Source organism: Manihot esculenta, chromosome 4, assembly GCF_001659605.2.
Source record: "Manihot esculenta cultivar AM560-2 chromosome 4, M.esculenta_v8, whole genome shotgun sequence".
Classification (NCBI taxonomy): Eukaryota; Viridiplantae; Streptophyta; class Magnoliopsida; order Malpighiales; family Euphorbiaceae; genus Manihot; species Manihot esculenta.
The window spans coordinates 6,994,237-7,066,325 of NC_035164.2; the positions used below are offsets into that span (position 1 = coordinate 6,994,237).

General features: G+C 33.0%; 3 protein-coding genes across 8 annotated transcripts; 2 read left to right on the plus strand and 1 right to left on the minus strand.

Annotated features, from left to right (window-relative positions):
• The first annotated feature begins 6,787 nt into the window (after nt 1-6,787).
• Nucleotides 6,788-16,093, plus strand: LOC110608268 (transposon Tf2-1 polyprotein). Of its 6 annotated transcripts, none has more exons than XR_002486848.2 (3): nt 6,788-7,366; nt 8,223-8,503; nt 8,709-10,710. XR_002486848.2 is itself a non-coding variant. In XM_043956257.1 (3 exons), the coding sequence occupies exon 3, from the start codon at nt 14,565-14,567 to the stop codon at nt 15,888-15,890; it is 1,326 nt and encodes a 441-aa protein (XP_043812192.1). In that variant the 5' UTR covers nt 8,299-8,503; nt 8,709-8,767; nt 14,558-14,564; the 3' UTR covers nt 15,891-16,093. The 6 variants fall into 5 exon arrangements, 5 of the variants coding, with proteins under 5 accessions (XP_021603174.1, XP_043812192.1, XP_043812191.1 ...); XM_043956257.1 differs by lacking the exon at nt 6,788-7,366 and adding an exon at nt 14,558-16,093 and having other exon boundaries at nt 8,299-8,503; nt 8,709-8,767; XM_043956256.1 differs by lacking the exon at nt 6,788-7,366 and having other exon boundaries at nt 8,299-8,503; nt 8,709-8,767; nt 9,147-14,495.
• Nucleotides 16,094-30,016: 13,923 nt separating this feature from the next.
• Nucleotides 30,017-53,247, plus strand: LOC110613136 (isoleucine--tRNA ligase, cytoplasmic). The gene is made up of 27 exons (XM_021754100.2): nt 30,017-30,642; nt 30,970-31,035; nt 31,140-31,283; nt 31,980-32,191; nt 32,772-32,937; nt 36,889-37,002; nt 38,385-38,482; nt 39,805-39,883; nt 41,088-41,246; nt 41,429-41,518; nt 42,104-42,237; nt 42,654-42,813; nt 42,993-43,076; nt 43,205-43,417; nt 43,580-43,705; nt 45,314-45,451; nt 45,847-45,950; nt 46,074-46,137; nt 48,016-48,104; nt 48,196-48,337; nt 50,566-50,629; nt 50,713-50,780; nt 51,098-51,220; nt 51,724-51,789; nt 52,302-52,413; nt 52,569-52,660; nt 52,755-53,247. Exons 1-27 carry the CDS (start codon nt 30,109-30,111, stop codon nt 52,857-52,859), a joined length of 3,546 nt encoding a protein of 1,181 aa, XP_021609792.1. The 5' UTR covers nt 30,017-30,108; the 3' UTR covers nt 52,860-53,247.
• An 878-nt stretch (nt 53,248-54,125) lies between these two features.
• LOC110614054 (biotin synthase, mitochondrial) lies at nt 54,126-57,787 on the minus strand. The gene is made up of 6 exons (XM_021755503.2): nt 57,413-57,787; nt 57,098-57,277; nt 56,326-56,432; nt 55,274-55,479; nt 54,779-54,918; nt 54,126-54,616 (listed from the first exon to the last, which is right to left on the minus strand). The coding sequence occupies exons 1-6, from the start codon at nt 57,620-57,622 to the stop codon at nt 54,308-54,310; spliced, it is 1,152 nt and encodes a 383-aa protein (XP_021611195.1). The 5' UTR covers nt 57,623-57,787; the 3' UTR covers nt 54,126-54,307.
• Between the last annotated feature and the right edge of the window lie 14,302 nt (nt 57,788-72,089).

Genomic DNA, 72,089 nt, shown 5'->3' on the forward strand with positions numbered 1-72,089 from the left:
TTTTTTTTAAAATAAATTAAAATTTAATGACTATAATAAATTATTGACTAATATTCAGTGACCATAAAAAGAATAAGTCATCTCAGCAACGACATATGTAATACCCGGCTAGACTCCGGTATCGGAATTCCTACCGTCCGGTGGAATCTCGGATGTCGGAGACCTCTAGAAGGGGTAAAATCATGTTTTTATGAAATGTTTTAATGTTTTTTATGATTTTAAGTAAAAAGAAAATGAGTTTTTGAATAAAAACAACCTTGGAGGAAAGCTCAGGTTCGGCCGTCGAACCTCAAGTTCGGCCGCCGAACATGCATGCGTTGCGGGTGTGCTTTAGGCCCCCGAAAGCATAAGTGAGGGAAGTCCAGGTTCGGCCGCCGAACCTCAAGTTCGGCCGCCGAACATGACATGCATGCGGAGGCACATTCGGCCCCCGAACGTGGCCTGGCCAGCCACTATAAAAGGGTCCCTTAGCCTAAAACGGGCGAGTTTTTCCCCATTTTCGGCCAAGGTGAGCTCTCCGCCGCCCCTCACCGATCTTTGATACTTTTCCTCTAGATCCTTCAAGTTTTTCACTTGTTTTAACTTTGTTTTGAAGATTTGAGCTTTTGAGCAAAGTTTTGGAGCTTTGAGGTTCAAGAACTCAAATCTCTCCCAACCCCAAGTTTGGTCGCCTCTACTCTCGATCTTCAAGAGGTAAGAGTCGATCTCTAGCTTATAGTATGTTTTAAGCAAGTTTTATGAAGTTCATGGGGGTAGAATGCATGTTTAGGTTTTAGTTATGTTTATGGGTATAAATGTATGTTCATGAACAATGTGGCTTGCAAATGCTTGTGTATGTGTGTTGTAGTTGGGGTTTAAGTTAGTTTGAGACCCCTAGGAGCTTGTATGCATGTTTTGGTTGAGCTAAATGCATGATGGTTTGAGTTTGGGGGCATTTGTGCATGTTTGAACCAAGTTTCTGCCCTTTGGCAGAAACCAGGTTCGGCAGCCGAAGGAAACTTTCGGCCGCCGAACATGGCTGGGAAGGCAGGCCTTTCGGCTGCCGAAGTTGCCCCCGAAAAGAGACTTTCGTCTCTGTCTGGCACTTTCGGCCGCCGAAGGTGTCGCCGAACATGCATGAGTTTCGTCTCTGTCTGGGAGTTTCGGCCGCCGAAGGTGCCGCCGAACCTGCCTGACTTTCGGCTCTGGAGGGACTTTCGGCCGCCGAACCTGCCGCCGAAAGTGCCCTGTCCAGCCTTTTCTTACATGTTTTGCATGGATGTTTTGAGATGTTTCAGGGGGTTTTTGGGGGATATTTTTTTAGAGTTATGTTCTAGTTGTTTGGTCCCTCATTTGAGTCCACCTGTGTAGGTTCGGACCTGAGGAACCGATGACCCCAGCAGTGAGTCAGCTGCTTCAGTCAGTGTCAGAGCTAGCCAGAGGTGAGTGGAATAACTTTTATGCTTTTAAATAAATAAACCCGTTTGAGCATGATTCATGCATCATGAATGCCATGAGATATAATAGGGTGTTTGCATTAGAACTCACGAATATGTTGCATTGCATAATATGTTGATGATGTGGATGAATGTTGAATGATCCTTTAGTCCTCGTATGTTATGATATGATGATGATACGGTACGGAAGCCCAGTGAGGCCCATTCTACGCCCCTGGCACTATGTAAGAGAAAGACCAGTGAGGCCCATTCTACGCCCCTGGCACAGTTGGACCATGTAGAGGACTATTGGTGATAAATTCATCCTTGATGTGATTTGCTGTGATGTGATGCATTTCATGTTATCATATGTTTTAAATGCTTTACTATTCTGCTCACTAGGCTCTAGTAGCTCACCCCTCTCCCTTAACCCCCAGGTTTGCAGGTACAGGGTAGACCAGGAGGTCAGCGAGAGTCTTGAAGTCTTATGTATGTAATAGTTAGAAAGTGGACATGACATATTGTGTAATGATGTAAAGTTAAGTAATTATGTTATGTATAATGATATTGAGGATTAGAAGTTGTGCTTGACCCTATGAATGTTGTAATCCCTTTTTATTACATGATTCTAGAGGTTTATTGATGACTATGTTTAGCCAACTCAACACATGTTATGCCACCCATTGGGGGCATTGATGAGATCCCACAGAGGGATCAAAATATGATTATGTATATGTTCAGTGCATGCACAGGTTGAGTTTGGCGTATGATAGAAGGTATGAAAGAAAAGTTTTATTATTTTTATATATGTTGTTGATCATGTATGGGATTAAGCAGGTTCACAGGATGTATGTTAAGCTTGCTACGGGTCCCGGCGGCCTTAAGTCGACCCGGATCCTAGCGCCGGTAGTGGTCCGATTTTCGGGTCGTTACAACATACTTCTCAAAATAGAATTTCAAATTAAGATAAAATATTTCAAAAGTTTCAATTTTAACTTAATGTTTTAAAATTAAAACGTTAAGATTAAATTATAAAAATATGTAAACATTGAGTTTTTTAAGATTAATTAACCTTTAAAAATTAATATTAATTGCCTAAATTACTTTAACCTTATTTGAAATATTAATTAATTAATTATTTTTTTAACGTTATTAATGTTAAGAGAAATAGATTTTTCAATTAGGTGAATTATATTCGATATTTCAAGTGACTAGCTTTAAACTCATAAGAGAATAAATTTAATAATCATCAAATTAAATATTTGCGATTAGATTTGTGCATTTATTATATATTTGAGTGTGTTTAATATAAATTTAATTTTATATGAAAACGAGTGTAATTGCACATTCGATCGGTTTAGTTTAAAATCGAATCGAACTGACTAAATCAAAAATTAAAATTTTAATATTTATAAAAATTGAATCAAATTGATTTTAATTAAAAATTAAATTGAATTGAATCAGTCTGATTCGATTTGAATTTTTAATATTTTTTTTTTACATTTTATTTTTAATATTATAAAATTTAATTGAAATATTTTAATATTGATATAATCTAATTGAAAATAATATACTATTATCATTAATTAGTTCGATTTAATTTTTTAAATTAAAATCAAATCGAAATAATTAAATTTTTTTAATTTAAAAATCGAACAGAATCGAAATGAATAAAAAATCAAACTAAATTTTTAAATTAATTCGATTCGGTCAATTTTTTTAATTTAAATCAAATACTGCTCACTCGTATTAATCAATATAAAAAAATCAGGGATGAAAACAAAATTTTAATTTATTAAGAGTATAATTATTCTAAGTAATTGTTTATTGATTTAATAAGTTAATTATAATTTCACAATAATTGATGGATAAATTGTATTATAAAATAAACTATTTAATAAATATAATGATAGAAGTTAAAACTAAATACCCATTTAAAAAAAAATTAAAACTAAATACTTTATTTTTTAAAAATAAAATTGGCTTGCTAATGAAATTATTGAAAATTCAAAAATAATAGTAAATGTTTAGCTACTATAATTTATTCAACTAAAAATATATTGGTAGCATAAAATTAAAATTTTTTTTCCAATTTATCTCATGTATATTCTTTCAAACAATCATGAAAATAAATTTAATTAAAATTATAGATCAAATGAAACGAATTAATGACAAGATTCTAACATCTGAAATCATGAATTGAAAATAAATATATATTTTTCACATATTTCTTATAAAAAATATTTTTTAAATATAAATTATTTTTTCAAGCACATAAATATTTTTAAAAAATACTATATTTCCTTTTATATTTTTTTAATTGTTTAAACCGTTCTAATATTATTAATTTAATAATATTTCATTAAAATATATTAATAATTTCATATTATATTTCTATTTAGCAGTTTCTAATATGAAAATAATAATATAGTTCACAAATATTTTATTTTAAATTTTTTCTTTATACAAAAACAATCACGTCTTTGGAGTTGAGTAGAAAGTGAAGGAAAATTACCTTACATGACTAATACAATAACGGTAACTCGCTATATTTCTCTTAATATAGATTAAAATGTCGATTTTTTTAAATTATAGAAATTAAATAATTAAAAATAAGAGATTAAATAACCGTTGAACAGCTGTACGTTACTTTGAGCAGAGTAGTTGTATGATTGGTTGGAACAGATTCAACAGAACGAGAAGTCCAGATGCCATCATATTCCGGTGCTTCTCACGCACATTAAATATATACTACTTCCACCCAGAAGAGCTGATCTTAGCCACTTATCTTGTTCATCAGCTCAACTGCCAATTAGATGATACGCAGATTAGGTAACAGAGAGGCATCAAGCGGATGGGAAACTAGCAGAAGCTGTGGAAGTAGTGAAGTGTGGGACCCAATCAGGGAAATAAATGTTGTTCACCAGAATATCTGACTCATGTTTCCCGCGTAATTATTAACCGATTAACGCAATCCACGTGGGTTGCTCGTCTGTAATTGTCCCATATTGTAAACCACCCAATCTTCGGCAAAAAAAAAAAAAACAGTACCCAATCCAATTGCCCCAAGTGGCTCATCTTTATTCGCTGCCTTCATGCGCTCTTTCTCAACATGCATGTCCATGCCATTTTCATACATGCATGCATGCATGCATGTCGTAGGCTATGCTGGACCCTACAGGCTGCAATTATTTCGTTTTAATCATAAATGATTGTGATTTTCCAATTTTATTGAAAAAGAAAATTAAATATATTTTTTTAATATCCATTTTATAGGTTACGTTTAAAATTTATTTTACCCAAGATTATAAATATTTTTAAAAAATATTAACTCTTTTCTCTACTAAATAAAATATAATTATCTTTATAATTTCGTAATATCCACCTTATATCTTTTTTAATTATTTCATTTTTTATATTATATATATATAAATACCAATATAAAATTATTAATATTAAAATAATTAGATAATATAAATAAATATGCATGAAAATAATCTTTGTTGAACACGTAAAGTAACTGGATCACAATTGAACTTGTACAACTTACTTAGCAAGCAACCTTGCTTAATGGTGATGATTTAATTAATTATTAATTATTAATTTAATAATTTCTTAGAAACCATATGTATCGTTGATAATTACAACAGCATCATACCTTTTATTTATTTTTTATTTTTTTAATAAGTATGATGTGAAAGGTGGGTGCTGCAGTTGCTTAGTTGACCTGCTAATTAAATAAATAATTCTACACTTGCATCATTATTGGTCCGCAGTATATATATATATATAAAATAAATTTTTGGTATAAAAATTTTTAAAATTTTTTTATTTAAATTGATTATCTAAAAAATTTAGATTATATTCATAAAAGAAGGAAAAATTTATAAATATATAGATGTCTTTTTTTATATAAGGAAGATATATACATGGACGAATTCCTTGTAAAATAATTAGAAAAAGAAAGCGTCACCTTGGAGTGATAAAAAATTATAAAAATAAAAGGAATATCCCATCCATGATAAGCAAAAACCCAAAAAACAAATGTAAGATATAAGTGTCCTGATTTGGAAACGGATTTTGTGCATGTGGTTCAGCTTCGGATCGGATCTCTTTGCGTGTGAAATTGGGTATTTTTTCCTTCAAATTTCAAAAATAATTATTAAAAAATATTTTTATTTACTATTTATATTTATCTAGTTATATAATTCAAATACAGTCAAATCTTAGGTTGCGTCTCATGTATTTTTTCAATTATTTTATAAAAAAAACGTATTTCATTAATTAAAGGGTGATTTACAAAAATACCCTTATATATTGCTAATATTAATAAATTTAATCTTATATTTTAAAAAATTTTATGAAAATATATTTAATTTTTAATTCACACTCATAGATTTAACTTAATAAATACATTTAAATAAATATGAAAAATCTCATATTTTATTATTTTAAATATTAATTTTCATTTCAAAAAAAGCTTAATTTTTAATTTATTAAATAAATAAATTATTTTATTCATTTTTCAAATATATTTTAGGATTATTAATACTAAAATCTTAATTTTTAAGATAAATTAATTTTAATTTTTAAATATTTACTCCAATTATTTATCAATTAAAATTTTCATTTTTAAGTATTTCAGGATGGATATACTAATAGAAAATATTTTTTTTAATAACAACTTTTCACAATACTATTAAATTAAAATTAATTTTAAATTTTAATCGATTCTAATTTCAACTTTGCCCTAGATCATTTCAAGCTAAATTACAATGGTGGATAAAGTAGGATTAAAGGGAAGAACATAATTATTTTTATATAAATTAATATTTAAATACAAAAGAAATTTCAAACCTTGCTTTACTGGATATAGCACGGTTTGACCGTTTCGAATGAAAGCAATCTTTGGTTTCCTTTCCATGTTATAGAAAGGAACAAGAGTAAATCTCCTCTTTATGAACACAGAGATGAGAAGAAACGGATTAAGGACGGAAGGAAAAGGCACATCCATTCTCCCATTATGTCCAAACAGTTCTTTTTCTTTCCTTGCCCTTTTTTTTTCCTTCTCTCTCGTTCACATTTAACGCACAAACAAACAAGACCTGCAACAGCATGACTCAAAAGCACGTGGTGGGCCCCACTTCCATTTGTTATTTCTATTCACTTTTTGTTCGCATCCCCACCACGTGTCCACTTCCTTCTCCAGTCATCATCAACCACAGCTGTCTTCGCCACGTCATCTCCATCATCCCATGTATACTCATGCATCTCGTATGGTATCCATACATACATCCATAAAAATTAAAATATTTATTTTTAATTAAAAAATGGTTGGTTCTTAGTTGGCTGCAGCTTTATAAGCACCAGTCTTCGTATATCTCAAGCGCCATTGAGAGAGAGAGCTCTGAAGAGAAGCTATTTAGAGAAAGCAAACATGGTGGGCATTTCTTGTGAACAAGAAACTTGGGTTTCTTCCACAAACCTAAACCAACAACATGATGAGTCAGAAACCCCACATGGAGATGAGATTTTCTATCAAGAAACTGATGAAATATGGAAGAAAATGAATCAAAGCACCACCAACAATTACCAAAACAGCCATAGCAGCACCTTCAGCTCCAGAAGTAGGAGCAACAGCAAGAAAAAGAAGAATCAAGTGCTGCTAGAAGGGTATGTTGATGTAGCTAATACTAATGAAGATGATTTGAAGAGGACCAAGAGCTTGACAGATGATGATCTTGATGAGCTTAAAGGGTGTTTGGATCTTGGGTTTGGTTTTAGCTATGATGAGATCCCTGAGCTCTGCAATACCTTGCCAGCTCTTGAGCTTTGTTACTCTATGAGTCAGAAGTTTCTTGATGAACACCATAAGTCTCCTGAGAGAAGCTGTCCTGCTCCTGCTGAGACTGCATCTAGTCCTATTGCTAACTGGAAGATCTCTACTCCTGGTGAGTTCAACCTTTTTTTTTTTAGTTTCCTATATTTTGAATTTCTCATTTTAGTTGATCCTTGTGGTTTTGATAAGTATTTGATCTGGTTTCTATTTTGTTAAGTTGAATTTGTGATGGGTTTTTGAAATTTCTTGATATTTGTGTTTGGATTCGCAATCTCGAAATAGCATTAGTCATATTATTTGAAATTTTGATCAAACCTAACATTTTTTTTAGATATTCACCTTTATGAATGCAAATTTTAAAATTTGAATCTAACATTTGAAATTCAAATTTAACTTCAAATTCATTAATCTAAACAGAACCTAGGTGGTGAACTTGGTAATAAAATGTAAATGCAGATTAATGCTTTGATATTTGATGTTGCCTGGGATATATGATTTAATTTTGGAGGTGATTATTGCTTGGGATCTTTAATTTGGATCAAATACTAGATTTGGAATTGAGATCTGTAGTTCTTGGGGCCGATCTCTGTTTTAGCGAATTGTTCCTTTTATAATTTCTTTTATGAATTGATTGTGAATTGTAGGGGCTCAGTTTGGAAATTCAAATGAATACTTTGAAAATCATGAATGGTTTTAATTTCTTTTAAAAATGTTTTTTTTTTCAAATTAAAAAGAATAGAATTTCCACCTTTGAATTGATAGAAAATAAATTAGTTGAATTAATTTTTTGCAAAATTCTTAATTCTAAAAAGGGTTTCCATATTTGGTGATGATATGACAAGAACATAGAATAAATGTCATGTTGGTTTCATCATAATTGAAAATTTCTTTTAACAGATAATTCTTCTGTAGATTGAATACGAAAGGGTATCAATCATTTAAGTTATTTATTTTTTCAACTGATCCAGGTGATCATCCGGAAGACGTTAAAGCAAGGCTCAAATTTTGGGCACAGGCTGTTGCATGTACTGTTAGATTGTGCAGCTGAAAGGCATTTAAGAATTGAATGATGATTCATTTGACATGAGAAAAGAGATGCACACTTTCTCAGCAATGGAAAATCAAAAGCCTGTGCTTCACTATCCATTCCAGTGCAGCCACTTGCTGGAATCAATGTTCCTGCAATTTCTTTAGCTGGCACTGGATCTGCATTCGGCATTATAGTAGGAGAGGAAGAGGCATGCTTCAGGTTCGAGATTTAACCGAGTACTCTGATGACTTTGACATAATACAGCAGACACAAAGACTATGATTATTGTATTCAGTGCATTAAAAATAAGCAATTTTGAGAATAAAATTATTTTTTTCGTCATTTAATTTACATTATTCCTAGTTTGTGCTTGATATGGTTATGAATGTATGTATCCCAACTTAAGCTGTTGGTTTTTATGCAGTGGTGATAATCTCCAATATAGCCTTCACCCACTACCTGCTGACCTCTGCATTTGCTGAGGTAACTAATCTAACTACGTTAAATATTTTCTTTTCTAATATATTTAACTTCTTTTCATGAAAATATTTTAAATATGTGAAGAAAGGTATAGTTGTCTCTACTTGTTCACAAAATGCAAAAAATTGTTTTTTAATTAGACTTTGTTCTTTTCTGGAATATGTGTGCAAAAATATATCTCTATTCCCCCGGTTTTGTTCTGACATGTAGTCAGCTTGAATTTGGTCTTTATCAAGATTAAAAGACTGGGTTAAGGTATTAATAGAATAATCACTATCTTCATATGGTTGACTAAATTGACCTTGTCTAAAAACACCTTCTTGTATTTTGATACCTTTAGTAGGTTGTGGGGTGGTTTGTTGATTAAATGTTTCTTCAATAGGTTTAGTTCCTGAGGTTTCTCCTACAAATGGTCCTTGGTATACAGGAATAGTGGATTCTTCAGAAATACTTGTTTCTGTATGGATTTCAATATTGGGTCTTCTGTGGGAAGATCCTATTGAATGTCTGGAAGGTTGATAAATGGTTGGACTAGTTTGTCTAAAAGAGTTTGATCTTTTATATTTTAATTCTACTGCTCCATCTTCCGTTTGTATAATATAGTCTACTTCTTTATTTTCTTTTGGAGGTAAACTTGGTATGGTTCTGACAGGGTATTTCCAGCTTTCTGGTAGATTCACATCTGTCCATTTTATTGTTTTTGGTATAGTAATATTTGCTTTAGTTTGGTCAATTTCCCAAAAAATTGTCTCACCTGTTAATCTATTATGATTAATAGCATTTGGACATAGTCCTGTATTCATTATTTTATAATTTAATCGATAAAATACTTCATAAATATGAGATCCTTTTAACATATTATAATTATGTGTTAAAATGTCTAATGTTAATATTTTCATAATATGAGGATCAGTTAATGAAATTGTGAAATTAGGAAAACAATTTGAATATATTGGTCCATTAGTTAAACTAGTTTCAAATAATCCTAATAAAGAGTCTTTGTAATTATTATGTCTACAATCTCTTAATGCTACATGCATACTGGTATTTAAACCTTCTACAGTTAATGGTTTAATTGCAATTTGTACTAAACCTATGTGCATAAATCTATATCCTTGACTAATGTATTTTAAAATTGTCTTCTTACTTAATAAACTCATAGATTGGTTTTCTGAATATAATGATATAACTTTTTCTTTGGTCTTAATAGCTCTAGCAGCTTTAAAATCGAATATGCCTTTTTTATATATGGCTGAAATTTCTGTTTTAGGAGGTTTCCAATTAGCTAATTGTTGGTCATTCCAAGTACTTTCCCTAGATAATATGGTTGTATTATTATCTGTAATATTTAAATAATTTATGAGGTCTTCATCTGGTTGTCTAGACCTAGAAGATCTAGTTCTTCTAAACAATTCTTTGCATTTTGTGAACAAGTAGAGACAACTATACCTTTCTTCACATATTTAAAATATTTTCATGAAAAGAAGTTAAATATATTAGAAAAGAAAATACATAAATGGCATAAAGCTAGTAATTCAGGAGAACCTAGTGATTTAGCCCATGAATGTGAAAGACCACCACTAGATAGAGTATTTTTCAAAAAGAACCAAATATCTCATGGAATGCAACCAATTGTAAATACCAACAATATCCAGGATAACAACATAAGAGAAATAAACTTACAAAATAATTGGACCAATGTATCATTACACATAATAGGACAACAATTAGATAGAATGGAAGAAAAGATAGAGAGAAACCACGAAGCAATTACAAATATAGAACATATAGAAACACCACAAGCACCATCACCAACAACACCTAGACCAAATACAATCTATTTATCCCAAAGGTATAGTAATCCAAAACCATATGATATAGATCCAGCCATAAAACCCATTAATAAACCTTTCACAAAAATGATACCGCCATCACAAAACCCCATTGAGATAGTAACACTAAGTCCAAAAACAGAATTAACTGATATGTCAAAATTATTGCAGAAAATTATAAAAGAACAAAATATTTCTAAAGGAGGAATTAAACAAAGTACGTCTCCAAAAACCAATATGACAGGAGGCATTAAAATAAATGAACCTATACAAACTCAAAGTAATATACCAAGTGAAAGTACCAGTAAAGATAAAAATAAAATAACTATTTTAACAGAATATAATGAGACTTCTTCTTCTGAAGATGACACTATCAACAATCCCTTGGAAGCATCAGACTCTGACCAAGAAAACAATATTCCTGTAAATACGATAGGAAGAAATTATGATAGAAGACCAGATGATTTAAAAATATTAGACAGAAAACAAAAACAATATAATGCAAAAAATATTTATGAATGGAATATAGATGATATGTCTGAAATTGAAATTATACAAATAACCAAAGAAATGGTAATTGTAGGAAATATATATAAACAAAGAGTTGGAGTTACTGAACGAGAAGCAGCTGAGAATATAATATTAGGTTTTACAGGAGAACTAAGAACTTGGTGGGACAAATTATTAAGTAATGAAATAAAAACTAATATATTAACAGCAAGAAGAATAGATAACCATAGGAGAACCAGTTATTGACCCAACAACAGGACAAGCACAATCCTTCACATTAGCTTATTTAGTCTATAATCTTATCTCACATTTTATAGGAGACTTAGATTTATATACAGAACGCAATAGTGAAATCTTACAAAATCTTAAGTGTAGAAAGTTAGAAAATTTTAGATGGTATAAAGACAATTTTCTAAAAAGAGTTTATGCATTAGCAGAACCAAATGCCTATCATTGGAAAGAGAAATTTTTAACAGGACTACCAAGACTATTTTCTACAAAAGTAAAAGAAACAATTGAACAAAAATTTGGACACATATCATATGATGACTTAACTTATGGAGACTTAATCACATGTGTAAATTTAACCGGAATACGCTTATGTAGAGACATGAAACTATAACAAAAAATAAAAATAGAAAATAGACAATCGAGAAAAGAATTAGGAAATTGGTGCGAACAATTTGGATTTGGAACAATAAATAAACAAAAATATAAAAGAAATAAGCCTTTTAAAGACAAAATTTATAGACAAAATAAGTATCCTAGAAAGAAATTTTATAAGAAACAATATGATAAACGGCCTACTAGAAAACCATTTAGTAAGCGACCATTTAAAAGAAATAATTATAAGAAAAATAATCTTAGAAAATTCAATAACAAAAATAACATAACATGTTATTTATGTAACCAAAAGGGACATTATGCTAAAGAACGTCCTGCAAGAAAGAAAATACATGAATTAGGTTTAGAATTAAAAATTGACAATATAGATCAATTATTAGATAAAATTGACCAAATTAAATTATCTTCTTCAGAACTAGAAGATGAATACAGTAGTGACAATTCATCAAAGACAATAGATAGTACAGATAGTAATCATAATTGTCAAGGAGAAATTTGTCATTGTAACAATAAAGTGAATGTCTTAACAGAATATCAACAAGTACTAGAACAAATAGAGCAAGTACAAGATTCCAATATAAAACGAAAAATGTTTAAAAAATTAACAAAATTAATTAATGAAGAAATAAAACAAGAAACTGCACCACCAACCAAATTTGAAGATATTGAACAAATGTTTAAAAATAAAAAATCGGTAACAACAATTTCTTCCATGGACTTACAATCTGAAATAAGACAATTAAAACTAGAAGTAAGACAATTAAAACTAAGGTGTGATTATTTAGAACAAAATCAACACATACAACAAAATCAAAGTATAGCACAGAATTTAGGAAAAGATAAGACAAAAGTCGAAACAGACACAGAAGAAGAACAACCATTAAAGTTTAATGATATTACTAGAATTAAATATCAAAAATGGTATGTAAAAATTAATTTAACAATTAAAGATTTTACATTAGAAACCATAGCCATGCTAGACTCAGGAGCAGACATGAATTGTATAGACCAAGGCATAATACCAAGTAAATATTTTCATAAAACTAAACAAACTTTATCCGCCGCAAATTCAACAAAAGTAAAAATAGATTACAAAATACCAAGTGCACATATATGTAACAATGGAATTTGTTTTAAAACTAGCTTTATGTTAATAAAAAATCTCAATACACAAATCATATTAGGAAACCCATTTTTACAAATGTTATATCCCTTTAAAGTCACACAATTAGGTTTAGAAACCAATGTATTAGGACAGGATATTATATTTCAATTCATAACACCAATTAATTATCATGATATTAATATATTTCAACAAACAAATATAAGCAAAATAAATAATTTAAAAAATCAGATAAAATTTTTAAAAAGTGATTTACATTCTATCAAAATAGAAGAACAATTAGAAAAACCAATTATTCAACAACAACTAAAAGAAATTCAAGAAAAATTTGAAAAAGATTTATGTTCAGAGTTGCCAACAGCTTTTTGGGATCGAAAACAACATATAGTAACTCTACCATACGAACCAAGCTTTAATGAGCAAAATATCCCAACAAAAGCGAGACCTATACAAATGAATCAAGAAATGGTAGAATTTTGTAAAAAAGAAATTCAAGATTTATTAACTAAAAAATTAATTAGACCAAGTAAATCACCATGGTCATGTGCAGCTTTTTATGTAATGAAAAATGCAGAGATTGAAAGGGGAGCACCCCGATTAGTCATAAATTATAAACCTTTAAATACCGCTTTACAATGGATAAGATATCCTATACCAAATAAACAAGATCTCTTAAATAGGCTTTACAAAGCACAAATATTCTCAAAATTTGACATGAAATCAGGATTTTGGCAAATTCAAATAGCCGAACAAGATAAATATAAAACTGCTTTCACTGTACCTTTCGGGCAATATGAATGGAATATTATGCCTTTTGGATTAAAAAATGCACCAAGTGAATTCCAAAAAATAATGAATGATATTTTTAATCCATATAAATTTATAATCACTTATATTGATGATGTTTTAATTTTTAGTGAAAATATAGACCAACACATTAAACATGTAAATGTTTTTTATAAAGCTGTAAAAAGAAATGGTTTAGTTTTATCAAAACCAAAAATGAAATTATTTCAAACAAAAATTAGATTTTTGGGTCATGAGATTTATCAAAACACAATCATACCAATCCAAAGGAGTATCGAATTTGCTAATAAGTTTCCCGATGAAATCAAAGATAAGAATCAACTACAAAGATTTTTAGGTTCATTAAATTATATTGCAGATTTTTTACCCAAATTACGAATCCTATGTAAACCATTATATAATAGATTAAAGAAAAATCCTAAACCATGGACTAGTAACCATACTAAAATTATTCAGGAAATCAAAAAACATGTTAAAACCTTACCATGTTTAAATATTTGCAATCCTAATATACCAAAAATAGTAGAAACAGATGCGTCTGACCAAGGATTCGGAGGCATATTAAAACAACGTATCAATAATAAAGAACATATAATAAGATACTACTCAGGAGTTTGGAATCCGACTCAAGAAAAATATTCTACAATCAAAAAAGAAATTTTAGCAATAGTTTTATGTGTCACAAAATTTCAAGGAGATTTATTAAATCAGAAATTCACAATTCAAGTAGATTGTAAAGCTGCTAAAGATGTTCTAACCAAAGATGTAAAAAACCTAGCAGCCAAACATATTTTTGCCAGGTGGCAAGCTTTTTAATCTATTTTTGATTTTGACATTATTCATATAAAAGGAACTGATAATTCTATTGCTGATTTCCTAACACGTGAATTTTTGCAGGGCAAAAATGACTGACAAAGGAAAGGAAGTTGAAAAGCGAATTTCTTTAAGATCACCAATAATCAAACCATGTAATATCAGCCTATTACCATCAGGACAGCATAGTCCTAGACCAATTTATACTAATACCTCTTCCATAATCACCCGACCAATGAACCCAATATCCAGTGCATTGATTTCAACAAATTTAAGACCTAGTTTTGCTTCAACCAACAGATTTAGCCCATTACTATCAGCACCAATACCTCCATCTACTTTTAAACAAGCAGTTACTGGCCCAACTATCCTTAGCCCATCATCTTCAAATCCATTACCTACCCAAGAGCCAACCCAAACAGAATACAGTTATAAATCCATAGATGAATACATCTTGACCATTGAACCTGAATATTGGGCTCAAAATCCCAATTTGAATATCTACCAATTATGTAGTACTATTTTCCCAAGAAATCATTACTACATACCAGACAATTTTCAGAAATCTCAACAATTCTATGAGACCATTCTTATCAATACCTGTTCTATAGTTATTCATAATAACTATGATCCACAAAATCCCAACAAATTAAGATACTGTAAAGTCAGAATACTGAAAATATGGACTCTGACAGATTGGGGTCTTGAACCTCACAAAATGAGAGAAATGATCATGACCATTGGACAAATAAAACAAAATATCAAGTATAATTATTATGATTATCAGATTGCTTGGGAAAGAACTTTTTTCAAGCAAAATGAACAATTGTCTGTGTCATTCTTTTTCTTTTTTGATGACAATTTTTCTTATCCTCTACCATATTGGTTCTACCAATGGTGGAACAAATTTGGTATTTGTGAAATCAATATCCCAAGCCAAATTACCATAGCAAAAGAACAATTCTTTGAAAGACAACAGTTACCCGAAACTATTACCCTAGCTCCTTCTTGGCTAGTCTATAGTCATCATTTTCATATCCCATGGATATTAATGATAGAATACCAGATAAAAGATCAAACCATCGATATTTTTCAAGTACCTACTCTCGTCAGAAAATTCAAAACCAAATGGTGGAATAAAACCAATTTAGAGGGCTGTGGCAGTAAAGCCATTGAACAATTCTTTCAAGACCACCCACAATTTTGCAAAAAATCCAGTATTGCTATTATCACTAGACAAGAAACTTTCTTAGCCAGAAAACAACAAATTATGTCTCAAATGGCTGCATGTACGTCAGAAGAAGAATATGACCAATTGATCAATGAATTAAATGAAGTCAGAAGCTCAGCAGCATCCCCATCACCAATCAGCTTGGATAACGACAATGCTGATTTTTTCACCCAAGCAGAAATGTAAAAAAAATAATTCACCAAAAGAAGACAAATGTGAAGACGTAAGCAGTGACGACAATTGATAATAGGACAGATGCGGCAGACATAAGGACCCACCAAAGCATTCAGTGGACACAAAAAGACAAAAGAAATGGCAGACAAAAACAAAAAAGAAGGACCCATCTGACTCAGCGTTCACACACTGTGGACACAAAAAGACAAAAGAAATGGCAGACAAAAACAAAAAAGAAGGACCCATCTGACTCAGCGTTCACACACTGTGGATGACCGCTCAACCAATTTCAAAAAATTTTTGACGTCTGAAGCTCTACCATCGTCTATAAAAGAAGGCTTCTTCTCCGTTGAAGACACACCGAAATTTCACCAAGAAATTCTCTTTCAAATCTTTATGTATTCAATGCTTAGCTTAGTTTTATTCTCAACAAGTTGTAAGGAGTCTATGGTTTACTACAACCTAGACGTAGCAGTTATTGTATAAATATTTGTATTTTACAAAAGTACGTATTTGTAAGTATCTGTATTTGTATTCAGTTTTAATAATACTTTGTATTATACAAATTGCTACTGTGTAAGACCGTGTTGACGGCAATCCTATTCTCTCTCTCTCTGTTTACCACTCTGAGTTAATTCTGGGATTCCAGGTTAACAGTGCAGGAACCCTAACCAATTTAAAATCAATTGCATTCATCCTAAGTATGCTCTGTGGTTGCGGTTTATACCGACCTGCCACATCAGAAAGTGTGTTGCTCATTTGAATTAATAATGTTTATTATTTTATTTGATATTATTGAATTAGACAATGGTTATATTTTAAAATATTATATTTCCACACAAATAGAATATATAATCGCATATTGCTTTTATGAATATATAATATAACCATGAGATTCATTAAATCAGCATTAGAAAATTTAAGTCTAGTTGATTTAACCAATAAAAGAGAAGTAGAAACCTTTAAGAAAAAATATAATCGAACAAGGAAGATTCATAAGTGATTATCATACTACCAATCATAATGAATATTGCGATTGTAGAGAAGTAGAAAGAACATTAGAACAATACTTCTAAATACATTATCATGGAATTAAATAATTCTAATGTTCTTTCTACTTCTCTACAATCGCAATATTCATTATGATTGGTAGTATGATAATCACTTATGAATCTTCCTTGTTCGATTATATTTTTTCTTAAAGGTTTCTACTTCTCTTTTATTGGTTAAATCAACTAGACTTAAATTTTCTAATGCTGATTTAATGAATCTCATGGTTATATTATATATTCATAAAAGCAATATGCGATTATATATTCTATTTGTGTGGAAATATAATATTTTAAAATATAACCATTGTCTAATTCAATAATATCAAATAAAATAATAAACATTATTAATTCAAATGAGCAACACACTTTCTGATGTGGCAGGTCGGTATAAACCGCAACCACAGAGCATACTTAGGATGAATGCAATTGATTTTAAATTGGTTAGGGTTCCTGCACTGTTAACCTGGAATCCCAGAATTAACTCAGAGTGGTAAACAGAGAGAGAGAGAATAGGATTGCCGTCAACACGGTCTTACACAGTAGCAATTTGTATAATACAAAGTATTATTAAAACTGAATACAAATACAGATACTTACAAATACGTACTTTTGTAAAATACAAATATTTATACAATAACTGCTACGTCTAGGTTGTAGTAAACCATAGACTCCTTACAACTTGTTGAGAATAAAACTAAGCTAAGCATTGAATACATAAAGATTTGAAAGAGAATTTCTTGGTGAAATTTCGGTGTGTCTTCAACGGAGAAGAAGCCTTCTTTTATAGACGATGGTGGAGCTTCGGACGTCAAAAATTTTTTGAAATTGGTTGAGCGGTCATCCACAGTGTGTGAACGCTGAGTCAGATGGGTCCTTCTTTTTTGTTTTTGTCTGCCATTTCTTTTGTCTTTTTGTGTCCACTGAATGCTTTGGTGGGTCCTTATGTCTGCCGCATCTGTCCTATTGTCAATTGTCGTCACTGCTTACGTCTTCACATTTGTCTTCTTTTGGTGAATTATTTTTTTTTACATTTCTGCTTGGGTGAAAAAATCAGCATTGTCGTTATCCAAGCTGATTGGTGATGGGGATGCTGCTGAGCTTCTGACTTCATTTAATTCATTGATCAATTGGTCATATTCTTCTTCTGACGTACATGCAGCCATTTGAGACATAATTTGTTGTTTTCTGGCTAAGAAAGTTTCTTGTCTAGTGATAATAGCAATACTGGATTTTTTGCAAAATTGTGGGTGGTCTTGAAAGAATTGTTCAATGGCTTTACTGCCACAGCCCTCTAAATTGGTTTTATTCCACCATTTGGTTTTGAATTTTCTGACGAGAGTAGGTACTTGAAAAATATCGATGGTTTGGTCTTTTATCTGGTATTCTATCATTAATATCCATGGGATATGAAAATGATGACTATAGACTAGCCAAGAAGGAGCTAGGGTAATAGTTTCGGGTAACTGTTGTCTTTCAAAGAATTGTTCTTTTGCTATGGTAATTTGGCTTGGGATATTGATTTCACAAATACCAAATTTGTTCCACCATTGGTAGAACCAATATGGTAGAGGATAAGAAAAATTGTCATCAAAAAAGAAAAAGAATGACACAGACAATTGTTCATTTTGCTTGAAAAAAGTTCTTTCCCAAGCAATCTGATAATCATAATAATTATACTTGATATTTTGTTTTATTTGTCCAATGGTCATGATCATTTCTCTCATTTTGTGAGGTTCAAGACCCCAATCTGTCAGAGTCCATATTTTCAGTATTCTGACTTTACAGTATCTTAATTTGTTGGGATTTTGTGGATCATAGTTATTATGAATAACTATAGAACAGGTATTGATAAGAATGGTCTCATAGAATTGTTGAGATTTCTGAAAATTGTCTGGTATGTAGTAATGATTTCTTGGGAAAATAGTACTACATAATTGGTAGATATTCAAATTGGGATTTTGAGCCCAATATTCAGGTTCAATGGTCAAGATGTATTCATCTATGGATTTATAACTGTATTCTGTTTGGGTTGGCTCTTGGGTAGGTAATGGATTTGAAGATGATGGGCTAAGGATAGTTGGGCCAGTAACTGCTTGTTTAAAAGTAGATGGAGGTATTGGTGCTGATAGTAATGGGCTAAATCTGTTGGTTGAAGCAAAACTAGGTCTTAAATTTGTTGAAATCAATGCACTGGATATTGGGTTCATTGGTCGGGTGATTATGGAAGAGGTATTAGTATAAATTGGTCTAGGACTATGCTGTCCTGATGGTAATAGGCTGATATTACATGGTTTGATTATTGGTGATCTTAAAGAAATTCGCTTTTCAACTTCCTTTCCTTTGTCAGTCATTTTTGCCCTGCAAAAATTCACGTGTTAGGAAATCAGCAATAGAATTATCAGTTCCTTTTATATGAATAATGTCAAAATCAAAAATAGATTAAAAAGCTTGCCACCTGGCAAAAATATGTTTGGCTGCTAGGTTTTTTACATCTTTGGTTAGAACATCTTTAGCAGCTTTACAATCTACTTGAATTGTGAATTTCTGATTTAATAAATCTCCTTGAAATTTTGTGACACATAAAACTATTGCTAAAATTTCTTTTTTGATTGTAGAATATTTTTCTTGAGTCGGATTCCAAACTCCTGAGTAGTATCTTATTATATGTTCTTTATTATTGATACGTTGTTTTAATATGCCTCCGAATCCTTGGTCAGACGCATCTGTTTCTACTATTTTTGGTATATTAGGATTGCAAATATTTAAACATGGTAAGGTTTTAACATGTTTTTTGATTTCCTGAATAATTTTAGTATGGTTACTAGTCCATGGTTTAGGATTTTTCTTTAATCTATTATATAATGGTTTACATAGGATTCGTAATTTGGGTAAAAAATCTGCAATATAATTTAATGAACCTAAAAATCTTTGTAGTTGATTCTTATCTTTGATTTCATCGGGAAACTTATTAGCAAATTCGATACTCCTTTGGATTGGTATGATTGTGTTTTGATAAATCTCATGACCCAAAAATCTAATTTTTGTTTGAAATAATTTCATTTTTGGTTTTGATAAAACTAAACCATTTCTTTTTACAGCTTTATAAAAAACATTTACATGTTTAATGTGTTGGTCTATATTTTCACTAAAAATTAAAACATCATCAATATAAGTGATTATAAATTTATATGGATTAAAAATATCATTCATTATTTTTTGGAATTCACTTGGTGCATTTTTTAATCCAAAAGGCATAATATTCCATTCATATTGCCCGAAAGGTACAGTGAAAGCAGTTTTATATTTATCTTGTTCGGCTATTTGAATTTGCCAAAATCCTGATTTCATGTCAAATTTTGAGAATATTTGTGCTTTGTAAAGCCTATTTAAGAGATCTTGTTTATTTGGTATAGGATATCTTATCCATTGTAAAGCGGTATTTAAAGGTTTATAATTTATGACTAATCGGGGTGCTCCCCTTTCAATCTCTGCATTTTTCATTACATAAAAAGCTGCACATGACCATGGTGATTTACTTGGTCTAATTAATTTTTTAGTTAATAAATCTTGAATTTCTTTTTTACAAAATTCTACCATTTCTTGATTCATTTGTATAGGTCTCGCTTTTGTTGGGATATTTTGCTCATTAAAGCTTGGTTCGTATGGTAGAGTTACTATATGTTGTTTTCGATCCCAAAAAGCTGTTGGCAACTCTGAACATAAATCTTTTTCAAATTTTTCTTGAATTTCTTTTAGTTGTTGTTGAATAATTGGTTTTTCTAATTGTTCTTCTATTTTGATAGAATGTAAATCACTTTTTAAAAATTTTATCTGATTTTTTAAATTATTTATTTTGCTTATATTTGTTTGTTGAAATATATTAATATCATGATAATTAATTGGTGTTATGAATTGAAATATAATATCCTGTCCTAATACATTGGTTTCTAAACCTAATTGTGTGACTTTAAAGGGATATAACATTTGTAAAAATGGGTTTCCTAATATGATTTGTGTATTGAGATTTTTTATTAACATAAAGCTAGTTTTAAAACAAATTCCATTGTTACATATATGTGCACTTGGTATTTTGTAATCTATTTTTACTTTTGTTGAATTTGCGGCGGATAAAGTTTGTTTAGTTTTATGAAAATATTTACTTGGTATTATGCCTTGGTCTATACAATTCATGTCTGCTCCTGAGTCTAGCATGGCTATGGTTTCTAATGTAAAATCTTTAATTGTTAAATTAATTTTTACATACCATTTTTGATATTTAATTCTAGTAATATCATTAAACTTTAATGGTTGTTCTTCTTCTGTGTCTGTTTCGACTTTTGTCTTATCTTTTCCTAAATTCTGTGCTATACTTTGATTTTGTTGTATGTGTTGATTTTGTTCTAAATAATCACACCTTAGTTTTAATTGTCTTACTTCTAGTTTTAATTGTCTTATTTCAGATTGTAAGTCCATGGAAGAAATTGTTGTTACCGATTTTTTATTTTTAAACATTTGTTCAATATCTTCAAATTTGGTTGGTGGTGCAGTTTCTTGTTTTATTTCTTCATTAATTAATTTTGTTAATTTTTTAAACATTTTTCGTTTTATATTGGAATCTTGTACTTGCTCTATTTGTTCTAGTACTTGTTGATATTCTGTTAAGACATTCACTTTATTGTTACAATGACAAATTTCTCCTTGACAATTATGATTACTATCTGTACTATCTATTGTCTCTGATGAATTGTTACTACTGTATTCATCTTCTAGTTCTGAAGAAGATAATTTAATTTGGTCAATTTTATCTAATAATTGATCTATATTGTCAATTTTTAATTCTAAACCTAATTCATGTATTTTCTTTCTTGCAGGACGTTCTTTAGCATAATGTCCCTTTTGGTTACATAAATAACATGTTATGTTATTTTTGTTATTGAATTTTCTAAGATTATTTTTCTTATAATTATTTCTTTTAAATGGTCGCTTACTAAATGGTTTTCTAGTAGGCCGTTTATCATATTGTTTCTTATAAAATTTCTTTCTAGGATACTTATTTTGTCTATAAATTTTGTCTTTAAAAGGCTTATTTCTTTTATATTTTTGTTTATTTATTGTTCCAAATCCAAATTGTTCGCACCAATTTCCTAATTCTTTTCTCGATTGTCTATTTTCTATTTTTATTTTTTGTTGTAGTTTCATGTCTCTACATAAGCGTATTCCGGTTAAATTTACACATGTGATTAAGTCTCCATAAGTTAAGTCATCATATGATATGTGTCCAAATTTTTGTTCAATTGTTTCTTTTACTTTTGTAGAAAATAGTCTTGGTAGTCCTGTTAAAAATTTCTCTTTCCAATGATAGGCATTTGGTTCTGCTAATGCATAAACTCTTTTTAGAAAATTGTCTTTATACCATCTAAAATTTTCTAACTTTCTACACTTAAGATTTTGTAAGATTTCACTATTGCGTTCTGTATATAAATCTAAGTCTCCTATAAAATGTGAGATAAGATTATAGACTAAATAAGCTAATGTGAAGGATTGTGCTTGTCCTGTTGTTGGGTCAATAACTGGTTCTCCTGTGGTATTATCTATTCTTCTTGCTGTTAATATATTAGTTTTTATTTCATTACTTAATAATTTGTCCCACCAAGTTCTTAGTTCTCCTGTAAAACCTAATATTATATTCTCAGCTGCTTCTCGTTCAGTAACTCCAACTCTTTGTTTATATATATTTCCTACAATTACCATTTCTTTGGTTATTTGTATAATTTCAATTTCAGACATATCATCTATATTCCATTCATAAATATTTTTTGCATTATATTGTTTTTGTTTTCTGTCTAATATTTTTAAATCATCTGGTCTTCTATCATAATTTCTTCCTATCGTATTTACAGGAATATTGTTTTCTTGGTCAGAGTCTGATGCTTCCAAGGGATTGTTGATAGTGTCATCTTCAGAAGAAGAAGTCTCATTATATTCTGTTAAAATAGTTATTTTATTTTTATCTTTACTGGTACTTTCACTTGGTATATTACTTTGAGTTTGTATAGGTTCATTTATTTTAATGCCTCCTGTCATATTGGTTTTTGGAGACGTACTTTGTTTAATTCCTCCTTTAGAAATATTTTGTTCTTTTATAATTTTCTGCAATAATTTTGACATATCAGTTAATTCTGTTTTTGGACTTAGTGTTACTATCTCAATGGGGTTTTGTGATGGCGGTATCATTTTTGTGAAAGGTTTATTAATGGGTTTTATGGCTGGATCTATATCATATGGTTTTGGATTACTATACCTTTGGGATAAATAGATTGTATTTGGTCTAGGTGTTGTTGGTGATGATGCTTGTGGTGTTTCTATATGTTCTATATTTGTAATTGCTTCGTGGTTTCTCTCTATCTTTTCTTCCATTCTATCTAATTGTTGTCCTATTATGTGTAATGATACATTGGTCCAATTATTTTGTAAGTTTATTTCTCTTATGTTGTTATCCTGGATATTGTTGGTATTTACAATTGGTTGCATTCCATGAGATATTTGGTTCTTTTTGAAAAATACTCTATCTAGTGGTGGTCTTTCACATTCATGGGCTAAATCACTAGGTTCTCCTGAATTACTAGCTTTATGCCATTTATGTATTTTCTTTTCTAATATATTTAACTTCTTTTCATGAAAATATTTTAAATATGTGAAGAAAGGTATAGTTGTCTCTACTTGTTCACAAAATGCAAAGAATTGTTGTGAAGGCTGCTGGAGATAAGGTGGGGAGAAGTGAAGAAGAAGAATGGCAGATTTGTACCTCTAGCCACCATTCCTTAACCTGATCATTTTCCATACATTTTGTATGTTGTCTGCAAGTTTCTGGATCAGATGATTGTCTTTTGAGACTTGTGTTAGTATGGGAATGAGTTGGTTTTTGTTTCTAGTTTCACAAATTCAATGGATTTGTTCATTTATCTCTAGACTCTAGAATCATGATAGCAATTGTTATCTAAACTAAGTCTACTACGATCCCCTAGTGTAAATATATTCTAAGGTTTACATGAAATCTCATATATTTATATTACAGACTCGTGTGGATCCAGTCTAGACAAGTAGTTTCCATATTTTAGATTTATGATTTGACATATACTAGAAAATTTTCAAAGGAAAATGCCAATGTTTGAATACTTGGCCTCTTTCAGTATGAGATAGATAGTGGAATGTTTGAGTTGTTCATATAACAGTACACTTCCTCTCTTGAAGATCCTTTTGGAAACAGAAGAAGTGAATCTTATATAAACAATACTAGCAGGTCAAAGAGATCAGCCATTAATCTTGAGTTGCTTATGCATTGTGACTTTGATTGTGGAGCTAGACTTCTATAATGGAATTCAATTCTGATATTTTCTTGTAGACGTTTGTTTATGTGAGAACTTCAGCAGCCCTTTTTGAATTTCATTTTCATGGATTCAATGGGAAATTTCCATGATTTTAAGAACATGTTATACTAGATGGAATGGACTTTTCAGAAACAAAAAAGCAATTGATTAAGTTTAAGCCTACTGCTCGAATATTCTAAAAAGAGATTTATTATTTAGTTTCTGAGTATTGTCATCATTAACAAGTCAATCTTTATATTTTTAAAAAATAGTCTTTCTGTCTTATTTTATGTTAAAAATAGATAAAGGATGAGAGAAAATTTTTAAAATTCAATTTTGCCCTTAAATAAAACTCCTTATTTAGTTCTTGAATATTGCTATTATTAACAAGTCAGTCTTTATATTTTTAGAAATTTATTAAAATATTAAAACGTTAGAATTAAAAAGATGATTATAATGAAAGAGAATAAGAAGAAAAAAGAAAAAGAAAAAGAAAAAGAAAAAAAAAAGAAAAAGAAGAAAATGATGATAAAAAAAGAAGAAGAATTGTCTCTCCTTCGTACAGAAGAATAAAAAAAATCGAAGAAAAATCAAAGATGAAGTAGAAGAAAAAGAATTAAAGAAGAAAAAGAAGAGAAGGAGGAAGAATTAATGAAGAAGGAGGAAGATAATGAAAAAAATTGAGGTAATTTGATCCTTTGCTATATTTTTAATAGTAAAAATAAATGGAATGATTATTTTGATATTGAAAAGAAAAAATAAGAATGTTTAATAAATTTTTAAAAATGTTGAGACTGATTTATTAAAAATGACAATATTTAAATATTAAATTGTAAATCTGTCAGTATGTTAAATTTAGTATACTAATTGACATTTTTATCATTATGAATCTTTTTGACAATACAGGTCCGGGAAAAGTCTTTAAATAAAAAAAATATATATATATATTTTGAAAAAAAATGCTTTATATCATTAAAATGTTTTTTTGGAATAAAATAATTTAATTTAATATTTAGACTCTATTTATTTTATGGAAAACATTGTTCAAAATAAGTATGTTTTTTATAGTACTTGCATTTAAGGCACTTAAAAAATTAGTTAATAAAAGAAAATTTTATAATCAAAAGAAAAAAAATTAAGTTATTTAAAGGATTAATTTGTTTATAAAAAATAATTTGTATTTAAAAAATTATATTTTATGAAAAATATTTTTTTAAATATATTTTATGTGAAATATATTTTTTAATAAAATAATTTATTTTATTATTTAATTTTAATTTTAAAATAAAATATATTAATAAATTTATATATGAGCATTATAATAAAGTTTTTACGGTATAGAAAATAATTTTTTTATAAAAAAATTAATTTACTCAAAATAATTTATTTATTTTTTAAATAGAAATTAATTTTCTTGAGTGCTCCATATATCATAAAATATATAAAATATTATTGTCAAGTAAATTAACCTTTTCTTTTCAAAGAATGAAAATTATTTTCTAGATTTTGAAAATTTTATTAATAATTATATAAATAAATTTATTAATATTTTTAATTTTAAATTAAAATTAAATAATAAAATGTTGTTTCCTTGAAAAATATGGAAAATATTTTTCATGGGTGAAAATTTATTTTTATTTTTTAATTTTACTTATATTTTTTTATTATTTTTCAAAATAAAATCTTTCAATATTTTTAGTAAAAAATTATTATTATTTTTATCCATTACAATTATATGTTACTTTTTTTTTCATATTCCTCCGTCTCACAAATAATATCTTTTTTTACTATTATTAATTTCAAATTACAGACCACTTTTTTTGTTTAAATGTGATTTGTTTATTAACTTCCTAATATGTTTATATTCATTACATACTTAAAAAAAGTAAAATTTATTTATTTCAAAAATAATTTAGTAATTAAGCAATATAAGTAGAGAGTATTTTATAAAAGACAACCCAAAATTTATTATTTTATCTCTATTAATAATATTTTTTTAAAAATTCATATTAAAATAAATATTGGTTTATTTTTATGGAATTGAAAGATTATAATAATTTATTGATTGATTTTCTAATATATTTATTTAATATTTAGTGAAAAATATATATATTTTTTAATTTCAATAATAATTAGTCATGTAATAATATATTTAAATGGCATTATTGAAAAGATAATATAAAATTTATTACTTAAATATATTTTTTTTGTTTTGTTATAAAACACACTCCTGGACTTTTCATTAGGAAGAATAGAGCACCATCGACTCTGGTGAAGGATAATCACAACACATATGGATTATATCTAATTCAAAGATGAGTTAAACCATACTTCCCATATTAAAGGACAATCACGGTACAAATGGACTACTGACTTTGGTGAAGAAGACAACTAGCAGTGTAAAGGAATAGATGGAAGCCGCTGATGCAAAGTAGCTCGTGCCGGAAGAATATTAAGCACTATTCGCCAAAGAAATTGAAGGATTTTTGGGAGAACAACTAATTTTCATAACTTGCGCCACATACCCAAAGGGACAGAGCTAGAAGAAGTTGCATTAGTGTGAGTAGCAGCTAACTTATAAGAGAACGCCAAGCGATATCCACCCTTAACAGCATAATTTTCATGTAGCTCATAATGCCACACCCAACAATCTAGCCTCTTGAAGAGATCCAAAGGGATAAGTTGCAATCTTTCTACATCAACCGGTAGTAAATACGCGACACTAAATCTCAATTCCACGATCTGTTGGGACTACTAATTAAGGCAGTAGCATCCAACGGGATTGTATTGAGATGAGTAATGACTTGAAAAGTAGTCGATTGTGGTATCCAATGATCAGTCTATAATTTTGCTGTAGTACCATCCTTAATTTACCAACATAATCCTCGCAATAATAGATCTCAACCAAATAGAATATTTCGCCAAGTATAGCTTGGAAGGGAACTAGAACCAGCGTTGAGAAAAGAATCTCGAGTGTAGTATTTAGATTTTAATATGCGAGCAAATAAATATTATGGATATTGTAGAATGCGGTAGCCTTACTTTGCTAGCAAGGCCTAATTAAAGGACTCAGAATATCGAAATCGAAGACCCCATTCCTTCTTCGGTCAACATAACTGACTCTAGGAACACAAATGCATTCTCCTTTCACTATTTTTCTGTACTCACCAAAAATGACAAATCATTGCCTGCAATCATTACATAAACCAATAGGGAGCTGAAAACACTGCATAAGATATGTAGGTATTGCTTGTGCCACAATTTTAATGAGAATATTTTTTGCTAATCCAAACAAAAGTCTCTCCGTCCAACCTTGAAGGCGACACCATAAACGATCTTTAAGTTTAGAAAAAAAAATTATGATCACGACCAATAGTTGTTGGTAAGTCGAGATATAAATGGTGTCTATCTACCAATCTCATTTAGCATATAAAACATTTTTCAAAGAATCTACCACATATGCACTGAAAATAATTTTTGATTTATGCAAATTAATCTTTTGGTCAGATAAAAGTTCATACCGTTGTAGTACTTATGTAATAATGCCAACTTTTACAGAATTTGCTCTCAGAAAAATAATACAATAATATACAAAATAAAACGTGAGAAAACATAGGAGCCCCTCTACAAATCTAAAGGCCATGTAAACTACCATTGCTCACTTCACATCACAAAAGATTTGATAACCTTTCAAAATAAAAAAAAAACAAATAAGGAGAGATTGAATCACCTGTTGAATACCTCTAGTCGGGATGATAAAACCCACAGGATTACTATTTATAAGCACCGAATATGAACCACTCTATACACAAGCATAACTAGTGATACCCAAAATGTAAAGAAACCCAACTTTAACATAGCAGATTCCAAAAAGGACTACTAAACTCTGTCATAAACTTTTGCTATATCCAATTTTAAAGACATCAAAGGATGGCTCGAAGGATCTCGAGTCTTTATAGAGTGGAACACTTTAAAAGCTACCAACACATTGTTTGGAACTAAACGGCCACTTTGCGATTCATCTATAATATCAACGAAAATGACCTTTAATCGATTGGCTATGACTTTAGTCACACTTTAGCTCATTTTCGGTTCGATATAATTAAAAAATTAATAATAAAATTTTATTTAAAACACATTTATTAATATTAACTGTCGTAATTAACGTGTATTTATAATAATAATTATTTAAAAGTTGCCCCTTATTATTATAATAATAAAAAACGTTTTTGCATACCTTTATAAATTTAAATAACAAATAATTTTCCTTAGAATTTTCTTCATTATTTATTTAATTATTTTAATTTTTGTGTAAGTTAATCGATTAAATAAGTTGTAATTTTATTTTTTAAATTAATATTTATAAATACGTATTATCACCCTATTTATTTTTTATCATATTTTTAACACGATCCTTCATTAAATTATAATTTTTTAAATAAAAATTCAAATAATCTAATAAAAAATTTTCCATACACTAAATTATATATTTTTTAAAAGTGCTGGGTAATAACATTTGCTCTTTTTAAAAGTGCCACGTGTCAAAATTAGGAAATGTTTAGATTGCTCTATTAGATAAATAGATTTTATGCTAATTACTAAAAAAAACATACAAAAGAAAATTATAAGTAATTTAAATTAATATAATATAAGATAAAAACAATAATTTTAAAATTATTTAAAAATAATATATTTTTATTATACGAGACATTCGGAAATGCCATCAAATCTTGAGGCTGTTGATATAATTTTAATATGATTGATTCTAATTAAAATTTAAAATAAAAAACCCAATATTTTTAAAACAACTGCAATATCAAAACTAGTTGAATTATTTTTAAATTATTTCTTCAAGCGATATCATTTTTTTTTTCAACCAATAACTTATGTCGCATGAAAATACAATGCCGAAGTAGTTCATAGTCCATTTATATTGCGCTGCAGGCCAAGTAACTAACAACGGCCACGTCTATTCTAAAGTCCAAATCCGGCTACGTTATTCCGGCGGAATTTTACCCATTGACCACCCGACCCGCTTATGCTTCGACCCCGATTTGCCTGTCTTATTGCAAGAAGCTCAGCTCAAATATGACTCTGGCGTTGTCCTGATACGTCTGGCCAGGGGCGGTTCCAATTTGAAATAGGGGATTTGATTTATTTTTGAAACAAACTGAAATTGGTTCGATTTAATAATTATTGGAGACAGTTTTAATTTTTTAATAATTTTAATCTGATGTTAGTTTGATTTTAAAGTGATTATAGTTTTATTTTTTATAATTCTGATTTTGATTTCAATTAAATTTAAAATTTAAATTTAAAAAAATTTAAAAATAATTTTTTATAAAATATTAAAAAATAAATATAAATTTTAAATATTATTAAATATGTATTTTATTAAATAAGTAAATTATATAAAATATATCATTATATATGATATAAAAAATAAAATAATATTATATTTAAATGTAAATAATTTTTTTATAAGTTAAAAATAAATTTAAATTTAATTATTTAATAATTTAATTTAATTGTATGTTAATTTGAGTGATTTATTTTGAAAATAAAACAATCAAACCAAAAGTGAATCGAATTGAAATAACCGGTTTCTATTTGCAGGAAAGGGACGGTAACAGGCATTCTGAGGTTCAGGTCCGGTTTGCGGTCCGAACCGGATCGTGGCCATGTCGCGTTGTCCATAAGCCTTGCAATCCTAAACCCTTTTGCCTTTCATTTCTATTTCTTCATTTCTTCTCCGCCACCATCTTCTCTCTCAAAAACCCTACCTCTCATTTCCTCTCCCTCCGTCGCTCAATGGAGGAAGTCTGCGAAGGGAAGGAATTTTCTTTCCCCGGCCATGAGGAAAAGATCCTTTCTTTCTGGTCTGAAATCAAAGCCTTTGAGACCCAATTGTCCCGCACTGAATCCCTCCCAGAGTACATCTTTTACGATGGTCCTCCTTTTGCTACCGGTCTTCCTCACTACGGTCACATTCTCGCCGGCACTATCAAGGACATTGTCACCCGCTACCAGACCATGAGGGGCCACCATGTTACTCGTCGCTTCGGCTGGGATTGCCACGGTTTGCCTGTGGAGAATGAGATCGATCGGAAATTGGGGATCAAGAGGAGAGATGAGGTGTTGAAAATGGGGATTGATAAGTATAATGAGGAGTGTAGGAGTATTGTGACGAGGTATGTTGAAGAGTGGGAGAAGGTGATCACGAGGACGGGGAGGTGGATTGATTTTAGGAATGATTATAAGACTATGGATTTGAAGTTTATGGAGAGTGTTTGGTGGGTTTTTTCTCAGCTTTATGAGAAGGGTCTGGTCTATAAGGGTTTCAAGGTTAGTTCCTCTGTAATTTGAGCTAGTTACTGGAGATTAGTGTTGTTATATTATGATTATTCTTCCTCTGTTTTCACTTTTGGTAGTTGGTATTTTTTAGATAAATGTATAAAGTCTTCAAATGGATTATTGTTTGGATTATTTCTGTCCATAATTGGATTGTGAATGCTATACTATCAGGTTTATAGTTGGATTTAGAAGTTGATTTTTTTAAAATTTCTTTTATCGAGGTGTAAAAAACAAGATCTTTTGGGCGGCCATTTATTTTCTTGATTAGATTTTTTTGAAACAGCTTTAGTTTATTATGTTGATGCTGTTTTTATACAGGTCATGCCATACAGTACTGGTTGCAAAACTGTGCTGTCTAACTTTGAAGCTGGTCAGAATTACAAGGTCTGTAACTGGCACAATATTTGATGCCAAGTTGAATTCTTGCCATTTTATTCTGTAAGTGTTATTATTCCCTTTTAACTCATAACACCATTCTAATAACACAGGATGTCCCTGACCCTGAGATAATGGTGTCATTTCCAATTATCGATGATCCCCATAATGCATCCTTTGTGGCTTGGACAACAACCCCGTGGACACTTCCTAGCAATCTTGCTCTTTGTGTTAATGGAAATTTTGACTATGTGAAGGTCAGTTATTTTATATTTCTTGTTGATCTGGTTTGTTTGAAAATACTGATTCAACTATTCACTGTATCTTTCCAGTTGAAAATTTTTGTCTTTGATTTCTTGATGATCTGGTTTGAAAATACTGATTCAACTATGCAGCGTATCTTTCCAGTTGAAAATTGATTTAGGCTGCAAATTATCTGAATATGAGACGGTTATATGGATTATTATGATATATAATCTTAAATTGAATGCATGCGACACAGTTGTTTGTTTTCTTTCACTTCTTTCCTGGTTGATTTTGCTCCTTTTGGGTTTTGAACTGGAGACTTCACAACTCAATAGACAGCTTACATTGAGTTGAAGCTCATGTTTTCTTTTATTAGTTCTTTGATGATTGAATTAGGGCAAATTGCTTGAGCTCTATAACAAACTGTGTTAAGGCATGAGGTTAGCTTGCATGTGGCTTTGAAATATTAGAGCATGAAGTCACAAGTCATATATTTTGTTTACTATTTTTTTTTTAAATTATAAACTGATTCACTAAACAATAACTTTTTTATTTGATGCAATGAAGGAATCTTATTCCTTGTCTCAAAAAAAAAGGAGAAAGAATAAGAAATCAGTCTGTTCATGTTATAAACTAATTAGCAGATAAACTTTTTGGAATTTTGTAAAAATGCTGAATGTGCTGGTACTTGAAATTGAAAAACACAGGTCCGTAACAAGTATACTGGAAAAGTCTTCGTGGTTGCTGAATCTAGGCTGTCAGTTCTTCCTGTCGAGAAACCAAAATCAAGTGTGGCAAATGGACCTGCTGGTGATTCGAAGACATCAAATTCTAAAACTAAGGGTGGAAAATCTGAAAACTTGATGGATTCATATGATTTGTTAGAGAAAGTCAAGGGTAATGAACTGTTGAAGAAAAGGTGAGTTACACTGTTTTGTGCACTTCTGAATAACTTGAACCTGTAAAATAAGCAGTTCCTTTCATCCTTTAGATCACGTCATGTATGTAGTAAACTATAAGAATTTTAATAGAATTTGATTTGTCTGATTTTTTTGGATGAAACTTGGAAACTACATCTGGAATATAATTAATTTACAGCAGTTATAATTTGATTAGAATGCAGCATACTGCATCACCTCCCATTATTTTCTTGACTAAGACTTCTAAATGATATTTCTGAGTTTTGGGATTGAACAAATATGTTTAAGCTACTGAAATTAAATTCTGCAAAGTGAAAAGATTTCAAAAAAAAAAGATTGAGTTGAATAGAATTTACTTGAACTGAGTTCCTTGCTTTGAAGTTTTCTTCAAACAGGCTTTTTAAGATGTTCTCTCCTATTATTGGTATTTTTCCTTTGAAACTTTATCTGTATAAATGTTTAATTGGTTGAATTTATAATGATAACTATATATGGATCTGTTGCTGCTCTTGTGGAAATGTATATGCTGTTGAATGGGTTGTTTTGGATAGTGTTAATTTTGTAAGTGTAAGCTTGCAGGTATGAACCATTGTTTAATTACTTCTCAGAGTTCTCTGACACGGCTTTTAGAGTTGTTGCGGACAATTATGTGACTGATGATAGTGGTACGGGAATTGTTCATTGTGCTCCTGCATTTGGTGAAGACGATTATCGTGTTTGCATTGAAAATCAAATAATCAATAAGGTTTGTGTTAATATGCTATAAACTTGTGCCGAGTTATGTGATTGTGAGCTTCCAAGTGAATTCTGTTTGCTTTCTTCTTGAATGATCAGAAGCCAGAGATGTAGAATAGTTGGCATAATCTTTACTTATTCCTGTCAAATGGTGTACCATAGTTATGTAACTCCTACAAATGCTGGGCAGTTATGGGAATAAATGCATGGGCTGGCTCAATGGCTTGTGCTCTCTGAGGTGCCAAAACATAAGGCATTAGTGCTGTGTCTGGGAGGGAGGTGAGGGGGAGAGAAAATGGGGCTGTGGGGCCTACGTATTAAAATACAAATATGTGGGGTTCACATACCATTCTATCCCCATTCTATTTCCCCCTTTCACAAATACAGCATGAGGCAAAGAGCAACTAAGCTCAGTTTATACAATTAAAATGCCAGTTGGAAGTGCTCTTCCCCTCCCCCCCCCCCCCCCCCCCCCCCCCCCTCTTTTTCCCCCTTTCCTTTGCTTTTTCTGATTCATGTTTTTGATCTGTGTGATTCTATGCTATAGTATTTTTTTTTTTTTTAAATTTATGCATCTGTGCTGCATTGCTACATGGATGTTTTGTTAGAACTGATTGGTGCTGGATGCGTAGACATGGGACATACATAATTGCTCTACTATTTCTTTTTAGGTTGTCTTTTCCCCTCAAACCTTTCATGTCCTGGTTGAATATTTTCTTCCTGGGAATATTTACTTTTAATTAATATATTTTTACTGTTTACACATATATTATTACATAGTTGTGAAGGCATGCCTTGGGTGCAAGGCACACCAGGTCCAAGGGTCTGCATCTGAAACTCAAAAGGCAGGCAGTGTAACTGAGGTGCGTGCCTGCTGGCTGAGGTGAGGAGGCCCAATAGGGGTGTCATTTGATCGGTTGATCCAAACTAGACCGAAATAACTGAATCTGAACTTGAAAATATACGAGAACTAAACCGAAACGAATCGAATCAAGATACAACAAAAACTGAATCGGTCTGAACTGAAAATTTGAGTTCATCGGTTTCACTCCCTTAGTCCCAGGTACTTTCACGTTCTGCAGCAACATCAACCAATAATAATTGAACAGTAGTGTAGAACTGTGAATCAACAAAATATATACAAACAAAATCCAATACATGTCTGAACCAAATTGAAATAACTGAAAACCAAAATTTGAAATATGAGAGCCAAACCGAACCGAACCAAAATACATAGAAACCCAAATCAGTCCTAACTGAAAAATTTCATTTACAATTTCAAACAATAATAATTCAATAGTAGAACTGAAGATCACAAAATATATATATATAATACGCATTACACACTTCAAAGAGATAAAGGTCAACAAATTTTGAACAAAATAAGATATGAGAACCAAACTGAACCAAAATACATGGAAAGCCAAACTGGTCCAAACTGAAAATTTGAATTCATCGGTTTCACTTCTCTCCCTTTGTGCCAGGTACTTTCATATTCCACAACTTCTACCAATAATTTCAATAGTAGAACTGAAGATATACAATATATACACACACACACACACATATGTGTGTATATATGTGCGTGTATAGTGTGTGTGTGTGTGTGTGTGTGTGTGTGTATTACAGCATACATGCTTCAAAAAAATAAAGGTCAACAAATTTTCCACAAAATAAGATCTGTCTTAGATGTTAAACAAAACCCACATGCAAATAAAGCAAAGAAGACCTGAAATTGTTCTCCCAGTTTTAAATCAAACAGCCTGCTCCTTCGTATCAATTTCAAGAAAATAACCACAGATTACAATATGCATGGAGTTGTAATCCCAAATAAGACCCAATGAAGTGACTCACCTCTGTCCAGAAGAAATCAATGGTTGACGAGAGGGGACTGACAGCATCCATGTGAGGCAAGGTTGACAGCAGACACATGAAAGAAGACCGCCATGAGAATTTGTGATGGTGAGGATAACAAGCAATCCTGCAATCCCTTGATGGAGGGCAGTTGATGCCAAACAAATTCTTACACCATGTGATGAGGAGGAAAAGTGGGATGCATGTGGCAGGTCTGAATTAAGGATGTCAAACTTGCTTTTCTTACCTAGAATCAGTGCAGGGGCTGTAAAATCAGATCGCGAGATGAAATTGTAAAACTCATTTAAAATACATTTTAAAGAAATAATTTTATATATGTATATATCATCACTTTTTAAACGTCAAAGTTATTAAAAAAATTTCTAATGTATTTTTAAGTATGCTATTCTATATATTTTAAATGCATTATTTTTTGTCAAATTATTAATATGAGAATAATTAAAATTATACTTACACAAATGTATATATTTAAACTTCAAAATTGAAAATATCTATCAGTTGTTCAACTTTGAAAGATGTAAATACAAATAATAAACATATTTGATGAATAATATACAGATTAGATTAGATTATATGTGCTATAGTAACAATATAACAAAAGTATTATATGTGCGATAGTAACAATATAACAAAAGTATTAAAAAATATTACAACAGATGTGCAAGATAATTGTAATACCATAAGTAATAGTCATTACTATATTTCAAAAATTTCAAAAACCTAGAAATGGTGTTAAAATAAATAAATGACACTGATTTTGATAAATTGAAAGGTAATATTTTAAAGTTTTAAAATTTCAAATATATAAAATCGTAAAGTCCTAGAATCATTAGCAGGTAAAAATCGTTTAATTTTCAAATGTGATTTTATTATTTAGAATTGCAATTTAGCTTAATTTTACTTGATTTCGTTTTTATATACGTTGACTCATTTTAGTGACTTTAAAATCATAAGGTCGTAAGATTGTACAAGTCAGCTCTCGATTTTAACAGCTTAATATGAATAGCATAGATTGAGGAGCTGAGGAGCCAAGGAGGGGTAGAAGTATGGTTGAGGGAGATGGGATTGAGGGACTAAGATTGATCTGGTGGGGGTTGTTGATTCGTTTAAAAGTAAGGGCCTGGGGAGGTAGATGGATTGAGAGTGAGGGAGAAGTAGATAGGACTGAGAGTCAGGGAGACTGGGTCTTGTAGCATGTTATTCTCATTCATTTTCTTCTTATCGTTTCATGCATGAGAGTGAAACAATGTAGAACAGAAGGTTAGCAAGTTCGGTTGTTTTTTTTATGGAATTAACCGGGTCGAATCAAATTGAAACCAATGTTATTTAAAATATTAACCAAATTGAAACCGAAATATGAATTGATAAAACAACCTCTATCCCTAGGATCTTGTCGGAACACCTCTCCTAGGTTCCACTGCAGCTGATCTTTCAATTTCTGTCTTTCATTTTCTGGGATGCACAACTTTTGCACCTTATATTGTTTTCCTCCTGCCTTGTATGATTCTTTTTTGTTTTTCTCTGTCCTACTCTTGGCTACAGTATGCTTTTATTCTGCTCAATCTTTTATATTTATTTTTATTTGTGACCTTCTTTTCTTAGAATTGTAAAATTAACACATTTTTGACTCTTTTTATTCTCTATTCTGATAAATATTTAAAATCAACTCCCTATATGGGAATTTGATTTCCTCGTATAGAGATGTTGGAAAGGCATATCTTGATTGGTGCACTGATATGGTTTTGTGACAAATTTTAATTAATAACCATTCTATTCTCTATTCTTGTCAAATTTTAGTCTTTTTGTATTGTGAGTGTATGTTCAATTTTTTCAAGGTATTTAACTTTATTTATGTTTAATTGGTGATCATTTTGCTTGCTTAAGATTTATTCTATAGAAATTATTAAATTCTTTCAAATTGTTCCGATAGAATGGATGTCTTTGTTTTTCATGTACAGGTTATTAGTTTCTTTAATGATATGAAATTAAACAATATTGAATTTTTATATGTTTCTTTTTGTTTTTGCTGACCTTTTGGCACCTGTAAAAACTATGATTTATTTACTTGTATTTTGTTGGGTTTCAGGGAGAAAATTTGATTGTAGCAGTTGATGATGATGGCTGCTTTACAGAGAGAATCACTGATTTCAGTGGTCGCTATGTTAAGGATGCAGACAAGGATATCATTGAAAATGTAAAGGTGAGGCTTTTTCTTACTCGCAACTACTTTAACTTTTGCCATTATTAAAGATCATTTAGTAGTGTACTAATTATATGAATGGTTATTTGAGTCCCAATAGTTACAGATGGTGGGTGATGTCATTGATTTTGTTCTTTTTTTATTTTTATTTTTTATTGTTTATGGTTAGTATATAGAAAATAACCCCTGGACTGTAGCCTTATTAATTTTGCTTATCTTTTCATTTTGTTAGTCCTTTACAAGTACATCTTTGAGGGTTTCAATTACAGAGTTCTAAAACTGGTTAGGAATTAGAAATACATAAGATAAGATATTGAATAAAATCTGTGTACCTCTTCTTGCTCACTTGCTTACTGATAGAAACGCTTCTCCAAATTGCTCAGTGTCTTTGACGGTGTAACAGGCTTCTATGAAATCCATATATCAATGATCTCAACTACTGTCTTTGTAATTTCCTATCAATATCAAGGTTGAGGAATTGATGAGGGAAGATGAACTTACACATAGACAACAAATAATTTGTAAACGATATTTAACATATTTGAATGTGTTATGAAAAACACTATCATCACTCCATATTCTTGGAATTGCTTTCCACACTAAACATCAATCGTATATAACCCTTTCAGAAATCGCAAGCACTATTATCCATAACTTGGACTATTATCCATAACTTAGAAATACTTGTGCAAATTGCTCAATATTCTCAATAGCAGCAAGCCCTCTACATATGTCAATGATCACAGGTGCTGATGAGTACCTATCAACTTCAATCGCTTTAGTAAGGTCGAAGGATTGGCAAATAAGAGACAAAAAGCAAAGAACTTGCTGCTGGAGGTTCATAGAAGAATAAAAACTGGAAATCGAGTTAGAGGATTGAGTTTGGAATTGGGAATCAGTGGGAAAGAGAGACGGGAAGGGAAAAAAATAATGAAGTGCAGAAGGAAATTGTGTAAAGGAGCTGAAAATTCCAAAAAGGACAAGGTGAGGGAGAGAAAAGAATGTAAAAAGTAAAAGAGAAAGCTCTTATTTGGTCTTACCTGTGGAGATTTCAGGTAATTTTGCAGTGTGTGTGTGAGAATGAGACACATAAGATGCTTATGTCACCTGTTTGCTATTCATTGTCTTTCTATATCTTGTTCTTTAAAAATTTATTTTGCATTTAACACATAGCTCTTGTTTTGGATGGACCTAATCAAGGCTATGCATGTAACACTTAGAAGAGTTCTCATACAGATTTTGTACATCAATAGGAATTGCAACAATTTAAAAGAGGGAGGGGGCTTAAAAACTAGGCTTTTTTGAGTAATTAAATCTGCTGCTATTTATTTGCCTTTGATATTTTTTTATTTATTTATCAAATACTTTTTGTTATGGCTTAGGCAAGAGGCAGGCTTGTTAAGTCTGGTAGCTACACTCACTCCTATCCCTTTTGTTGGAGGTCAGATACTCCTCTTATTTATAGAGCTGTTCCAAGCTGGTAAGCTTTCTTTCTGTAATTTTATTTTTCTTAATTATAATGTCATTTAGCTGTTCATTTATTTTGTGAAACCACCTAGGTGCCTGTCAAAATCTTTCAGTGTGTCTTAGAATTATCAAGTACTTATGTGAGTTGAAATTTTTAATACTCATCTTTGACATTCTAACCTGATATTGTGGCAAAAAATAAGAGAGAGATGGAACAAAATTGTAGTCAGTACTCAAGTCTTCCTATGTTGCGAATGTCTGTTGTGGTTAGTCTGAAGCCTGAAAATTCAGTGTTATACTTGGGGTGTTTCTGTGCACTTTATTCACTTGTTTCAACTTGGAATATTTTAATTATTACAGTTTGAGAACAGTTTTTCTTTTAATCAACTTACATGATTGCATTTCTTTAATCAGTATACTTCTGTATTTAAATAAAGATAAGGAAATTGGCCATCTTCATCCTGAATTGCATGAACAGGATTTGAAACATGAATGCTAAAGAGAAACCAATATTTGAAAGGTTAAAGAACCAAAAAAACAAATTGCTTCCCTTAACAATTTTTGAAAAATATATATATATTTTTTATCAATTGCAGCCATGAAGGTTTAATAGCAATTATAGCCAATTTAGTGACTGGGAATTAGAAAAATAATATCCTTGTATTTTTAATGATTTTAATAATATGAAATGTTAATCTCCCAAAAAGATACACTTTCACTATATTATATAATGGCTGATAATTTAAAAGAAATATTTTTTCTTGGAAAAAAAAGAATTTGAGAAAAATTTTAGATTATTACTAGATTGAATGAAGTAAATTTGATATTTTCCTATATATAGGCTTTGCATTGACATTTCGAAAGGCTAAAAACAAATTGGTAATAATTGTTATCAATGTTGAAAATCATGGTCGCAATTGATAAAATTGAACTGATTGGCAAAAATTGAGAATTGTGCAAAGGATGTAAGTATATATTTTTGGATCATTTCACCTGATTAGTTGATTGTCACCGTTACTTGTTTGTCACCGTTACTTGTTTCTATGAGATTCTTGCAGACTAATCAAGTTGGAGTGGATGGATTGTTTGTATAAATTTGCTTTCCAAGTTCATTGCTAATTTTTTTCCACCTTTGAGGTTTTTAGATCTTGAATTTATTTCCTAATATGAATGTGTTTGTTTTTGTTTTCTGTGAGCTTCACTTGAAGATGATTATGTTATCAGATCAATAAATAATAATGGATATATATGTTCTGCATTCTTTTTTGCTTATAGATGGCTCTGTGATTTTTCTGGTAAATTCTAACTTAGGTGATTGCTAAATTCTATATATAGGTTTGTTAGAGTGGAAGATTTAAAAGCCAAATTGCTAGAAAACAACAAACAGACATATTGGGTTCCTGATTATGTAAAGGTTAGAATTCTTTTTCCACCTATTCCCTTCTATTTGTGCAAGGCATTTTTATTCTATTCTTTTGTGCTTTTTGCCATGTTTTATATAATTTATCATTTTAACCTTTTCATTTGAAGGTATAGTCTTATATGGCTGATTCTAAAATGGGGAAAAAAATGAGATCTGATGTTTAGATATTCTCTAAAGTTGAAGCTCAATTGAACTATTTCAAAAATTTAAAGCCCAAATTGTATTATTGAATTTGCTGGACTTTCTTAATCAGGCTCCATAATTTTGGCTCTGAAAAATGACTCACCCGAGTTGGGGAAATAACAGTGTAAAGTTATAAGTTTCACGTAAAATATATTGATGTAAATTAAGAAATCATAAAATATAGTTCTGTAATTCTTTTATGAAAAATGGTTCTGGAAGACAATTTAAATCAATTTTAATTGAATTTGTTTGAGAACAACTGAAATGCACTTTTTCAGTTTGATAATTCGGTTTGAACCAAATAATCTCAATCTGACCTACTGGAGCTTTGTTTTGCAAATAAATCCCTTGATAAAACAAGTTTGAAATTTTCTTCAGGCTTTATTATTGTTGTAGTAAGCTAAATGGTGTTCTGATGCTTCTTAATTTTGTGTAGTTGCTCAAGTATTTGTGGTAAGTGATGGCACTCTCAATTGTATAGTTTCTGTGGGTAGTGTCTGCTTAAGTTAAACTCTGATGCTTTCTTTTGGAAGGGAAGGAGGATGAAACAAACTGTGATTACATACAAGTTAGATGGCATTCTTTCTTTAAATGCATCTGACAGATATTATTGGCTAGATACATTTCCTTCCTTTATACTTATCATGGTCTGTGAGCATTAATTTTCCAATTTCTTAATCTAAACAGCTATATTTGGAAGCCCAAGGATAGGTCATGATTTACGCTAAAAAGTGATCTCTTTGCCACTATGTGCTTAATATGAAAAGTAGAATTTCAGAAATGCTTGGGATAGAATATGTGTGGTTTGGTGCCTTGAGAAATATGGTGACTTGTGTGCGTGTTTCCTTGTTTCTTTTCTTTTAGTTTTCATTAGCCTGTTGCTTTTCATTTTTATTTTAAATGAGAAAAAAGTTTACTATCTTTGTATAGTTGACTGCTATTTCCTAAAATTGGTGACTTATGTTTTGATGGAACACTTAGGTTTAGTGTTTTCTTTTTGTGTTAATTGCAGGAAAAACGGTTCCACAACTGGCTTGAAAATGCAAGAGACTGGGCTGTTAGTAGAAGTCGATTTTGGGGGACTCCTCTTCCTGTATGGACCAGTGAGGATGGTGAAGAAATAGTTGTCGTGGATTCTGTTGCTAAGCTTGAAAAGCTTGCTGGTGTTAAGGTCTAGTCTCTGTCCTCCTCTGCGATGCAATAATATGATATTTCTTGCCTTCTTGGTTATAGCTAATAAATCTTGTAGCATACATTTGAACATGCTTCTCAGGTGCAGATTTTTTTATATTTTAAACTTAATTTTGGTTTATATTATTATGCATTTTGTTGTATATATTCTCCATTTTGCAGGTTTTTGATCTTCATCGGCACAATATTGATCACATAACTATTCCATCTAATCGTGGTTCTGAATTTGGTGTGCTTCGACGTGTAGATGATGTAAGTTTTTACATCTGGGTTTTTCAGTTTTCAAATTTTTGGGTAATGCCCTATTTTACTATCAAATATTGAACAGTCACAACATTTTAAAGTTCTTATTCTGACCGAAAATATCTAAATAAGATTCATATGTGGGGTAATAAGTAAGTTTAGTTCGTGTCCTTGTTGATAACATATTGTTTGTATTGATCCCCGTAGGTAATTATACTTATTTCTACTTCACCCAGTGGAAAGAACAATAACATTTCTATTTTGACAACCCCCTGCACCCCTCCATCCCCACCCATACCCTTTTTTGTCTGAAAATTGAATGATAAATTCTTCTCGCATTTTTCCATCAGAAAGTTTGGCTGCTTACAAAATAAAGTCTTTCTATATCTTCTTGATAGCTGATTTCTGGGTTTGGTGGGTATGAGTACAGTGAAGTAGGCTTTACTACATATCTATATATAGCATTGGTTCATTTTGATAATTCTTCATTGGTTGGCTTTAATTCCTTGCATATTCACTTATATAGATAATATTTATGCCATATTTCAAAATTTGAGTTTTGCAATGACATTGATGCATGGTTTGTTGTTGCAGGTATTTGATTGTTGGTTTGAGAGTGGTTCAATGCCTTATGCTTATATTCATTACCCATTTGAGAATGTTGAGCTTTTTGAGAAAAATTTTCCCGGGCAATTTATTGCTGAAGGGCTAGATCAAACTCGTGGATGGTGGGTTCCTAACTTTTAGATCTCTACTCCATGTATATAGCACATAGTATTTTGACTCTTTAGTCTTAACCCCAAATTATCTATTTTTGCAAGTCCAACCGGGAGAAACATACCATGTTCAATACTCATATGGCGCTTATGATCTTTTGTCAATTATTTCAAATTTTGTGGTGTAAAAACATGCCTTGATCATTGCCAGCATGAAAGAGAAGATACATGGATCTATGGTCCACAAGATCATACTATGAGAATTTTACTTATGTTTCATTGATAATCTCCTGGATTATGTTTTCTGATAATCTTGTTGTTCTAGAGAACTTGAATTCCTAAGGGATATCTGGTCTGTTTGTTTTACTGGAGATGCTGAGAGTCAATTTTCCAAAGGGAATAACTCAACAACCCATTTTCCGTTGTAGGTTCTATACTCTTATGGTGTTGTCTACTGCATTGTTTGGGAAGCCTGCATTCAGGAATCTTGTTTGCAATGGACTTGTCCTGGCAGAGGATGGAAAAAAGATGAGTAAAAAATTGAAAAACTATCCATCACCAATGGAGGTCATCAATGATTATGGAGCTGTAAGTCTACAGAGAAAATGTGATCTCTGTCAAATACTACATCCCATACTTATAATTTCTCATTATGGCCTTTTATTTTTAGGAACCAACTTGCTTGTTCTTGTTTATCCTCTGTAGTTGGCTAGCATTTTCTGTTCATTCTCATTAAGGTCTATGTATTAACCTTCTCTTATATCCAGGATGCTTTACGATTATACCTTATAAACTCTCCAGTTGTACGTGCTGAAACCTTGCGATTCAAAAAGGATGGAGTTTATGGTGTTGTGAGTATTTTTTTTTTTTTCTATACAGTTCTGTATTGGCTTTTGCATTCAAGGGAACAAAATTAATTCTCTCCCTCTGTCTCTTGTTAAAATATTCATCTGGGTATCCAATACTTCATTGTTTTTAGGTCAAAGATGTCTTCCTTCCATGGTATAATGCATATAGGTTCTTAGTACAGAATGCTAAGAGGCTTGAGGTTGAAGGGCTTGCACCATTCTCTCCTGTTGATTTTGGAAAACTTAAAAATTCATCTAATGTGTTAGATCAGTGGATCAATTCAGCCACTCAGAGTCTTGTTCATTTTGTCCGCCAAGAAATGGATGCATACCGACTTTACACGGTTAGCTTCCTTTAAGCCATTATTCTGCTGTTATCATCTGTAGTTTCTTAGATAGCATATTGATAACTGTGTTAAACCTTAAAAGCTCAATAAGGCGCTTAATGTATAATTTCTCATGTGCGATGGCATATGTGTGCATTCTTCTATATGTATCATTTGCAGGTGGTTCCATATCTCTTGAAGTTTCTTGACAACCTCACAAACATATATGTGCGATTCAACCGCAAGAGATTAAAAGGTCGTACAGGGGAAGAAGATTGCCGAACTGCTCTCTCAACTCTTTACAGTGTATGTCTATACCTATTTTTGTATCTCATTGCTTAATGTTACCATTAGACTGCTTGGTGCATGCTATTGATTATTTATCTTTCAGCATGCTTCAGTTATGATAACTGGTACTTGATTATGTCTACCAAAATATAATTTTCTTATGTTTTATTGTTTATACTTCTTCCTTTTTGGTATGCATTTTTTTTAGTTGATCATGCTGCATTGTTGTTTGGATTTTCTTTGGGTGTGGTAAAGAGTAATTTCTAATATGCAATTAAATTTTCATGCCTGAGTAGTGATTTAAATGGAAACCATGTCAATGCCATGTCATTTTGTTGAACTGCTTAGATGGTTAAACATTGCACTAGTGGGAGAACACCTTTTAATCCTTGTTCCTTTGGTTGTACTCCTGCTCCATCTTGTGGTGTCCCATATCCATATCAATTTTTTTTTCTTTGTGCAGAAATTGGCAGAAAGAATGTGGACTGGTTTAGTTTTTTTGAACATAACTTGATACTGAAATTTAAATAAGTAAACTTGAATTTGATTGTTATATTATTATTATTATTATTACTATTACTATTACTTTTTTCAAGTTCGAGAAGGTAAATATGTCTTGAAATCAGAGCGGAGTATGTTGAGGGATCTGAACTAAATGAAGGGATGGGAATTAATGTACTTATGAACAATTACGAACTTGGGAAGCCTGAGAAAATGCTTGCAGGTTTACCTTGGTTTTATTTGTTTGGCCGAAAGAACACCACTTGTAGAGCAAGAGAAGAGTTTTGTTAATCTAGTTAAAGTTATTCTAATTGAAATCTGTTTTCCTAGTTGAGGTAGGAAAGGCATTGGTTTGTTATTCAGTCTATTGAAGCCAATTGCATGACATGAAGGAAATGCAACTTTAGCAGTAAGTGCACACTGCCAAAATGGGTTCAGGGGGTGAATTGGCATTATTGCAAATATAGAGTTGGACTTTTTATTTTTGATTTCTGTTTTGTGAAGTTTGATGAAGCTTAGTAAATTATGTGGGTGGTGAAATTACTCTCTCGTATGGTCATATTACTCCACTGAGCATTAGTCTGAAACTGGTTTGAGTTATTTGTGTCATCGTTCCTAAAACCCTGTCTATGCCTCTTTTGTCACATTTCCATGAGATTTTTAATATTTTGGTATGATAAGTGTCATCTCAAGCAGTTTTTAGGCCCATCTTTTCCCTCTTTCATTCAATCTCCATTATTCTGCCTCACATATCCAAATTCCTATATTGTATATGGTTGACCCAAATTTCCTTGTTAGTTATTACTTTCTGTTAATGCAGCTCCTCTGCCTTTTCTTGAATTTTTTTTTGTTCCATTCTATCATCTCTTTGAGAGACAATTACATCATCTCTGTCCAGGCAGTTTGGCTACAATTAATAATACTATTTGGATATTTTTCAAAAGTTACAATCTCATTCCACCATTTATCACCAGCTGCACTAAGCTTATTCTCCCCAGCTATTTTATGGATAAGAGATTTTTTTCTCTTTTCCTTCTTTGCTTGGTATGATAATAATTATACTATTTTGAATATGATGGTTGGTTATTCTGTTATTGATGAGACATAACTTTGAGTTGGTTTCAGGTGCTTTTGACATCATGTAAGGTGATGTCGCCATTCACACCATTCTTTACAGAAGTGCTATATCAAAACATGCGGAAAGTTTCTACTGGAGCAGAGGAAAGCATTCACTACTGCAGTTTTCCTCAAGAAGAGGGAGAGGTATTATCAAACTTCTTCTGTTTGAAAAGTCTAGTATGTTTTGGAAACCCGACTATTTTTGGTCAACTTTGATTTAAAGGTTTCATTTTCATTTTAATTTTGGAAAGCTTCTTTTGTGAAATTGGAGTTCTCCAATCTCATGAAAGTTTTCATTTTTATTTTGTAAATCATTTATTTATAAATAAATTACTGAATTTACATCATATATGATCTCATTTGACCTTAATTGATTTCTTGAATTTACAACTAAAATTTATATCTTATTTGGAGTTGAAAATTTTTTTTCTCTCTCATCAATTTAGGGATTTAGCCTGAATAGATTTATAATGTACAAATATCTTTGTGACCAAGTAAATGGTATTTTTCTCCCTCATGTTCTTCCAATGGCATTTCAGAGGGATGAAAGAATTGAACGAAGTGTTTCAAGGATGACGACTGTAATTGATCTTGCACGTAATATCCGTGAGCGGCACAACAAACCTCTGAAATCACCACTGAGGTGCATATAACTCTATGTTGTTTATTTATCTCTTTAGTTACTGTATATATAGATAGATATATTTTGCCTTAATTCTTTCCTGGTTCATTATTTTGATCATATTATGCTTTTTACAAACTGCAGGGAGATGATAGTTGTTCATCCTGATGCAGACTTCCTTGATGACATAGCTGGAAAATTAAAGGAGGTTTGTGAATAAAATAGCCAGCCCATTTGCTTCTTGTTCATAAATGATTCCTAGTTATGAACTAATTATGGTTCTTTATGGTCATTTGTCTAGTTGTCTTTCTGATAGATGCTATTCTCTACATAGCTGATTTTCCTACTGTGTTCCAATTGTCGGTTAATGGTTGTTCACTATTCTTGTTGCCTTGGCTGTTAACTATCTTTCTATATTTAAGGATATTCTTCCCGCCAACCCCCACCCACCAACTAAATTGCTTGATATTACATGCATCTGCTTTGCCCTTTGCTTTTGGTCATACAACTTTTATTAATATTTTGAATAATTCACAAATTAGAGTTAAAAGAGGTTTGTTTTACCTTTTGGATGCAATGGAGAACTGATAAGCACCCAAATAGTTGATTTGTCTATTTCATGAACTCCTTAGGGTGCATTTATTTATAGAAAATAGTTTTCTATTTTCCATTTTCTTCAGAAAATAAAGAAAAAAAGGAAAAAAGCGTTCACTTGCAATAATAAAAAGTAGTTTTCTAGCTAAAAAAATCATAATTTTCCAAATTAATCATTTGATAATATATTCAAAATTGTTTTACTTTTAAAATATTTTACTTTATATTATTTATTGTTATTTTATAATAATAATATATAATTAATTTATAATTATAAATAAATATATTTAATAATAATTTAATTTTAATTAAAAATATGTTATAATATAATTTTTAATTATAAGAGGATAATTGTTTTCCATTTGGAAAATAATTAGAAAACAAAAACCTTATTATAGAGGAAAATAACTTAAAATTGTTGTTCAAATCATAGAAATTGGAAAACTAGAAAACTAGTTTTCCAATTTTTAATTTGGAGAACCGGCACACATTAACACGAAACTTCATTTTCTAGTTCTGTTAGAAAATTTTTCCAAAAAACTACTCTAGTTTTCTATAATTGAACAATCTTTTAGAAAGGCATTTCATAGCTAATAGGTGCCATATTAACTGCATTTGCAATCAAATCAAATTTAGAGCCCTTCTCATTTGCCGATAGCTGATGAAGTTCTATTTTTTATTTTTATTCAGACCACATTATTCTTTTGATATTTATTAATTATAAATTCTTTTCCATATTAATTTTATATTTCAATAACTTATTTAGAATTATAAAATATATAAATATAAAAAAATTATAAATAATAATTAAATTAGTTAAACTTTTTATTCTTATACGATAAATACATATATAATAATTTATTATATAAGTAGTATAGTAAATTATTGTATATGTGTATTTCAATAATAAAGTAAATAATATGATATCTACTTTTATTATTTCAATATAAGCTGTATCCAATAAATATAGTTTCAGTGCTGTTTTTTTTTCACTTTGATGTGGAATTGGTTTCAAATAGAGCTAAATCACAAAACCCGCCCGCCGCCCCCCCCCCAAAAAAAAAAAAAAAAAAAAAAAAAAACACTACTTTGGGATTAAAGCTTACTTGTCTTGCTGATTTTTTCACTTTGGCAAAATGAGTATGAGTAGAACATCTACCTTCATGTGTCCTTGCATGGTGCAAAGCTGGCTTAGGCCATTAGAATTACTTTATTTCATTTTTGATGGAATCTTGAAACACTTGCTATTGAGTTTTTGCTGTTCCAATGGAAAATCAGAATTTTTTTTTTGGTGCATCAAATAAAATGCGGGAATTTTGGATACAAGATTGTTGCTTAGCTTAGGATGCAAATTTCAGTAGTTTTCATGAAGTTTATAGTTGGCTGCTGTTAATGGTGTGATATGGTTTATGCGCTTTGATTCTGGTTAAATTAGCTCTGTTTTTATTGTTTGTTTCAGCTTTATGATTGATGTGTTGTTTTTGCATGTTAGTATGTGCTGGAGGAACTAAATGTGAGATCTCTAGTCCCATGTATTGATACTCTGAAGTACTCTTCTCTGCGTGCAGAGCCAGAGTTTAGGTATGCAAATTGGTTTTTTTTTCCCCCTTTTTCAGGGTGTATGTTCCTGCTCTGTCCTTGCATTAATTTTCTTTTGGTTATTTTCTTCTAGTGTGCTTGGTAAACGACTTGGAAAATCAATGGGTATTGTTGCCAAAGAAATTAAAGCAATGTCTCAGAAAGATATCTTAGCATTTGAGGAAGCTGGAGAAGTTACTATTGCTTCACACACTCTAAAGCTGGCTGATATCAAGGTGCTTATTTTCTTGCTCTTTTAATCTGTTACATTCTACTTATTTGTACTTTATCCTTATAAACAATTTGCATCATGAATCTGCATACTCTCTTTACATATGTTGGAATCGATGCGATTTGTCCTTAATTCATAGGTTCTGATTATGAGAAATCATGTGGTTGATTAGCAAAGTCATTGACTTGATTAATGCTTGTAGTGAGAAGTTATTTATGAGACGCCATATAAATCTTGTACCATCTATTATAAATATGGGTTCTTATGTATTATGTAAACACACACACAAGTGAATGAAATGTAACTTCTTAAAGTTGTGTTAGGAGAGGCTCTTCATAGCCAACCCGCGATAGTCCTCCCCTTGTTATTTTCTTTCATTTTTTCTATCATTTTAAATTTCAACATGGTATTAGAACCTAGATTTTGAGTCTCAACTCTCAAAGCTTTTTTTTTTTTCTCCCATATTCTCCTTTGTTCTTTGTTTCAGCCTAGGGTTTGAGTCCTAAAGTTAGTTTTCTCCTAGATTCTCCTTTATTTTAATCTAATGTTTCAATCCCGAAGCTCTTTTCTCTCTTCTTCTTCTTCTTCTTTTTTTTTTTTTTTTTTTTTTTCCCTCTTTTCCTCCTTTGTTCTCCTTTTCATTTGCGCGGAGGGATTAACTCCCAAACATGGTTTTAAAAATAACATGGCCGTTATATAACGGTTTTTGGGGAGGCCATAACCCCGTTATGCAACGGCACTCCCAGATTTGCAGGCGTAACGGTTAAGACCGTTATGTAACAGTGACAGCAATTACTAGTAATTGAAATTCTTTTTATCCTTACTCTTTTGTCCCCTATTTTCATTTCATTAGTTTCTACACTTTTCAGCAACTTCAAAGGTTATATTTTTTAAGTTTTCTCTTCCCTTTCTCTTTTAAATTTCAATCTTCTCTGCATATTTCTCATATAAGCTTAGATCCATCATAAATTACTGTATTTTCAAGTTTATTTCTTTTAAAAAGTTGATTAAATTTTATGTATTTTAGTTTTTATTTGTTGTTTTTTTCCTTTTATAAAATTTTTTTTATGGATTAAAATGTTAATTTTGAGTTAAAATTATTTTTTGAGCTATTAATTTACTTGATCAATCTATAAAAGTTATGTTGGTTTTCTTATTTTAATCTATATGATGTTTAATTTAATTTAAATAATCTATACTTCATGTATTTGTGTTTATTATGCATTTGTATATATTGTTCTGAATTAAATCTAATCAATATCATTTCATTTATGAACTTTGCAAATTTTTTTAAAAAATTTACGTAGCGTTAGGCCGTTACCGTTACGTTACAGCCGTTATAGACTTGTTTCTATTACTTGCGATCATGAACGCGGCCGCGACCGCTATTTAAAACCATGGTCCCAAAGCTATTTTTTCCCAAATTTCTCTTCTTCTACATGGTATCCAGTTTTTTCTTCTTTTCTTTTCTTTTTTATAATTAAAAAAACCCTTAATGATGGATCCATAATTTAAACAAAAAATCTCATGAAGGAGTGCTAGAATTGATGAGATTTTCCCTTAATTCATAGGGTGTGATTATTGTGAAATCGATTGGCAAAACCATAGCTTAATCATTGACTTAATAATGCTTGTATTAAGAAGCGATTTATGGGATGTCATTTAAATTTTTTATCTTCCATTAAAAATGTGGAACCTTGTTTTTGACATAATTGATTAAAATGCAACTCTGAGGTTTTGTCCATGGAGGTTTTCAGCAGCTGAACCATGTAAATCCTTTTATTGTCATCATTCTAAATTTGAACAATATGGCTGGTGTCACTTAAATTATAAAAACTCAAAAGTTTTTTGTGGAAATAAAAAAATGGGATTAATTTCTCTGTGACGAGATTTTTTACTGATAACATCTGTGGACATTCCATATCGAGGCCCATGTCATGTTAAATTATATTGGGCAGTGCTTTGCAACTTTCTTACTAAGATCGTTTGTCTATATTGTTGTCTACGTGCAGATGTATGCTTCCATTATTTTCCTTTTTGTCCTTTTGGGATTCTGTGTCTCAGTTTTATGTGCATGTTTAGTAAGATTGAGGTTTTAGAATCCCTTATGCTGGATATTATCACCTCCTTGATTCTTATGAAACCCTCAGTTTTATCTCTTTAATTGAATAGCTTTATTCCTTTTAACAAGGTTGGGATACTAATCTGATGTCTCATTTTAATGGACTTAAGGTTGTTCGAGAATTCAAACGTCCTGATGGTTTGACTGAGAAGGAGATAGATGCTGCTGGAGATGGTAGTAGTTAGTGATTGATGCATTTACAGCATTTTATGGCTCAGGTTTACATGTCTCATGTTTTTGGTGTTTAAATGTTTTAGGTGACGTTTTGGTGATTATGGATTTGCGTCCAGATGAATCATTGTATGAGGCTGGTGTTGCTCGTGAGGTATGTAGCAAATTTGTCTGATGTGAATTCTTCAATTTTGTGAAATACTTCTTTTTATTTTCTTGTGCAGGGTTGTAAATTAAATTTATTTTCTATTCTATATTTTCTATTAACTCCTTCCCTCAAAAATCTCCTCCCCCCTTTCTTCATCTAAAAGTGTTTGCAAAACTGAAATAGCAATATTTGTGTCTGGGATTTTGTTTTAAAAAAAAATTCCATGCTCTTTCATTTTACTTTGCTATGCATCCATCTTATTATTGTTTATCAAAGATCTCTGCTTTCTTTTGAATGGATTGGCTGAACCTGGTCCATGGCAGGTTGTTAATAGAATTCAGAAGTTACGGAAAAAAATTGCCCTTGAACCCACAGATGTGGTGGATGTTTATATTGAATCTTTGGATGAAGATAAGACAAAGTTAGAACGGGTTCTGAAATCACAGGTATTGTCTTTGTCTGTATGCATACACATGCATATACTGCATGTATCCCTCAATATGTGGTCTTGGGAATCAGATTAAATTGTATGTACGGTTTGTTTTCGGATCCATGTGTTTTTACTCTATTCCCCTTAGGTAAGTTTTGGTGAGGTAGCATTTTTTTGCACTTTACATGGCTATGTACTGTTACATTTTCCAATTATGCGATGCTTGTGCATAGCTGTTAACCTGTTGTGGTAGTTTCTGCCTATTCAGATCTATGTACTTTGGGATATAGGGTATAGGCACACGTCTTATGTGGCCATTTCGTGGATCTTTAACTTTGTTTATGTTGAAAGGTCTTTTTGCTGTGTTTAATACATCATTACTCTCTGGGCCTGCTGCTGCATTACATATCTGAAATGCAAAAATTGTATCTTCCTGGTGTCACTCTGTATCTTTACAAAATCAGGCTGCCCATTCTCTGTCAGACATTTGTAATTGCTCATAGCTATCTTTACATGCAGGAACAATATGTTCGGGATGCAATTGGATCTCCATTACTATCCTCCAACCTGATGCCACCACAAGCGGTAAGCTGTGTTGAATGAAGCACATTTTTTAGTTTTGAGTTATCTCCTCTTTTTTTCATGCTATTAATTCAATCTAATAATAAATTGAAAGAGCATCATCACAGAGGGACCTAAATATTTAAAAATATGACCAAATTGTCGTAAGTATTGACTAATTTCCATTGGTTTTTGGGTTAATGTTTCAAACTGTCACAAGCTAGTAAACTTTTTTCAATTTCTTTTTTTGAACCGACTCGACTCGAGTAAATATGTATGCCAATCTGATCTTTTAAGCATGGGTTATCTTTTTTTTTTTTTTTTTTTTTTTTTTTTTTTTCGGTTGTGAATTTAATCCTTTATCAATTTGATCCAAAAGAAGAAAAAGATATTATTATAGAAATTGTATTCAAGTGTTTAATTTCCCAACATATAAGTTTATAAACAGGTCCACAGCATAGAGGGAGAAGAATTATATGCATGCATTTTTTATCAAGAATTTTATTTTCCATATAACTCATATATTTGAATGGCAGGTTGTAATTGGGGAAGAGAGTTACCATCAGATATATGAATTGTCTTTCACCATTTACTTGGCTAGGGCTGCTTTAGTATTCAAATCAGATGCAATTCTAGCGTTATATGCGGGTAACTTTATTTGTCTTCTGCCCACCTCTTCTCACTACCCACTACTGATAGTCTCTCTCTTTAGTATGTGCCTTGGTCTTTTTCACCAGAAGCAAGCCATTTCTGGGTGTTCTCTTCTCCCTCATCCTGTTCCTGAAGTTGATAAATGATTGCAGGAAATACAAAATTTGCACAAGGTCTGGAAACTTACCTGTTATCTAGGGATCATTCTAATTTGAGATCAGAATTTCAGCTTAGAAATGGCAAGGTTAGTTTTTTGCTTTACCATAGCATATTTCAGACAACCATAGCAATCAGATTTAGTACGTCTCATCGAACTTCCTCATTCTTGCTTTCTCCAGATAACTGTTGATTGCATTGAAAATCAGCCTGCTGCAGATGTGTTACTTGGAGAACATTTATTTTTGACTGTTGGGGACTACTTTTTAAGAACAAGAAGTGGGTAAACTGATTCCTATATGATTGATACTATAAATCCGTCCCCCTTAAAAAAAGGGGGAATTCTAGTTCGGATTTCTTGCATTTGTTAAAGAGTACAGAAGACACTGATTCCAGAATCCTGCCACAAAATAAAGTTGCAGGGGAGGTATAGTCATTTGTTTTAATGTACAGATGCGGATAATTAAGTAGACGCCTCGTGATTAATTTTATTTCACGTAGTATAGAATACCAAAGCCATATTACATTGTCCCTGGTCTGTTTTGATGTTTTATGTAAGACATAGCAAAACATGAAATTTGCAACTAGAGAAATTTGTATGTTAAGAAAGAAGAGGATGAAGTTGATGTGTTTGCGCGAGTTAAGAGGATGGGGCAGACTGCAAAGATGGATTGATTAATGCGTGTCTTTTTTGTTTGGAGGAAAAATTGAGGGATATGAGAAAGAGGAATGAGCCATGAGAGTTCTTAGGATTATATGAATAAACATATTACACACATTTTACAACTTTTGATGTTGATCACTTTACTATTTCACTTTATCTCTCCATGTTGGAGTCTCACGTGTTGAAATTTCGGATACCAAGTGAATTTATAGTAAAATTATTAATGATAGAAGCCACGTCTTAATATCACTGAGATGAGATTCTATGTGATATGAAAAATATCTACTAATTATTTTTTAAAATTAAAAAAATTAATTAGTAATTTTGTCTAATTAAAACTATCGAGTTCAACAAATCATTCTAAACTAAGAAAGCCATCACTATATCATATAAACGGAATAATACTTCGTCCAAACATAGCCTTTACCAATGAGTTCTTTGTTCTTTTCTTCTCAATTTTTGGGCTGGTTGATAAGATTTAAAATAGTTATTTGAGATTTCATATGCAACAACTGTTTTATACTCGTTTGTTAAAAATATCAAACTCCTTGAATTACTGTTAATCCAAAAAAGTTGGAAAAATAACAACTTTTACCATTAGCAGCTACTGCTTTTTCAAGATGTTTTTTTATAAGGGTTGCACGAGACACATTCACAGACATATATGAGTGCAAATAATATTATAACTATAAAATCTTTTATTTTAATTAATAAAATATAAGCACCCAAAATTATAAATATTTGTATAAAAGTTTAGATCACTAATTGTACATTTATGAATAAAATAATTTTTAATAACATTAAGGAGAAAACATATAATAAGAGAGAATAAAGATAATTTTTTATATTCACCATATAATGATAGCGAGAATAAAATTTTTTGAGATACTGATAAAATTCTTAGAGATTAATCTTAGGCTTCAATGCTATGAATGTGACCATCGTGATTCCCAGTTCTTTGAATCCACCTTGTGCAGTTGATTCCAGGCAAAAATTCAAACCCGAAAAATAGAGAAAAAGACTAGTAACATTGCAATTTAGAATTCAGGCGTGTGCTAGAACCTAGTAACTTCAACCTGAACTAGAAACAGCTTCCTGACAATTTTCTGATTCGAAAGCTCTTTCTTCATCTTCAGGAAAACTAGGGGATTTTGGAATCAAACCAAGCACCTTGAACATGAGTTGATCAGCATCAAAATCATTGTTGGGAGTTGTCAACAGCTTGTCACCAGTAAAGATGGAATTTGCCCCAGCAAGGAAGCAGAGAGCCTGTTCAGGCATCGAGAAACGGACTCTTCCAGCTGACAACCTTACCATTGCTTTTGGCATGACTATTCGTGCAGTAGCAATCATTCGAATCATCTCCCATATTTCAACAGGCTGAAAAGGATGCAGACACATGAATATTATGCAAGTTCAAATTTCTCTAAGCAATCTAACAGTACATAGGCAGGACAGGAGTCTTCAGATGAAAGCATAACATAGATAAGCAACTCATTTACTGTTATAAATTGATCTTGTAGTAAACAGAATTAGAATTACCTTCTGATCTTGTAGAGGTGTGCCCTTTACTGCCAATAGTGCATTGATTGGAACACTCTCTGGGTGAGCAGGGAGTGTTGCCAATGTATACAATAAACCAACACGGTCTTCCTCTGCTTCTCCAAGCCCTATTATGCCTCCTATTAACAGAAAAATATACAATTATGTTACGTAATTATTCTGAAAAACAAAAATTCTTGTCTGGAATCCATGCTGAAAATAGCATAGAGCCATGGAGGAAGAATTACTCTAAAGTTAAAACAAAAACTATCACATTTTCCACAAGGCAACTTCAATTGGCCTAATTATTTATCAATAAGCTAAGATATGCATCGTTAGAAAGATACTATACAACAAAACTTACCAACTGATTTTTACAATTTAAATTCAAATAAGTGGTAAAAAGGGGAATTGACTACAGAGACAATGGCATACTGTAAGAAGTTATTGCAGTTAAATATTAGGCAGTAATTATTCTGCAGTTTAAAAAAATACCTGAGCAGACATTAATTCCTGCTTCTCTGACATGTTCAAGGGTTTTCAAGCGTTCATCATAAGTCCTTGTAGTTATAATGTTTGGGTAATATTCTCTTGAGGTATCAAGGTTATGATTATAAGCTGTAAGGCCTGCTTTTTTGAGTTCTTGAGCCTGTTGCTTCTCTAACATTCCCAGAGTGCAGCAAACTTCCATGCCCATATCCCTGGAATACACAAGAGAGAAGTTGATTCAAATAAAAAGGATGGGAAGCCTGGGGATGGTCCAGTCACAAAGTATACTTCATGAAGTGAATGCACTCAAGCATGCAACTAGCACTCTTCCATTTCAAGTTCAAGGCTTTCAACTGCACCAGATAATAATCCTTATACTGAATAATCAAAGGAAATTTCAAAATAATACGGCAAATGATCATCAAAAGGAGATTTAAGTATAATTATATTATCATTTTTTTAATTAAAAATAATAGCAAAACATTAAGACTGAAAATAATTGAATTTTCTTTCCAATTCATAATACAATGAAAGAAACCTTTTTCTATCAAATAATTTCGTAAGTTTTCCAGGACAAGAATACATAAGCTACTCACTATGAGGAAAGGTATATCTAGACTATCATGTAAGCTATCAGCCATTAAAGGAAGAATAATATGGTGCATTATACCTACCCATAAATTTTATCACAGTAAAAAAAAAAAGAGAAAGTTTTAGGGCCTTGTTATTTTCTGTACAGATAACAATTTCTTTAACTACACAGTACTATGATAGTTTCAACAAAAAATTGTCTAATCACATGAAAATCCAAAATGACTGCCTTGATTTATTAGACAAATGTTATTTTTCTCCTTTTGGTGCAACCTGAAACCTCAAGAGTTTACATGCAAGTTTTACTAGGAACCGAAGTATATATAAATTGTTTTTAGGATTCTATTAAAACTCTTATATTCAGAATCTACATTCATAATATTTCAGCCGCATAATGGCCTTTACACCCAATCACATGGTTACACAATCTATTTTACCACGACCTTTCTCAAAAGCATGGTTCTTACCTTATTTCCTTTACATAATCTAGGATCTGGTTAAAGTTGGTCTTCCTTCCTACTGTATCCCTCCATGCAGCCCCCATACAAAAACGTGTGCTACCAGCTTCTTTTGCCTGCCAAATCATATAATTGCGAAGCTACTTTACATGCAACATAGCAATATCAGATACAACTTCACTACCATCTGAAACATTCATATCTGTTTCCAGAAGAATGTAACAACTTTGGCTGCTAGTCATCTAATAGCAGCATTCTATCAGATTGCTGAATTGTACATTATATCAGCAATCTCAAATGTTATTTTTAAAACACAACTTTTCCCCTTCTACCCTGTTTAATGAACTACACTTGAAATGCAGAGATCGAGCAAGTTCATGAAATTATAACTTAAAAATAAAAATCATGATAAAACTAGGATAGATAACACAGTTTTCCATCTAGCAAAATATGTTAAAAAACTCGAAGGCATAGCCAATAATGCAAATTGTTTAATGATGACATACAAGTTGACTGAAACAAAATAGCATATATATGAATAATGTTAATCAAAACATGCCACTTAAATTAGCCAATGAAGAAAAATGAACTCCAGATACACAATTAAGAGCATTGTTCAGGCTAGGGCAGAGTTTCTGTTTGACAAAAAGGGACAGGACATCTAGCAAACAATCACAATACTAGGCAAAGCATAAGTTTTTACCACATAGGGGACGTCAAGATCAAAAAATCATAGCTTGAATTGCTAGAAAAAACTTAAAAAAAAAAAAAGACAAAATACCTTTTTGGCTGCCTCCAAAACATCCTCTTTGGTCATAAGCTTTTGAGCTTTAACTCCAGTGCTATATCGTGAAGACTGAGGACAATAAGAACAATCCTCACTACACCCACCAGTCTTTATAGAAAGAAGAGTACATTGCTGCACTTCTCTAAAGTTTTGAGCATGTCTATGAACTTGAGCCTAAAAAAAGTGAACCCAACATTAAAGTGCTAATATTAGTTACCATATAAGTGAAAACAAATGCAAATTAAATCAAGGGTCAGAGAGAGAGAGAGAGAGAGAGAGAGAGAGAGAGAGAGAGAGAGAGAGACTAACTCCATGGAAAAGGAGATCAAGAAGAGGCGAGTCATAAACATCCTTGATTTCTTGTCGGGTCCAATCATTTCTTGGACCCTCTTTGATAGTTCTATCAGCGTAAATCGCAGCAGCTGAAGCTGAAGTTGAAGATGAATATGAAGAATGTAATGAGAAAAGAGAGGGTGGTCTGAGTTGATGTGGCCTGAAGATTGATCTAATCAAAAACATTTCTTTTTAGTGGGTTTCTCGGGAAAATGTGGGATTTTTTTCCTTTTTCGTTAAAAACTAGGCCTAAGGAAGCGAAAGAGAGTAGCAGAAGAGGACAGATAGGTTAGGGGCCTTAGCGAGACTGATTTGAAGCAGCGCTCAACTACCCTACCACCTAACTATTGCTGCTCTTTGCTAATGCCTTTATATTTTTTTTCAGAGTTCAACTAGAAAAGTAGATTGGGAGAATTGACGGTCCGGATTTAATTTTGATATAATTATGATCGGACCAATGAATTTTTTTTTTTCCATCATTCCTCCTATTTCTCACTTATTTTTATGATTAAATTAATAAAACTTTATATTATATTTTATTATATTTACGGAAAAATTAACAATATAATATATTTACCATAAAATTAATTATTCATTATTATTTTTATTATTAAAGTAAAATTCTATAATTTATATTAATTCATTATTATTTTAGAAAATTATTAAAATTTTTATTTCCGTACCATGTTAATTAAAATTTTTAATATTTCAAATAAATTAGTATTAATATTTTTAGTAAATTAATATTAATAACCTAAGTTAAAAAAATATTAAAGAAATAAAAGAAGAAAAATGTAATTTCAATACTTTTTAACATGCAAATCTACTGTTATAGGTAAATGAGATTTTTGTTGAGATAAAATTAAAATTGAGGATATTTTCACGATAAATTGAAGTTGAATATAAAGATGAATATAATTTACTCTATTATTTTAAAGCTTTTATTTATTTGGATGTTTAATCCTTAATTATATAGGAAAAAAGAAAGAAATTTTGTCATTTTATTTTTCAATATTATTATTATTATTTATAAATTAATCTCCATATTTTAAGAAATTCATTCAAAAGTCTCTAATTTTTACCTCCCATAACCATAAAGTCCTTCGGTCTAATTTTCTACAATTTGTTATTAGAAAATTAGTCGATAAACTAAATTGCGGTATTATGGTGTCGTAGAATACGTATGCGATATATATACATTAATAAATGAAATATAAAATACGTAAGTATTTAATTGGTATACCAATTTAATTTGAAATATGTAAATTATGTTTATATAATATAATATAATAATTATATAATTAAATATATGATTGATGATAATATTTATATTTTTCCAAAATATTTTAGAGTTTAGCTAATAAAATAAAAATTTATATTCTGAAGTTAAAGTTATCATTTATTTTACTAATATTTAAATATATTATTTGTATTATTTTTTCTTTTTACTTTTCTACCTTCATTTTTTTAAATTTCTTGTTAAAATCTTTATTTTGATCTTTCAAATTGCATTTTTTAATGATTTAGGATGTGAAAGTATCATATATTAGTACAAAATATTTGGGTGGTTTGTAGGAGGATCGAGAGAATCCACAAACTATAGGAGTAACAAGGAACAACTCTCTTATTCATGCAAGTATAAAATGAAATTTTAATGAATTCAACTAAAATAATCGACAACGGATAGTAACTTTTAGATTGTTGAAAGACCAGTGCTTAGTCCCACTTTGGATCCGAAGCCTAATCAAGCTCAAAATATGAGCCAAGTCTCGCTGATTCCGTAAGATCAAACAAAGATAAAGGTTAAGAAAATAGGGATTGTGTCTCTTAAAAGTAAACGAAAGATTAAATAGCCGCCTGATAAATATTAGAACCTTATATTCTCTGGTATGTCATCCACGTGTATATCGCAGCCATATAAGGACATGGGACCATAACAGCACACTAGAAGAAGACAAAAGACCAAAGGGATAAAAGGAGGAAAAAAAAAAATAAAGACCAAGCCTACCAAAAATACTCTAGCTTGAACCTTAGACTTGAATCTCAAGTTATCAATAGGGACCTACAAAGCTTTCTTCCCTTTGTCAACAGATGAAAGAGGGTCATTGTTAGTTGGAACAGAAGTTCTAGCTCATTAAGCTGGACGACCCTCAATAGTTAGATTCGCCTTAGTAGAAGGAGAAGTAGAAGCGCTCAGGATAGGAGAACCATTGCTTTTCTCCATATCATCTTTCTCGGACTCATTGACATCAATAGGGTCTGAAGGGGGCACTTTAGAAAGGGTCAGAGCCCTCTGAGACCAGAGCCAAAGCCAGTAAGGAGGTAGAATTGCAAGCTTGAGGCCTAACAGATGATAGAAAGCCAGAAAGGTCTCCTTGATGTTCTCCCTAAAAAGTGTAAAATCCTTCGGGAACTTGATTTTATCCATTGGCACAGAGAAAGCTGCAGAAGGGAAGAAGAATGGATTAGCTGAGATTAAACAACAAAAAAATGTAAAATATAAAAGAAGCTCAAGATTACTAGCTTGATGACAGTCCTTTAAAAAGGACATGAACAAGAACTTATCAACAATATATATTTTCCCTATTGATGTCAATTGAAGAAGGTAGATTTAGTCTATAAGGGTCAACCTAGGGAATTTATTGCACTCTTGAGGGATCTCCTCCTATGGTAAGTTGACCTCCCATTTGACCCCTAAACCTTTTTTTAGCTCTACAATAACATAGTTTTCTACCCAACTCTTGATTGAGTCTTTATAGCCGTAAAGATAAACAGCCCTGCCCTGGACTTGAAGTAATTGAATCCATTGGTAGATCTAAATATACAGAAAAAGGTAGAAAACAAGCTAATTGAGGGAGCAAAGGCCCGACAAAGATAAATAATTTTGAAACAACTCATAAATAGAGATAGAATTATGTGTTAGCATTCCAGGAGTCATCTTATAGTGTTGAAAAACTTCTAGAAAGAAGAGAGTGAAAGGGAAAACAAGTCCAAACTCATACTATTTCAAAAAGAACGCTAGGTTGCATCCATATTGGGCATCTACCAAATCCCTATTCGAGGAGCTAAAGAGAACTATCCTCTCATTACTCAAAGGAGCTCTAATTCTAAAGATTTTAATGTTTATAAGGTCTAGAGGAAGATGCTGGGGCAATGACAAAGTAGTAGCAATGGAGGTTAGGTCCTCTATAGCTGAAAATTTAATAGGAGCCATGGGAAAAGTGATAACATATCTCTAATCGGAAACACAAGATTACGAGAAAAGGGAATGTGAAATCATAGAAGTAGAGAATCAAAAGTGAGAATAATGGATACGAATGCAGAGTTTGAAATTGAAAAGGGAAAGGAAAAGTGACGCCTATAAGCCTTTTTTATCGAGCTAGGGAAGTATTAAATAAGGCTTCGATATTTACCCTCACCCCAATCATGGAATAATTGGTGAGTCTTGAAATTATAGGAATAAAACTATTTTTATTTTCTTGCTCTTTGTGTAGTAGGTTACAGAGTTTATATAGTACATAATATGAACAATTAAGCCTTTGATTATGCTCTCAATTATGTCCTAGAATAATGCTATGCTAAAAATGGTAAGACTTGATCACTAATTTATTTACAATTATGATAGAGGATTCTTTCCAACACTCCACCTCAAGTTGGTTCATGTGGATCTAGCATGCCCAACTTGCCCAAGACATCATGGAATTTCGTCTAGCTACTACTTTGGTTAGGATGTCCGCCCAATGATCCTCTGATTGAACAAATGGTAAAGATATCAGACCACTCTCCAACTTTTTCTTGATGAAATGTCGGTCTATTTCTACATGTTTTGTTTGATCATGCTGAACCGGATTTTCGGAAATGCTGATTTCTGCCTTATTGTCACAACGGAGTTCAGCTGCGTCCTTTGATGGGAATCCAAGCTCAAACATCAACTTTCTGATCCATAGAAGTTCTGCAAGTCCTTTTGCTATTCCCCTGAATTCTGCTTCAGCACTTGACAGTGCCACCACCTTTTGTTTCTTACTTTTTCATATTATCAAATTTCCTCCGACAAAGGTAAAGTATCCTGAAGTAGATCGTCTGTCGGAAAGATCTCCTGCCCAATTTGCGTCCGTATATCCACTAATACTGAAATGCCCATTCTTCTTGAACAACATGCCCATCTAGCTGTTCCCTTCAGATATCGAACGATTTTCAATGCTACCTCCATATGGTCTTGTTTTGAATCGTGCATGTACTGACTTACTACACTCACAGCATATGCCACGTCTGGTCTAGTGTGTGATAAATAAATCAGCTTTCCTACCAGTCTTTGGTACCTTCCCCTGTCTGTGGGTCCTTCTTTTGAGTCCTTGTTCAACTCGTGATTGACCATTACCGGAGTATCGACTGGTTTGCAATCTATCATTCCTGTTTCAGTTAACAGATCAAGAATGTACTTTCTCTGTGATATCAAAATTCCCTGATCTGACCTGAAAACTTCGATTCTAAGAAAATATTTTAACTTTCCCAGGTCTTTCATCTCAAATTCTTGGAATAAGTTGTCCCTCAGTTGTTTGATTTCGTCCACATTGTCTCATGTTATAATCATGTCATCCACGTATATAATCAAACAAGTGATCTTCCTTCCTTGCCTCTTCAAGAATAGGGTGTGATCAGAGTTACTCTGCCGATATCCATATTTTTTCATTGCTTGAGTAAATCTCCCAAACCATGCTCTGAGTGACTGTTTCAACCCATACAAGGCTCGCCTTAATCAACACACTTCTCCCCTTCTATATCCACTTGTGAACCCTGGTGAAGCATCCATGTATACTTCCTCTTCTAGATCACCATGCAAGAAAGCATTTTTCACATCAAATTGGTGAAGTGGCCAATCTAGGTTTGCAGCTAGAGAAAATAGGATCCGTATTGTATCAATTTTTGCTATTGGAGAGAATGTTTCAGAATAGTCAACTCCATAGGTTTGAGTGTATCCTCTTGCTACAAGTCTAGCTTTATATTTGTCCACCATTCCGTCTGACTTATACTTTATGGTAAACACCCATTTGCATCCCACTAGTCGTTTTCCCTTGGGTAGCCAGCATTTTTTCCAAGTTTTATTTTTCTCCAGGGCATCCATCTCGGTCTCCATTGCCTCAACTCATCTCTTATCCTTCTGAGCCTCTGTGGCATCCTTTGGCATCCATTCTGAGCAAATATTTTTCTGTAGGTTGACCAACTGAGGTGATAGTCTTTCTCCTCTGGTAACATTTTCCATAGGTATCTAGATCTGGCTGCCTCAAATTCTGGATCATATCTCCTGGGTGGAATTCCTCTATTATTCTGAGGGGGTAGAACATAGTGGCCTATTTCAGGAAACTCAAGGGAAATGGATTCAGTGGTAAGGTTATTAAAAACAAGGGAAAGTTCACATACCTCAGTTGTGTATTCCTCAGGATATTCTACGGTGTCAGGTTCTGGTTGTGACATTGAGGCCGAGGACTGTACTAGATGGTCAGTGTCTCCAAGTTCTGGTGTAGACTCAGGAAGAGAAGAATGATCAAGTTCTAGCTCTCCCTGACTAAGCCAATCTGGCAGTGGTGGTGATTCTGCCGTTGTCTCCCCCTTACTGCTAGTTGGTGAGGGGAAAAAATATTTCTCTTCCAGAAAGGTGCAGTCCATGGTGGTGAAGAGCCGTTTAGAGATTGGGTTAAAATACCGATAGCGCTTTTTATGGACACCATAACCAAAGAAAACACATTTAAGAGCACATGGATCAAGTTTAGTGCGGTGTGTTTTAGGAATGTGAACATAAATTGTGCAGCCAAAGATTTTAGGTGGAAGGTTGAGATGGGAAGGGATGGTGTGATGAGAAGACAAGGTATGCAATGGAGATTGAAAATTAAGGACACGAGACGGGAGTCGATTGATGAGGTAAATGGAAGTGGCAACTGCTTCAGACTAAAACTTAGGAGGAACTCAGGCTTCAAACAATAGGGGTCAGGCAGTCTCAAGGATATGCCGATTTTTTCTTTCAACAACTCCATTTTGCTGTGGTGTATAAGGACAATTAGTTTGGTAAAGGATTCCATTGTCCCGGAAAAAGGTTTGGAGATGATTATTGACAAATTTCCCCCCATTGTCAGATCGGAGGACTTGAATGGTCCTGTGAAATTGGGTTTTAATCATGCGGAAAAATCACAGAATTTCTCAGCCACTTCGTATTTTTGTTTTAACAGGTAAATCCAAGTAACACGAGTGCAATCATCAATAAAAGTCACAAAGTATCTATAATCAGGTCATATAGTTTCTAGGGCAGTCCCCCATACATTAGAGTGTATTATTAAGAAGGGAGTATCAGATTTATTTGTGGATATATGATAAGTACTCTTATGACTTTTAGCAAACACACATAAAGAACAAATTGGGATTGTAACAGCCCGGCCCCGTACGACCGGCCCTGTTACCGCTCACAGCCCGTGACCTACCTCTGGGCCCAGCCACTGTGAGCAGCTCTTAACATCCCTTCACCCTCACGGGTTCCAGGCAGGATTTGTCCCCTTGGTTCGCGGGACTCTAACCCGTTCTTCCCAAGTGGATTTGGCCCAAATTCCCCTTTGGAAATTAGGTCGCCTCCCCCACTGCTCGAACCCTTGACCTCCCACTTTAAGGGAATAGTCTGGCGAGAGTGAGTACCAATTGTTCCAATTGGTACAATTGGTACTCACTCTCGCCAGACTATTCCCTTAAAGTGGGAGGTCAAGGGTTCGAGCAGTGGGGGAGGCGACCTAATTTCCAAAGGGGAATTTGGGCCAAATCCACTTGGGAAGAACGGGTTAGAGTCCCGCGAACCAAGGGGACAAATCCTGCCTGGAACCCGTGAGGGTGAAGGGATGTTAAGAGCTGCTCACAGTGGCTGGGCCCAGAGGTAGGTCACGGGCTGTGAGCGGTAACAGGGCCGGTCGTACGGGGCCGGGCTGTTACATAAAAAGGCGCCTTTTTATGTAACAGCCCGGCCCCGTACGACCGGCCCTGTTACCGCTCACAGCCTGTGACCTACCTCTGGGCCCAGCCACTGTGAGCAGCTCTTAACATCCCTTCACCCTCACGGGTTCCAGGCAGGATTTGTCCCCTTGGTTCGCGGGACTCTAACCCGTTCTTCCCAAGTGGATTTGGCCCAAATTCCCCTTTGGAAATTAGGTCGCCTCCCCCACTGCTCGAACCCTTGACCTCCCACTTTAAGGGAATAGTCTGGTGAGAGTGAGTACCAGTTGTTCCAAAAATTCAGTTCAGGTAAATAGTGATTGTAACAGCCCGGAAACCGGTACCCCTCTTGTAACGGTCCCAAACTGCTCGGCACTAGGATCCAGATCGGCTTAAGGCCGCCGGGACCCGTAGTAAGCCTCTATACATCCTGAAACTCTAGGTATAATCCCGTACATGATCAAACTTTGCTTGAAAACTTAAACTTTGATCTCATAAAAACCTTTAAGCTTATCTTTCTTACATCAGCTTGACCTATGCATGGAAACATAGAACCTCCTACTAGATGGGTCATCAAGCTTGCTTTAAAACATATCCGCTTTGGGTCAAGGGATTGGAACCCTTTCTTCCCCCACGGCCATTCAAAACTCATAACATTTAAAACATTTTCTCAAGATCATGCATAACAAAAAGGGATTTACCAACACTCTAGGCAAAGCACAATTCTATACATCTCATGCTACAACACATGGCATATCTATACTTTTCTTAACTTGGCTCTATCTCTTTATAACATTACTCTTTCTATTCTTTCATATCCCTTATATACATAAGGACCATACATCGAGTCCATCTATCATCATGTCCATAACTAAGCTATACAAGCAAAATAATCATACATAGCATTACATAACATATCATCTCTTAGCAACTTCCTTACATAACTATCACTGTCTCCATAAACATATACATACAGGCATCTCTTATACATAAACAAAACACAACTAAGCTATTACAACCAAACATGGCAACCCATGCTTGAACCTCTTCTTTCCCCATAGCTTACTCTGACTGAACTCTGGCTTACTTACTCTGGCCCTGCAAAACTGGGGTTAAGGGAAAGGGGTGAGCTACAAGAGCCCAGTGAGTAGAAATAGAGAAAACAGTTCATTTTATTATTCATTATTTAATTAGTTCCTCCATTTTTAGGTATATTATTATTCATTTTAATGTTCCACCCTTTTTATGTATTTTCTTATAAAGACATTTTCTTTTATTCTTTCCTTTTTCTTCTTATTCATGCATTCATGAGATGCGTCACATCACAATTATAACACAACAAACATCTCACCCCCGCTTGAGTTCACGCTAGCAAATCTCTTCCTCTTGCGGGTGATTTTAGAGGGTTCACGTAACGTCCTTCCCCTCAGGGTTAGACATGACCCCAACATTCCCTCTGTCAACACTTGGCCCCGAAGGAGCTCTCATGGGGCTTTCCTATATGTACTCACCCGACTGGCAAGGACTCATGACAGACTTGTGGGCTATTGAGGTCGCCTTGGTCCACCCATTACATCATATACATAGCACATTATGCAATGCGTCACCTTCGTGAAACTAGTGCAATCATCCTATAACATATAAACATGGTGCATGGGCATGGTGAACTAGTGCAAACATCCTATTACATAACATGATGTATGAGTATGCTTTAGGCATTAGATTTCTTTTAACGTAAAAGATTAAGTTTAGTTCTACTCACCTGAAGCCACTGCTCAACAAACTCTGGGTCAACTAGCACTGAAGCTAGACACCTCTCCTCAGGTCCAATCCTACACAGATGGACGCACATGAGGTACTAAACACATTCTAACAACTCATAAGAAACTCCCCAAAAACCCCTCTAAACATCACTTAAACATGCATAGAAAACAGCCATGAAAAGGCTGGACAGGCACTTTCGGCGGCACCTTCGGCGGCCGAAAGTCTCCTCCAGAGACGAAACTCGGGTAGGTTCGGCGGCACCTTCGGCGGCCGAACCCTCACTCCAGAGATGAAAGTCAGGCACTTTCGGCGGCCGAACATTGCCTTCGGCGGCCGAAAGTCTGCTTTCAAGCCACAACTCAACTTTCGGGGGCAAGGTTAGGCGGCCAAACCATGCATCCAACGGCACGTTCGGCGGCCGAAACCACCTTCGGCGGCCGAACCTGGGTTCATCCAGAACTCAGCCTTCGTGCACATCAGCCTCCATAACCTCACAAAACACCCCAAACCTCACATACTCTCTCCCAAGCATGCATACACACTCCCACAAGCATAGAGAGCAAAGAAACTAGCTTAAACTCCTCAACACATCATCACATAACATACATTGGGCATAAAACCCACAAAAGCCTAAACATGCATATCTACCCATTCCAACATAAAACCTTCATAAAACTTACTTAAAACTTCATGAAAACTCAAGGGAAACCAAGATCTACACTTACCTCTTGAAGATCGAGGGTTGGTGCGATCCCTAACTCGGAGGTGTGGAGAATCCAAGCTCCAAAAGCTCCAAGCTCCCAAAACTCCTTTTAAGCTTTAAATCTTCAAACACGAAATCATGAAAAACTTGAGAGATGGGTAGAGAAAACACGAAAACGACCAAAGGAAGGCATAAACTCACCTGAGCTCGAGAATGGGGAGAAAACTCGCCCATTTCCGATCTGAGGGCCCTTTATAGGTGGCCTGGTCAAAGACCTTCGGCAGCCTAACGTGCCCCCTAAACTCATGCATGTTCGGCGGCCGAACCTCACTTTCGGCGGCCGAACCTTGGCTCATTTAAACAAGACTTTCGGAGGCCAAAGGCGCTCCCGAAGCCTTTCCATGTTCGGCGGCCGAACTTCACTTTCGGCGGCCGAACCTGGCAAATGCCTCCTTGGTCTTTTCTCTTCAAAACTCAACTCTTGTCTATTTAAAACCATAAAACACTTAAAAACATTTTAGAAAACCTTTCCTTTACCCTTGCTCTACCCCCCAAAGAGGATCCGACACCCGAGATTCCACCGGACGGTAGGAATTCCGATGTCTGAACGAGCGGGGTCTTACAGTGATGGAGAACCCATATATAATGAATCTGGAGAAACTATCCAAGATGCAGTATCAACTCTAATATTAACAATTTCTTTACATTTTATAGGAGACCCTCAGTAAAACTAGAAGATGAACAATCTTCCAAAGAAGAACCATCAGTAAAATCCTCTGGAAAGTCAAAGATAAAAAAGAAACCTGGTAGAAGAAAAACTAAAAAGCAGTCAAGTTCAGAAACGGAGATTGGAACAATTGGTACTCACTCTCACCAGACTATTCCCTTAAAGTGGGAGGTCAAGGGTTCGAGCAGTGGGGGAGGCGACCTAATTTCCAAAGGGGAATTTGGGCCAAATCCACTTGGGAAGAACGGGTTAGAGTCCCGCGAACCAAGGGGACAAATCCTGCCTGGAACCCGTGAGGGTGAAGGGATGTTAAGAGCTGCTCACAGTGGCTGGGCCCAGAGGTAGGTCACGGGCTGTGAGTGGTAACAGGGCCGGTCGTACGGGGCCGGGCTGTTACAGGGATATCAATGGATTTAAACTTAGGAAACAAAGTACGAATGTAATACCCGGCTAGATCCCGACATCGGAATCCCTACCTTCCGGCGGAATCTCCGTTGGAAACTGGAATTCTGAAGATGCCAGAGTCTTCTAGAGGGGCAAAATGATTTTCATGTTTTTATGGTTTTTAAATGGAAAAGAAATGGAGTTTTGAAAAGAATAGGCCAAGGAGGAAGGACCCAGGTTCGGCCGCCGAACCTCAAGTTCGGCCGCCGAACATGGGGCTACTTCGGGAGTGCTTTAGGCCTCCGAAGGCTTTGAGGGAAGAAACCAGGTTCGGCCGCCGAACATGGGGGTGTTTCGGGAGCATGTTTGGCTTCCGAAGGTGTTCTGCTCAGCCACCTATAAAGGCCCCCAGATCGGAAATGGGCGAGTTTTCTCTCCCCATTTCAGTCATAGGTGAGCTCATGCCTCCTTTGGTTGATTTCATGTCTTTCCTTCAATCTCCCAAGGTTTTTATAAGTTTTATGATTGTTTTGAAGAGTTTTAAAGCTTAGATCGAAGTTTTGGAGCTTGGAGATCTTTGGAGCTTGGATTCCCCATATCTTCAAGTTAGGATCGTACCAACCCTCGATCTTCAAGAGGTAAGTGTAGATCCTTGTTTTCCTTTATGTTTCATAAAGTTTTAAGTAAGTTTAAGGAAGTTTTAATGCTTGAGTATGGGTAGATATGCATGCTAAGGTTTATGTGGGTTTTATGCCCTATATGTGCTTATGTGATGTTTGTGTTGGGGTTTAAGTTAGTTTATGCCCCTATATGCATGTGGGAGTGTGTTTGCATGTTTGGGAGAGAGCATGTGAGGTTTTGGGTGGTTTGGAGGTTGGTTTTGCTTGTGTCGGATTTGGACCTGCTGTTCGGAGGGAACTAGGTTCGGCCGCCGAAGGTATGTTCGGCTGCCGAACCTGCATGGAAGGCAGCTTTGGCTGCCTAACGTGCCCCCGAAGGCCAGGACTTTCGGATTTGTGGGAGGCTTCGGCCGCTGAACCTGCCGCCGAATGTGCCAGACTTTCGGTTCTGGAAGGATTTTCGGCCGCCAAAAGTGCCTCCGAACCTGTATGGCTTTCGGCTCTGGAAGGGACATTCGGCCGCCGAAGGTGCCTCCGAAAGTGCCCTGTCCAGCCTTTTCATGGTTGTTTTCTATGCATGTTTGTTTTCTATGCATGTTTTTATGATGTTTTAGGGGGTTTTTGGGGAGTTGTTTATGAGTTGTTTAGAGTGTGTTTGGCACCTCATTCGAGTCCACCTGTATAGGATCGAACCCGAGGGACCGAGGAGGCCAACAGTGTTAGCTGTTGCAGAGTCAGTCTAGCGTCTGCCAGAGGTGAGTAGAACTAACTCAAATGTTTTAAGCATATTCACGCATCATGAATACCATGTATATGTATTAGGTTGCTTGCATTAGATTTCACGAAGATGTTGCATTGCATAATTTGATGTTGATGTGGATGGACCAAGGCGACCCCAATAGCCCTAGATTTGATATGTTAATGAAGTCCTGAGGAGCCCCTTCGAGGGCCGGGCACCATGATATGTTACAGACAGAGGGAGTTTTGGTGGTCATGTCCATCCGTGATGTGAAATGTTTGTGCTGTGACGCATTCCATGATAGTATATGATTTACTATTGTTTTCCATGTTCTGCTCACTGGGCTTTTTAGCTCACCCCTTTCCCCTAACCCCCAGGTTTGCAGGTCTGAGGTAGTTCAGGAAGACGTCAAGGGTAATGTCATGCTTATGTAATAGATCAGCTTGTTAGTGTGGACATGTAATGTGAATTGATATAATGTATTGTAAGATAATGTAATGTAATGTAATGTAACGTAAAGTAGAGTTATGTTTATGGATTAGTATTGTGCTTGGCCCTAAGGTCTGGTTAATCCCTTTTTGTACATGATGTATGTTATGTTTATTGTTGAGATGGGAACCAGGCTTGATGTATGTTATGTTGACCCAGCTAGAGTATTTGATGAGGGCTCTAGCATGGGGGTTCATATGTTTCCAGTTATGTAACATACAGGTCAAGCTCGGTATATACATCAGATGTTAAAGTTTTTATGTTTATGTTTTGATCATGTATGGGATTTGACCAGGTGACAGGATGTATGTTAGGCTTGCTACGGGTCTCGGCGGCCTTAAGCCGATCTGGATCCTAGCGCCGGTAGCGGTCCGATTTCTGGGTCGTTACAACGAAGATATTCACTTGAGGGATGGCCGAAGGGCCGGTGCCAGAGCCATAACTGTCGGGTTCAGGACCCTTGAGCTAAATGAGCTGACCCAGTACTTGAGACCTCCGCCACATAGTACAGTCCGTCTTTCTCAGTACCACGTAGGGCTGAGCAGAATCCGGTTCAAACCGAAAAAACCGACCGAACCGAATCGATTTAAAAATTTGGTTCGGTTTTTTATATATTTCGGTTCGGTTCGGTTTTAAATTTCAGAAATTTTGGTTATTTCGGTTCGGTTCGGTTTTGATCAGAAAAAAACCGAAAAAACCGAACCGAACCGATTAGGAATAATAATATGTTTTTTCAATAATATAGAGAAATTAAATTATATTAAAATTAAAATATTTTAATTAAATTTAAAATACTAAAAATAAAGTTTAAAAAATTAAAAAAAAATTAAAAATCGAAACCGATCAAACCGAACCGAATCGAACCGAATCAGACCGGTTCGGTTCGATTCGGTTTCTGACCAAAATCGGTTCGGTTCGGTTTTCATAAAAACTAAAATTTCGGTTTTCGGTTTATTCGGTTCGGTTCGGTTTTGAACCGAACCGACCGAATGCTCACCCCTAGTACCACGGCCCAGTATCGTGCCCTTATAAATGTCCTGCAAAACACAAAAATGTGGATACATGAGTACTTTGCAATTTAACTGTTTGGTGATCTGACTGACAGAGAGTAATTTGCAAGATAAGGAAGGTACATAGAGGCTGTTCGAGACATTTAATGTAACGACCCGAAAATTGAACCGCTACCGGCGCTAGGATCCAGGTCGGCTTAAGGCCGCCGGGACCTGTAGCAAGCCTAACATGCAACCTGAAAACCTGTTTAATCCCATATATGATCAAGAAAATACATAAAAATTTAAAACTTTTCTTTCGTTCATACACCAAACTCAACCTGTGCATGCACTGTACATAAACATAATCATAATCATGACCCCTCTGTGGGATCTCATCAATGCCCCAATGGGCGATACATCATAAGTTGAGTTGGTTTGCATAATCATCATAAAATATCTAAGATCATGTATTAAAAGGGATATCTTATACATATAGTCAAGCACAACCTCTAATCCTCAAAGTCATTACATGACTAAAACTGTACTTTTACATAACATTAATACATTTATCATGTCCACACTATCTATTACATACACATGACTTCATTACTCTTACGGACCTTCTGGTCTACCCTGTACCTGAAATCCTGGGGAAAATGGGAGAGGGGTGAGCTACTAGAGCCCAGTGAGCAGAATAATAAAAACATTTAAATCATATGGCATCATGGAATGCATCACATCACAGCTAATCACGTCAAGGATGAACTTGTCACCAATAGCCCTCTACATAGTCCAACTGTGCCAGAACGTAGAATGGGTCCTGGTCTTTCTCTTACGTAACATAGCATAACATAACAGTCCAACTGTGCCAGAACGTAGAATGGGTCCTGGTCTTTCCCTTACATGGTGCCAGCGAACGTAGAATGGGTCCCACTGGTCTTACATTCCGTATTGTACATATCACATCGTCATATCATAGATCGAGGGCTTTGGATCATCCAACGTTCATCCACATCAATCAACAATAAAGTATGCAATGCAACATATTCGTGAATTCTAATGCAAACAACCTAGTACATCTCATGGCATTCATGATGCGTGAAACATGCTAAAAAGTCCATTATTTGCTTTAAAACATAATGAGTTATTCCACTCACCTCCGGATAGCTCTGACCAGACACTAGAGCAGCTGACTCACTGCTGGGGTCCTTGGTTCCTCGGGTCCGAACCTACACAGGTGGACTCAAATGAGGGACCAAACAAACATGA

Coding starts and splice junctions, on each gene's coding strand:
- LOC110608268 (XM_043956255.1), top strand. CDS start 12,320: ATGTTTAAAAAATTAACAAAATTAATTAATGAAGAAATAAAACAAGAA.
- LOC110613136 (XM_021754100.2), top strand. CDS start 30,109: ATGGAGGAAGTCTGCGAAGGGAAGGAATTTTCTTTCCCCGGCCATGAG. Junction 43,418..43,579: donor ATGCATACCGACTTTACACG/GTTAGCTTCCTT, acceptor TATCATTTGCAG/GTGGTTCCATATCTCTTGAA. Junction 46,138..48,015: donor TAGCTGGAAAATTAAAGGAG/GTTTGTGAATAA, acceptor TTTGCATGTTAG/TATGTGCTGGAGGAACTAAA.
- LOC110614054 (XM_021755503.2), bottom strand. CDS start 57,622: ATGTTTTTGATTAGATCAATCTTCAGGCCACATCAACTCAGACCACCC. Junction 57,278..57,412: donor TTGATCTCCTTTTCCATGGA/GTTAGTCTCTCT, acceptor CACTTTTTTTAG/GCTCAAGTTCATAGACATGC. Junction 54,617..54,778: donor CACCTCTACAAGATCAGAAG/GTAATTCTAATT, acceptor CATCCTTTTCAG/CCTGTTGAAATATGGGAGAT.